The sequence below is a fragment of the Ptychodera flava genome, chromosome 7 (genome assembly GCF_041260155.1).
Source record: "Ptychodera flava strain L36383 chromosome 7, AS_Pfla_20210202, whole genome shotgun sequence".
NCBI lineage: Eukaryota > Metazoa > Hemichordata > Enteropneusta > Ptychoderidae > Ptychodera > Ptychodera flava.
In genome coordinates, this window is record NC_091934.1 from 12,188,028 (window position 1) to 12,241,417 (window position 53,390).

Below are 53,390 nucleotides of genomic sequence, written 5' to 3' on the forward strand. Positions count from 1 at the left end.
CAGGACGCGGTCAGTAGAGGCGATCGAAAAGGACAAAGAGCTGAAGAAATATCAAAATCTACTTAACGAAAGCTTATATTAACCTTGAACGGTTGGCCGGGTTTCTTAAATCACTCTTTATGCGTAATCCTATTAAGAATTTTGTATACGTTTCTTCCTGTTGGAATAGGGGTATTCTGTTCTAAAAAAAGAAAATTGTTGAAAAATAAAACGTCGACATTTGCTGTACTATGAACGGAATTTATCGATGTCCCAATATTTGTTTGCTTTTGTATGAGTCGAATACTTATTAACATTGCTTTATTAATTTATATCTTAGTTTCATGCAATTACAGTTATAATGTGAAATTTTGCGAAAATGGTGGCAAATTTGCAATTTCCGCCTATTCCGGCTATTGATCCGTTCAAACACCTTTTGTACAGTGGTAGCGTATTTTTTCATGATTTCCCTTCAATGGAAAACAATTGGACATGACCTTACTAGCTTTAACATGTCTAGTTTGTTTTTTCAAATGCTCACAGATGTACAAGACAGGCATAATTGCATACGTTGTTTCAAGTTAACAATCTGTGACTTTTCCGTCTCTTTTTGACAGGTCGGTTCATATAGCGGTAACTTCGTTCTTTCTATGTTGCATAATGAAGGTATTCAAATACAATAGAAATGTCATTGTTTATTAATCATGCCGGCTCCTTTTTGTACCATACTTTGACAGATTAACGGGAAAATATTTTTAGGGACAAACTCAGCTGGTGGTTTGAGTACAGTGCAACTTTTTTCGTTTGCATCGCGCTTATTTAGTTACTTATGGCCCCCTAAGGAGATATTATAAGTTAACATTCCACGAAAGGAAATTATGGTTAATTCGAACATGCCTAATTAGCCCTTATTAGATAGCCTAGTAGTGCATGCATTTACAATTTTCTCAATCTTATTGTACGTTTTACAAATTAAATTGGTCGAATGGGAGGTCACAATTTACATTGCTAAGATTATGATGAATGATAAGATGAAGGTGTGTAATAACACTTCACAACAATCCTATTAGAATTGCACTAGCGGGCACTGCAATTCTCATAGCGTCAATAAAACGTTGTAAGTTAAATACCTAGTTGTCTTAACTGTGAATGGTGCATCAAAATCAGCAACTTTACAATAGGACACATTCAGCAACAATAGGACACACAACAATATGATTCACTCTTACTTATGCTGTGAAGTGATCTTAACCTGATAAACCAGTCTTAAAGCTCCATTTCCTTGTGCTTTTGATATTTTTATAGTCTTCTTTTGTTCTGTGCATCAACTGCAGTATCTGTTGCAAATCCATGAGGTATGATGAAGTGCCCAGTATTTAGCTTATTTAAATATCTTATTTTTGCACAGTCAGCATTGTTATTGTTGAAAACTGAATTCAAGACCGGATTAGAATTCATTTGTCAACAATGTAAATAGTTATTATACCTATATGGGCGGTTTGACAAGCAGAATACTTGGCATACTAACATTCTATAGGAAGTTAGACAGGAAAGATCATACACAGAACAAGGAAACAAAAGTTATGACAAAAGTTACAGCAAATATCCCTTTTAATATCTGTACCTGTAATATAACAATGTCAGCTGTTCTGTCAAGGTTATGGACACTTTTCAAACTTTTGATTAAGGAGGGAAAGGGGAGGATTACATCTAAGAAAGGGGCATCTGGGGGAGGGTAGTATTTTACATGATGGACAATCCTCCATTTCCTTCGGCCCTCCCACATAATAATAAAGGCTCCCTAAGTTGAAATGAAATAGGTTAGGTAAACGGTGAGAGCTTTATGTCACTTTACCTAACTATTAATGACGGGACTACAAAGCAAATTGTGTGTGCAAACTGTGATATAATAATATGTATGAAATCATACTACGAAAACGAACGTTAATGAATGTGTTTAAAGTTTATGTAATGATGCAACATTAATTGTGTTTACTCAGTGAAAGGGCCTAAGCTGTAATGTGGACATTGAAGTTGTTAAAGTAGCAGGAGAGAAATTGACGCCAAAACACCCGAGAAATAGTACGAAGATAAGACCATATTCTAAAGTTGACAATATCACCCCTTGAGTTTAACTTACATGGATACAAATAAGATCTAGTGTTCATTTCTGCTCTCACACGAACCAGTACAATGTTACCTTTCCCAGATTCCCCTCGTAATAACTGAAGGTTCACTTAACAGGAACCAGTCACGTTTCTATTTAGCATATCAGTAAAAGGACCACATGTGGGGTTCACACCTTAGATTGCACATGGAAGTTGCATCATAAGATAAGAGATGAATGTTTTACCTGACTTTTGTTGCACTAATATACAAAGTCCAATGCCGTTTGTGCACACTGATAACCTCACTGTGAGCAATCTTAGTTGTGTGTGAAGATGAAATGTGATGCATTTTGCACTTGACGTATCAATGGTTCTGGACAAGTATTGGGCCTTCGAAACAATAATTTTCTACGCAAACTAGGTACATGCTTGAATTAAATGATTTCCGAAAGCGAAGTTATCGATATCGGCAAATACTTTAATTTTTATTTTGTAATCATTGTTTACATAAGAATCACCTGACAATCAAATGGATTAATCTTTAGTTTCTGTAAATCTTTTTTCAGTGTACAAAAAGTACTATGGTTTCAATTGAAATAAGGACCAACGTTTGACAACACAATAAACTTGAAAAGCGTGTTCGTGATTTCTTCTGTTTATACTAGTTTTTAGGACAGTTAAATGTGTTAAAAGAGGGATCAATCTACAGCGGGAAAATCGTCGCTGCATATGTAAAACGATCTTTAGTCTGAAACAAAATCGCAGACATACTTTGTAAGATTGACATACCAGCTAGCAAATTTAGAGCAAAACACTGCATAGCTGATACAGAGGAATGAATAAATTGAAAGATTATGCAAATTGACTGTCACATGATCTTTATGTATACAATGATTACAGAGTACAAATCACAGCATTTACAATATCAAGGCTTTAAGAAAATATATACTAGAATTGAAGTTTTGCAGGAAATTTGTCGTTTGTAAAAACAATACTAGTGCTAGAATCTTAATAGGAGATGCACTGACATAAGAGAGCTCCAAATTTGATTCTTTTAACTTCCTCATGCAATTCTAGTCTTCTGTGCCATCATTTTGACAATTTTACCGTTACATCACTTTTTCGTTGTTTGTGTGCGCTTTTACACTGCTAGTCGACCCAAAGTAAGGTTGTCATGGTTTCTCCACGAATGATCAGTTCATTCGTCGAAAGTAATGCCACTCATGACAACGTGTCTGATTACATTTGCCTAGGTAGCGGGTCAAAATTCGTAAAGCCAAAATGATAAGCCTGTCCACCAGAGATACGAATGACAAAGTCTAATCGCACATGAGGCGATTTTTCTTAAGTTTGTTTTCCGTAACCATCAATCTCAATTAAGGTAATAATTCCACTTGCCTTTTCATCCATTTTTGTTTCAATGTTAGATTTCACACGTATTTTAGGTAGCATTTTGCACACAAAGTTCGTTGATAGACCTGTCATTATCAGTTAAGCAAAGTAAACTTTAGAAAAAAAATAGTTACACCTATTTATCTAATCTATTTTATTCAACATAAACCGGTTTTTATATCTTGCCTGAATGGAATACGAGTAGAGTTAACACAACTTGATGGTTCAGTCAGTTCAATTATTAGGTAACACGAATATTTACATAATTGTAGATGCACCAGTATCAAAAGTTCGTCCGTGCCTCATGGATTGTGACAAAGTACGAATCGTCAATAAAAGGAGACTTCTAAAATTTGCTTTCGATAACAGTCGATTTCAATTAAGTTTATGTAAATGTAGAAACGTAATCAGAAAATTGTATTGAAATATGAATTTGGTTTTCTTCACGCTAACACCGCGTTACCGGCCTATGATGGATTGTAACTGGAAGAATATGACGCACCGGAAAAAAATTACTGCCAACAGGTCACCTAACTCAATATTCATTTTATTTCACAAAAACGCCTTGTCTCAGATTTTGTAACTTAATAATTTTGTGAACGAGGATCTCCAAATGCTGATCGTCGAGGAGTCGACGTATACGTGTAAGTGTATAGATTCCACATGAACTTTGATCGGAACATGGACATTTTGCGAGAAAGGTTTGTCATTCACCACAATGTAAAGAAATATTTCAAATCAAAAGGGAGAAAAAATTGAGGCCATTTGTGCCTATTTTTACTTTAATTATTCTAAAACGAAGTGTTTTCAGAAAATTATGATTTATTGTATGACAGCTACCCCTCCGCCGTTTTACGCTTGTATTGTCAATAATATAGGTCTCACTTTGGCAAGAATGGATGGATTCATGGGTCCATGAATTTGAAAGCATATTAGAATATATACAAATCATTCTTTATTGGAAACTGTCTAGAAATGTACACAGCTTCGGTTTATTTGTTAAAGGAAACTTGCAACTTTTTATGTAACTAAGATCATTTGATTAAGTTCAGATATACTCTAGTATGTATGATGGATGTAGGCTGTTCTATATAATATATTCTAACAGATCGAACAATCTCTGATGGCAATGCCTTTACTATTTCCAAACAAATATTGCGTGTCAACGTGTCTCCAAATGAATGGATTACACCACTCTGAGTTGTTCTGTTATATCATAGATATGATTCAGAATCGCCTCACAACTTTATAAAACTAATTTCAAATAAAATATTTTATATCTGGGAACATTCACATTAAGGCCATCGTCGGGCTAATGTCGGTCAAAATGCTCAAAAAATCTAATTTATTTTTTTCCTTCATTGTCACCCTCGAAATGTATACTTTCAAATAAGCTATATCATTCTTCTCAAAAAATATTAACTAAAATCGAGAAAAATCGCGTTTTTCTCCCACTGACCCCTGGTCAAATTTTATTTAGTCTAATTATATATTCAAAACAGGTAAATCGCTATTTTTGGTTGCCTAAAAACTTTGTTGAGTTATGACATCATGTATGAAGTAGTGACCATTTGCTTGCTTATTGAAGCAGCTTTTTCAGAGGTAAAAATATGGCGTTGTGGAAATTGTGAGTTTGAGACTAATTGCAGTCTTAAAAAGCCAGATCAATGAGTAATCGGGAAGAAATTTGCAACAAATGATTCTGTTTTATATTTTGTGTGGATATTGCTGTAAGGCATATGAAGATTTTCATTCAGGTATAGCAATTAAACCAGAAAACAAACCATATTAGACGTTATGGTGTCCCATAACAAGTAAAGAATCTCACATGAATTTCATTATCATGCTGATTATAAAATCAATGTTTTTTGATAATTAACAGTTCATTTTTCACTTAGAAAGCAATTACAACCAGGCTTTTGTAAATAGAATTCTAACTGACAATTTAAACTTGTCCAATACCCTATTTTGAGGTCGTAAACTTTGCATGAAGTATGAGTATCACCTTTATGTTGTAAACATTTTAATCCAATACTCCTAACAATTGTGTTTTGTACTGCATTCGTTTCTTGTGGCAGTAATAACTCTTGAAAGAATGGTCGGAATGCAATGAAAATCAGCCAACATATGTGAAATTAAATACTTTACAAAACAAACTTCAAAAAACAAGGTCATCCAATCATGTCATTGTAGAAACTTGACGGAAAGTTGTGAAATTTATTAATTTTTCAATCTTACCGAGATGACTATGATTTAATTTATATTGACATCTTATACAGTCATAGATTTAGGTCAGTTTGTTCATATTGTAATACATATACATCTGAATGCTACAGAAAAAATTCGGTTGTTGTATGACTTTTCGTTCAATAGATATCTTTGCCACAAATTTCCTCATATTTTTAACCCTGAAATTGTCGCCACGGCAACCGAATATCCGGTTTTCCCCCTGCACTGCATTTTACCATCTACTGCAACAAAAAGATGACAAACTCTGAAAACAAGGTACTACACGGTTAGTGTTTTAAAATAGCCCCTACAATAGCCTTAAGGGATATTTGACTGTCTTAAGTGTTCTTCGCCCACGTTCGTGCCAAGACATAGATGTTTATGTGTGTATATCTTTATAGTCGATTGCGCCAAGCCAGCAGTCTTTCTAGTCGTTTCACAGTTTCTAATATTTGACGTCAATTTACATAGTGATACGTACACGGATGCACAAATTACCTTTGTTATTTTTATTTCCTAAAGGTAATGGGAAAAGCAAGAGGTGTAAACGTGCACGGCTTTGGCCTCCATCTTCAATTATGTCAAAGTCCTGACGTACTAGTAAATGACAGGTCACTACAGCAAAATCGTCCATTCCGTACAGCAAGGCTGTAGGACTAGTTCTAACACAATAATGTTAATGTTCGACCTTTGACCATCGACTCTGTCCATACCACTGTGAGCGATGTATATTTGTGACTCGTCGATTGATTTATATTCACTGTGATAATAACTAAGGTGGAATAATCCTCGGCGACGGAACCTTACGTTATTGTTCATATAGATTCTTTAAAGTGGTGTTTCTTTATTTATTTACTATACTGCTGGTAAAGACTTATTTTGAAGCTTGCAAAAAAATTGGAATGTAAGTTTCATGTTTTTCTCTTAATTAATTAAAAGATCGGAAATTAATTTCCCAATAGAATTAATAGAAGGATAACGAACATTTTGAATTTTAACTACAAGTAAATACCAGGTTATTTGTTACTCCGGTACCACAGTTTCCGAGCTGGCCTTTCATCATTATTTTGAATTCTCATTTAGAATCAGTTTGAAGTTTCTAGGAGGAAACGGTCAGCGCAAAAGCTGTCATATTTCAGTATCTGGGCGCGTAGTATCTTAATGACATAATTTATGACAAAAGTCCATAGTAATAAAAGCATGACAAGGACCTATTCATTCTCTCAGAAACTGATGTTAATGTAATGATTGCAAAAGTGTTATAAAAATTGCTGCATTAAAACATACTTTAAATGTACAATGAGTAGGGTCTCAGACAACAATTTCCGGCAGTCGTAGGGGGGGGGGGTTAGCTTTTAGAATACTGGATACTTTCTTGAACTGTACAAAAGTAGAGCAGCCAGGGAAAATTAAATGAAAACCGGCAGTTGCAATCCAATAGTGCTTTTGGAGATACAGGAGCATAATAAGTGAGAAAACAGACACAGTCAGTCAGTCATGAATTAGGCACATGATATCAAAGGTGCCTCTTTTGATTGGTATTAACAAACTGTCACGTGTGTTGCATATAATGCCGATGATTGATAGGGTGATCCAACGGGGTCGTACAGTGTCGTTCAGGTGATTACTCAGCCTCAAGATGGTGGTGTTCACATAGGCGATGAAGAGAAACAGCTGAATATCTCACGAAAATCAGAAACTGGTGAAACAAGCAGATAAGAAAGAGGTAAGTAGAGAACAACAAGATTCATCACGATGAACTTGTTTAAGAATATTACTATTTATTATTCATATCTCACATCTTTACAATGATTTATTCACAGTCGCAGAGCCATACTTCATACTCGATGCTTGAAAATTAAAATAAGACCAGGACTGTAGTAAAAAGAATCTTAGCAGTGAGAATGTATCATGGGACAAACAAACAGGTCTACCACCATAAGCTTATCTGAATACTTTTTGTTTGAGTAAGATGTTTGAAATTGTTAAAGGTCACCGTTCATAAAATATGCCTGTTTGTCGAATGTCAGTGCGACCAATTAAACTAACATTGTAAGAGGAAACGTTTTACAAGGCGGACAGCACTGAGCTCGGCTAAACTTGTTTATGGGTGTTGTCTAAGCGCTACGTTGTGGTAAAGTGACCATTTTTTGTCCAAAGGCATGAGATTCAAGTCAGCGATATGATGTTACGGTATTACTCGTCCCTGGCAAAGTGCATGGCTAGAACGGTGCTGGTTGTATATGAGTTTTGGTCACGCGAGATTAAGGTCAACCGTTCTCGTAAAAAAGCAAACACATATTATAATATCATCCGGTTCATGTGGATATTATTCCTTAATTAACTATCTCTCGTCACTAAGTCAATATCATTATCATTTCATAGTCATGTTTACAACTTCTTCTAATAGGCGAAAGATAATTAGTGAGCAAATTTTACACATATTAAACAGGGACAGTACAATTTGCATATTTGTCACATACCAGAGTGAATAAATCTTTTTAGTTCAGTAATCTATCGATCGGATTCAAGCTCATCTTGTGCAGCACCCGGTCACCTATCAAGGACATCATGGTGATAACCAACCGGCTAAATACTCACCCTTAAAAAGAGCAGTTCAAATTGATCTGGTACAATTTTTGTGACTCGACACCTCCAACACACACACAGGCACACCGTAAAGTTCACGAAGCACTCGCCCACGCATACTCGGTATCAGACATAGCTCACAAACAATGAACATATCCATCAACTGGGCAATAGACAGCCTCTGGTACAATTCTGTCCACGAGTAGAGCTATCAAGCCAGAGTAGAAAATTCTAAAATTCTCGAACGGATTCGAATTTACAACGTACGACACCCAGCCACCTAGCAAAGACGTCATAGTCAGAAACAGGTCGGTTCCATCCTAATGAGCGGTTCAATAATTGTTACAACGGTATCTGACTGCCATCTCTCCACACACTGTGGAGTTGCCGCAGCACTGGAACACACATCCTCGCTTTCACTCGCCGCACACAAACGCGATCAAGAATACATCGCTTAACTGCGCAAAAGAGAGCCTTGGGGACAATTCAGTCCACCAGCAGCGCTATCAGGTAGGGGTTAAGAATTCAGTAAATTCTGTACGACGAATGTACATTTTTTTCGAAAATAGATACAATACGGTGTCATATAATTTTCTGTCCTCTGAAACCCTTGGCTCGAGTTTGCTGACACTGACGCCGAAATAGAATAAATTACACATACTCTGGCAGTGCAAATATTTGGACTGATAAATTGAACAGGTAACAGATGTAGTAGTAAACCATGCATCCTCTTCATAATCTAATTATGTTAACATGGGCATATTTAAAACCTTTGATCCCCGTCCCCGTGTGAGGTCACTTGATCTTCGCGCCGACAAGAGTCCGGTCTTGAAAAAAGTTACAAGAGAAAGACTCTAACTCATAATCCTGCAGTGTAAAATCTATTTTTGATACTGATGATTAATATTTAACATGGCTGCTCAACGACCTACAGCTACAGCTGGAGACAAAGATGACGTGACCATCCGTTTCTACAGTAGACCTTAATCAAAAAAGACCCTAATCAAAAATAACTTTCCTGATATCCCCTCCATGTGGTGTTAATAAACTCACCATGCCCCATCATCGAATATCCGTGTACATCATCCATGTCACGTCATCTACCGCGCCACAAACCGTATCACAGGGTTCGCAGTGTTACTTTTATCTCATCAGATCAGTGGGTTCAGTGGGTTCTATTTCCACCTCATCAAGTCACATCAAGAGGTTAGATTTTTCACTTCATGAAATGCAGTCGCAGAGGTCGTCGTATAACTTCACAAAATAGAATCTGCGAGTTCACACTATGAGATAACCGTATGAGATAGTCGAAAAAGAGTGCTGACTTTTGAGTTTTGATACCTTCAATGATTCTTGTTTGGCCTAATCTTAGTTTTGAGACGTGTATGCAAATATCATTGCCTGGCTGAATAAAGCAGTCCGATGTGGAAGATGGCAGTAGCAGTCTGTAGTAATATTACGAGACGCCACAGGGTCAATTATTTAAATTTATGTTTCCTCTCGGTCAAATCCAACGTGCGTATAATTTGTCACTTGTGACAGTATTGCTCGTGATCGGTCTCAACACTGTGACATGCTTCAGAACAGAAATTGCAGGTTTTTCATCGTTTCTCTGATTTCTATCTGTCTTCAAAATATCATATGCGTTGGTCATTTGTATTTATAATTTCCTCAGTTGTAAATTTCATTATTATACACCTACAGCCGTAACCTATGGAAGTTTGACCGTCTAATAACTTTCCGTATTTTGTATAGTACGCGGAGTACCGAATACGGGAGACGCGCGACGCGAATTTTCAGGGGTTTGTAGCAATTTTATTTCAACAATCGCGCGCGTTCCACTCATATCGCGTGTGCCGCATCTCTCAAAATTTACCATAGAATTAGTTTATATGAACGATTAATGGAGGGAGGTGTATAATAATAGGGTTATACACAAAATACGGCCCTGTATGGACTCGGGCTAAGTGATTGACGTATTGGACTCGCCTTCGGCTCGTCCAATACGTCACTCACTGAGCCCTCGTCCATACAGGGCCGTATTTTGTGAATAACCCTATAACAAAGTGGGCAACTTCTCAGAAAGCAAGTGGCAAAAATGACTTGCTAGGTCCGCTGTCAAAATTCTGTTTGATTGCATACAGACAAGCAATGTAAGCGAAGCTATGGATGTTCATGTTAAATATAGTCCTTTTGTGGTTGCGGGCCTTTTTACATAAATCATGGCAGTGGTATTTATTAAGCTAAAATATAGGGCCATGGGTAATTAAAACGCTCAAATGGTGTCTAATGATAAACTAAATTCGCTGCGTTTGATTTTCTGTTTGTACAAGTTTTGTTTGATAGTCACGTCATTATCAGTGAAATAAATGATAAAGCTTACACCTGCCTAATCTATATCGCGGTTCAGTTTAAAATTAACCGGTCTAATTTCTACTAAGCTTAAATAGACCCTTTGTGGAGTTCACACCTAAGATTACATATAAATGATAAATATAGATAAATAAGATAAATATATTACATGCCTTTTGATTCACCAGTATTCAGAGTTTGGTTCCCTTTGTTAAGAAAGATAATCTTTCAGAGACCCATCAAAATGGTGTGTGTTTGGATGGAATATGGTTCATTTTATGTTTCAAATATCAAGGGTTCTGGAAAAGTAATCTCCCTCCCAAACAAATATTTTCACTGCATAAACTAAGCGTAATGCGTATTATCTTAGGTAGCATTTTGAACATACTGTTCGTTTGATAGGCCTGTTATTACAAGTGAAGTTGAGTAAAAATTAACAAGAAATTACACCTATTTATCTTATCTCTTTACATTCAGAAGAAATCAGTCTGGTTTACATTTAGCGTAAATGGAACACATATAGTGGTTTAAAAGATCCAATTAGAGACGCACGTTGATACGCGGAATCCCATTTAAATCACTGAGTTTGTTGCATCACTTGGTAATACGAATAATGTGCATTATTGTAGATGCACTCATATCCAAAGCTCCATACCCTATAGGCTGTGACAAAGTACGAATTATCAATGAAGCGAGATTTTTCAAAATTTGCTTTCCACAACTATTCGTTTCAATTTAGCACATTGTAATGAAGAAGTGTAAGCAGAAAATTGTTCCAGTGGAAGAAGAATTTTCCTTCTTCCGTGCTTACAATGCGTCTCCGGTCTTACACCTTTTTATTAACAAGGATCATTTAATTAAGTTCAGATCTACTCAGGCATACAAAACACTGTAACAGAACAGAAATAGACTGTTAAATAAAAGTAACCAAACAGATTGAAAACTCTTTGATCGTTGTGCCATATATTACCATACTTTTAAAGGGGATTCCGCGTATCAACTTGCGTCTCTAATTGGATCTTTTAAACCACTGTGAGATGTTAAATACTATCATATATATGATTTAGCATTTTGCGTTCGCCACAAATACCAAAATTAACAAGGTGTTGTATCAGCCTCACATCTATGATTCAAATCAAATATAGTGCTTCCTGGACCAGGAAGATTGTCATCTATAGCCTTATGGAAGTCTGTGTACGTAGTCTTTAATCGCTGATGGCCTCAAGCCAGATATACAAAGAAGAGGTTTCTCGTCCATTCAAAGTCATAGCTAAAATTTAGGTGTCTAGTATTTCACGGCAATATACACAGTGACATGAACATGGATGCGCAAATTGTAATTGATACCCGTTATCTGTGTTACTTATTGGTAACTGGAAAATTTGGAAGTGTAAACTGTGTAAAGGTTTGTTTTGCCTTCATCTTCAGTTTTGTCAAATTCCTCAAAGGTAATGTCCCATCGCAACACCTCTTCACGTAGATATTGGCAAAACAGTTTTAGCCTGAGTGCTCTATCTGTCTCGGTACCGTAAAGGCATACAAGGTCCACAGTATGCAAACAAATACACTAAACGAAGAGATATTTCAACATACGCGACAGCAAATATGTATGCGGAATAAAACATGCAGGGCATGTTGCCACCATTGCAAAGAGCGGTTACCTGGGCTATATAGACCGTGAAAAGAAATGTTGACTAGCTGTTGGATAGCTGGCGAGTATTATTTGAACATGACTAGTTTTGCATAATGAATGATCGTTGACCTATTGGTGTGAGCGAGAAGACATTTACGAGGGCGTACTGTGTCGTGCAGAGTGAAGTAATATTTAAAGCCTAATCACTTCGCTCAATGATATTGCCTATTGTATGAAGGATTGGATAGGATGCGAGCATCGTTGCGGCATATCATGAGCAAAGTATCCATCAAGCACTGAGGGAGGGTGGGCGGGAAAACATGCGCACAGACAACAACTTTATATTTTGGCGTTATGACCACAGACAATTCCACACAGTACAATGCATCACCTAGCTCCCTGCTCACTCTGCCCTGTCTGTGTGAGGAATGACACCTTGTCACCTGGGCACTACTTTATACTTTGTTGTATTCATGAATATTTATGAGTTCACACCTGGCGGAATATTTTCACTATGTGCTTAGGCTTTGAATAAAGTAATATTTAAAGCCTAATCACTTCGCTCAATGATATTGCCTATTGTATGAAGGATTGGATAGGATGCGAGCATCGTAGCTTCACACTGCCTCAGAAGTATTCCTTTAGGCCTACCGACACCTGGTCTAACATACAGTCTCAATCTTCCCAATCCTCATTCTCCCAATCCTCACTCACTCCCAATTCTCCCCATCCTTACACGGATTAAAACAGAGGACGCAGCAAACATCACATTATAAAGGCTTTCCACAGAATTTTATTGTATCAGCACATCGATATCTCATCTACAACATTTTACTGTGCTGGAAAGGCGGGTGTAAAACCTTTCAGTTTTTCAATAATTTCATATTCCTGAGTTAAATTGTGACTGTTATCTACCATGTCAGTCAATCTTTGTGCAGCATTCCCGATTGCTAATACATTCGATAATTTAGAGTAGTAATGGGCCGTTTCTTCCGAGCGCCATCCTATGTGGCAGATCGTCCATGTAGCCGACACGAACACGAAGTGTCTGTTACCGGCTACCGAAAACTATGAAAAATGGTAAAGAATGAGCTACAAAATCACTATCAGTTTTAAGTTGCAGGTAGAATAAGTCTGTGCCTTTGTATAAAATACTATAAAAATAGTAGAAAGTGAACAACCAGCTGAAAGTTAGTTGAGGAGACCTTAACTGCATATCATTTGCATCTAATTGTCGGCTACATGGACTGTGTGCCTCCTATGTGACGCATGAGATCTTTAATGTTAGTACCTGCCAGTGACAAAGACACTGCGCAAGCACTGCGACAACTGTGGGGTGTTTCACCCTCATCTATGTTTAACTCATGTAAATAAAGTTTTAGCCGGTGATATATGACCTGTGAGGAAAGGTGGCGTTGTTCCACTTGCCCACTTGGGGTTGTCGGGCGAAAGAGATGACCTCTACAGAGATCAATGCCTAATTCTTTTGACAGTATAATGTACTGTTCTAAGGAATTAATGGGACATAAGAACTTGTTTACACACCTCCTTAACATATTAGACGAAGCACCTCGAAGGGTTTTGCCAAAGGTGTGGTTGAACACCAGCCCCGAATTATCAGGGAAACGGAGAATCTCTTGGGTCTTAACATGTCCCAAATCCCCTGCACGATCCCCCGAAAAAATTAACAGTTTGAAGAATGCTAGGTCTCTTGCTAGAATATACACAGTAGCTGGAGTAGAAGCAGTCATAATTTTATTTAATATGAGGTCAAACACTAGCTGCATCTTCTGAATGAACAAAGGTGGCGCTTGTCTTGTGGTTATATGAGCTTTTGCCTGCTCTTCCGATACCTTTTTCACATACCTGTCAACCATTACAGAATCTGCTGGGTTTTGCCGTTGTATCGAATATTCCTTATAAATTATACGGTAGTACGCCTTTAATTTTGAGACCATATTTTTTAAAGTGTTCGCTTTTAGACGTTTCGGGCATGCGCATTGCGACATCCCCGAAAACCCAAAAAACTCACACGTGACTTTATGGACATGCGTTTTCGCATCTTTATCTTTATAGATAAAAAATCTAACGATATCGTCAGGGTCTGCTTCACCTACTGATTTAGAAATTGGGAGAAGAGCGAGGAAACTTTCTAGTTGTTTAATCAAACTGTCTTTCTGTTTTTCGTATGCCGATCTTTCTCCCAATATTTCTTGCATGCGTTGATTGATGGCGTGAAAATTTGGCTCCTGGCCAGTTCCTGTCATGACAGTGGGTGGGTCGGTAGATGAGACGAGTGTTGTATCGCATAACAGACATGTGATATTTCCACCCGTTGTCTTACTACCACAAATCCAGCAGAATTTCTACAAATAAAGACGGAAAACGGAAAAACAAAAGAGATTAAACATGAACAAACCGACGAATTTTATGCTTGTTAATTGCACTGAACTATTTTCCTGCATACATCTATATACTGAGATTACATTCCTATTGAAACAGGTGCGAATTTTACCGCATACAGCTCGCAGGAGAGTGGGACGTCTGTGTATCCATGTCTGGTAGGGGCAAGAATAACTCCCTTTTCGCCTACTCTTCCGATCAATACTTCCTTTATGGCATAACTCTGAATGGAAAGCCATACTGGGTCAAGAAAATCTCTCTTGGGTACGATTACTGTCGCGTCAAATTTATTCTCAATTACATATCTTACTACAGAGTGTACCATTTTAAATGGAGGGTACACATACAGTCTGTCCGTCGGTTGAAATTTATGGCTGAAAAAATTCACTCCCTCGCTGGTTGGCTGTTGGAATTGACTAATAAACCTGGGGAGTTTTGCGTTTGATTCGCTTGCCATCGCATCGATATTATGTGGGCCAAACATGGCGTCGATGTACTTCCACTTTTCCTCGGTTAGAGATGCATGCACCAAACTAACACTTCTTGACGGTGCGTCAGCGGGGTTTTTACACGACTCTACATATTGTATAGATAGTTTAGTATTATTGTCAAGGCAGAGCCAAAATATCTTTCTAATAATATCATTGAGCTGAGTAGACTTTGCTCCCGGTACCCCTTTATTCCACGCTTGTACCACTGGCATAGCATCGACATAGGCATCTACCCGCGCATTTCCGATTTTCCCTTGCCACGCCTTCAAAGCTCGGTGAAGGGCTTCTGCTTCCTTGATTATGATGGGGAGGTTACGCCACTTTTCGTCCCACATATCACTTACTTCTTCGTCTGTACAATTTGGGCCAGCATTCTTTAGAATAGCCCCCCATTTATATGAGCTAGAGTCAGTGAACATGTTTATGGCCAAGTGATGTTCTGGAAGCCACCTAAAACTACCCGATAGACTGATAATGTCTTTCCATTCTTTGAGTTCATTACGAAGATCATTCCGTACTTGAATGAAGGATGTTGACCGCGACTCGGCTTGTGCTACTGCCTTTGCCATATGGCGAATGAAGATTCCAGCGCATGGAATTGCTAGTGTGAATGAAATGCATTTGCCTATGATACGTTGCAACATAACCAAAGGTACAGTTCGGCTGTTCAGGACGATAACAAGCAACTCTAGGAACGTTTTTTGTTTTTCTTCTGGTATTCTAAATGCCGTTGCTACCGTGTCAACGGTAAAACCCAACATTACAAGTGATTGGACAGGTATTAGGACACTTTTGTGCAAGGCCAAAATATATCCCGTGTCAATACACAATTTAGCGAGTATGAATGCAGCTGTATCGGCCAATTCCCTTCGGTTACGACGGTTCTGACAATCGCGGGTTTGAACTAATGGGCCACCATGTCTGTCGTCAATATACTGCAAACACGGTACTCCTAGAGACCTAGCATAACTAGTGATGCAATAGCCTAAAGTATGGTAAACAAAAGCTGACAACTTCCATCCAAATGGGAGCGTATTACAGACATACCATGTTCCGGACCACTGGAAGCCCAAAAGCCTTCTGTCGTCATCGAAAATTTTTACGTGATCATAGCCACTTTTATCATCACATTTATAATGATAATCTCCTGTCTCAAGATATCTCGTAACTTCCACTAATTGATCTAAACTGAAACGCACATCTTTTATCCACAGGTTTAAATAACGCATGTCGATGCACATACGAGGCTTCTTGGGCTCGACAGTAATAGGCATAACTAAAGTAGGGGGAGCATCTCGACCCACTTTACCCCAAACCGATATTGCTCCCGATATCAATCTGTCAGAAATAGTGGATGCAATAAACTTGCCGAAATTTTTACATGACATGTTATTCTGAAGTGTCACAGGAGGCGGGGACGGGTGATCATAACATTCCCCTCGAAACATGCCCTTGAACGGAGTTATGTACTCAGACACTTTTACCCCTTCAGAGAGCCAACGTAAAATTTTGGATTTACATGAAAGATTTTGTGTCAGTAACTGCCAAGTTGGCATGTAATTATGAACTTCTCCAGCTATAAAATCATCGGGGTTTCTAAAAATCAAATCTTGAGGGGAGACTTTACTTCCTGCCAGAGCTGCCTCTATACTGGGGATAGAGATGTCTGATCCATGTCTGGGGGCGCCCTCTAGAGTTACCCAAGTAAAAGTTGTCCGTCGCTGTATACTGCGATCAACCGGATATAGCATCTCCCAGTTAGGAATATCAAACTGGAAAAAAGAAAGGAAAAGAACCCTAGTGAAACGTACCGAGGGCACCCCCAGACAGGATCCTGCAACTGGCAGGCAGCCGTAAGGCAAGGGCTTTTAAGTATTCGCCCCCCTGTCTAAGGGAACCAATGTCAAGACATAACACAACATTGTATTTATCGAGAGTTTATGCTTTAATAATCTTCAAGAGAGTTAACGAGAATTAAATTCCTCGAAAAGTACACAACAGTTGCAACCTTCTGTCAACATTCTACTTTTTGTTCTTACAATTTCTTGCAATGTGCCCAACAACACCACAGACAAAGCATTTCACCTCATCAAGTTTTTGTGCATTTTTGTCCTGTCGAAAACGGTTGCGGTAAGGAGTAAACCTGGTATATTTCTGAGAACGTTGCACAAATTTAGACACTTTCGAAGCAATTTCCTCTTCTTCCTTATTACTTAGAAGCAAGAGGATGAGATGACCTGCATCATTGCCGAAATCATTTGTTTCAAATTGGGCAAGCACAGCTCTGAAACGATTTAGCTTTGGGTGAGCTATTTTAGTGGCTCTATCGACCAAAACACGTAATGCATTCAATAATTGCGGACGGGCATTCCAAGATGGTGTGTGGGCCAGCTCCATAACTTTTTGAAGCGCATCTTCAACTGATGACGTACTTGCAGACTTCTCCAGTTCATCAAATTTTCTCTGCAACTCACAGAGTTGTAACTGCATCTGTAAGCACATACAGAAAAAAAACAATCTCAGAATAGTACGCATTAAAAGTCTACGAGTTTCCTCTCGGGAAACTGTAACGGTGGGCATCGCATGTACCGACTTTACTATACATTTCATCCCCAAAAAGGCGACATACGTCCGAGGTGTTCATGACCATAGACACGGCATTTTCAATTCACTTGCAGGGAGGACAGGTTAGGCATCACATGCACCACCTCGCTATACATTTTATCCCTCTCGGGGAGAACTTCGCCCCATGTGTTCATGACCACAGTCGCTGCACTTTCAATATCCTCGCCGGGGTAGGCATCGCATGCACCACCTTACATTTCATCCCTCACAGGGATAAAATTGTCCCTAATGGACGTGACCACAGTCACCATATTTTCAGTACCCTCGCAGGGCAGACAGGGTGGGCATCGCATGCAGCCACCTTACATTTCATCCCTCACAGGGAGAAATTTGTCCCTAATGGACGTGACCACAGTCACCATATTTTCAATACCCTCGCAGGGCAGACAGGGTGGGCATCGCATGCAGCCACCTGACATATTTCATCCCTCACAGGGAGAAATTTGTCCCTCATGGACGTGACCACAGTCACCATATTTTCAATACCCTCGCAGGGCAGACAGGGTGGGCATCGCATGCAGCCACCTTACATTTCATCCCTCACAGGGAGAAATTTGTCCCTCATGGACGTGACCACAGTCACCATATTTTCAATACCCTCGCAGGGCAGACAGGGTGGGCATCGCATGCAGCCACCTTACATTTCATCCCTCACAGGGAGAAATTTGTCCCTCATGGACGTGACCACAGTCACCATATTTTCAATACCCTCGCAGGGCAGACAGGGTGGGCATCGCATCAGCCACCTTACATTTCATCCCTCACAGGGATAACTGTGAAAATACAATATTCTCAATACGGAAAAGAAGCGGCTCCGACTGAAAATACACATACCTGCTTGTTGTCTTTGCTCGAGGGTTGAGCATCCTCGCTAGTGCTGGCCGAAGTCGTACCAGTAGTGGGTGCTGATTTAGAAGCACGTGGTGGAGCAGGTGGAGCAGAAGGTCCGGCAACGCTCTCCATTCTGATGGGCTGATGAGCGGCGACGAACGAAGCAACCGCAGGAGCTGGTTGTTGAGACTGTAGCTCACTATGCTGTGGAGCGGCTAGGGGTGTCGCTGAAGCAGCGCTGCTGGAAGGAGGAGAAGCCATCCTATGCTCTATGTTGACGGGGCCCTGTCTGTGTGAGGAATGACACCTTGTCACCTGGGCACTACTTTATACTTTGTTGTATTCATGAATATTTATGAGTTCACACCTGGCGGAATATTTTCACTATGTGCTTAGGCTTTGAATAAAAACGTATAAGGCTGCACAATCGATTCCATCGACAGCGCAGCCGCAGAGGCATGCATCGAATGATTCTTTCGCTTGATCGAGGTCTCATTGTTTGAAAATTAAAATAAGGCCAGGATTTAAGGAAAGAATCTTAGTTGTATCATCATGGTATTCGATATTTGATACGGGCACATACGCCTTCGTTATGACACTCAAGCATGTCTAACCACTTTGACATTATCTGAACATATTCTGATCGATGTAGATGACCTTGTTGAAAGGTCATCGTTCATAAATATGGCTGTTTGTCGGGGCTCAGTGCTGCCAATTAAACAAATACAATAACAGTTGTCTAATCGTTCATTCAGGTGGATATGTTATACATCTGAGCTTGATTTAAGGGGGCGCTGCAACCAACACGGCATATTTTGTTCAAAAATCACTTTTTTAGCAAATATTCATTCAATTTTAAATAATTTGTAAACCAAAGATTAAAATATTGGTTGGGTTCACCTTTTAGCTTGTCAAGCAGTCGTAAGTTGAGTGATAAAAGAGTGTTAATTTATGCAAGTGTATGTAAATCACCCAATTCCGGGCTTCTTTTCTGCTCTTAATTTCAGAATTTCCAAAAAAATAACTCCACTCTTGCTGGGTCAAATTTTCTGAAATGTTCATATTATATTCTTTAAATGCTATATAAAAACGAGTATTTTGTTAGGCAATAAAATTCTTAAATTTTGAATAAGAGGCATTTTTAATTGTGCTTATCATGATTTTAATCACTTTTTTGACTGTCTGTCTTCCAGCCCTTGCCATGTTAGAAAGATGACGCAGAATAAAATAGTCGTTTTTTTTCTACACATGCTCTTCTTTCAAGTGAAATATTACATTCCAGAAAATATCGTCAGGTTTCTGACTTAAATTAATTTTCATCATTAATACCCAAATTGAGTTTTTTACCCAATATATACACCCACTTTATCCTTCGAGTAAAACTACTGCCACCATTTATAAACTATAGAGTCTCTGCGTTTTGAAAATATATGATCGGGTTTCCTTGTCATCTTTGATGAGAAATATTGCTTTGAAAATAACTGTGTTGTCAACATGCAGCTCCACCGTAAGCTCTCGTAAATATTGGGCATTTTGATTTTTGTTACATAAAGTGCTTTATCGGGTGCAATGACCCTATTTTGTTCAAAGCCGTTGGATTGGAGCAAACTTGAATTTTACCATTCTCACGATACCACCTCCACCACTACAGCCATCATCATCATGATCATCATTATCATCATCAGCAGCAGCAGCAGCATCATTATCATCATTATCATAATTATCATCATCATCATCAACATCATCATTATCATCTTCATCATCATCATTCTCAAGAAATTCTATTATATCTTAAGGGGCTTATCGTAATCAAGGTACAGCTTTTGATATTCAGCCAAGTACATTGTGATTCTTGGAAAAAAACTATTATTTTTAGTAAAGTGGCTTATTTTTTAAAATCTTCCCTCTTGACTTCAAGAAACATAAATTTCATAGCCAATTATATCCTTGACTTTGAAGAAGTCATCTTGGGTGAGTTATTGGCGAATGTGATTGACAGAGGAAGCAACCTACAAGGTGTGAACCTTTAACATCGGAGGATTTACAATTGTTCACAATCAGGACAGCTTTGACATAATATTTCTAAAAATAGCGCAGATGTGCACATATCATCGAACCTTGTTATGGCTAACGTCTTTAAATTATTCCGTGATGAGAGATGTGGACTACAGCTTGCAAACGATCGGTTTACTTATAAGATACTAAATGTTTACAAACAAAAGAATTCCGGGTTACGGGTGCTCATTAACATAGGTTTATGGTATAATGATTTATGGCATAATGTATTGCACTGTAATGCACCAGATACTGATGGTATGAGCGAGCTACGATGCAAGTAGACTGTGTATTATGCAATGATTGTCCTTCCACTTTCCTTTAAAAATTATATAAGACTAACAGTCGATCATTTTACGTACAACATTGCAACAACCGAAAAAAAATACGTGTATACGTTCTTTTTTCCTCGCCAGTGACACATGTGTGTTTTATTTGCATTATTTTGATATACAATGCAAGATCCGAGGTACATGAATATTCCGCATTGATTAAGGGTCATTAGCATAGAATTTTAATACCGAAACAATGCTCATTAGTGTAATCTGCATATTTGAATATCATTATACCTCGCATCTTGCACTAATAGTATTTTGAATCCCCTTAATAGATATAATTAAATCCTGCCTCTTTTTTCTCTCCAAAGGCTTTGAGAGGGAATCAATCAATGTATCGAATATGATAGTCACAATTTCTAGTGCTGTTGCTGGTAATAATAACATTGGCTTCTCTTCTTCCCTTCACAGATTTCCGAGACTGATTTAATGCTGCCTCATTTATTGTTGCTGGATTCTATCGGTAAATTAAACTATGACCTCAAAAAGACCATGCAGTCGTAACCTTCGAAAGTACCTGTTTTTAGTAGTTCTGTCATTGCTGTCCCTTTCCACAATGCTCCTTTGGCGTCCAAGCCCTTCTGTCGATTGTTGTACGATCGAGGTGGTTGTTTGGAACCGGTCAACTGTGTTCTGGTACCCGGACAGCGATTCTTCCAAATACATTGCCCTGCCCGCAGCAGACTTCGAGGATTTAGCTCTTCTTGTCAAACAGAAAAACCTTAGCTTTAGTCAAAATGTCGTTTTCCCTCCGAAAAGCCATGTACGTCTCGTACGAACTGGAGACGAGAAGCTCGAAACCATGCTGCGGGATAGCGAGCTGTCGTTTGACAAGTCGACAGAAAGACCGCCAAAATTCAAACATCGACTTCGGGGAAGGACCGATGCTTCGAACGAGGAAATCGTTTGCAAGTTCAAGCAAGCAGGACAGATATCATTTTTCAGGCAAGGTGACTCTCCCTTTCATGAACTTGGAATCGACAGAATTTTTCCAGAGAAACCAATTATCCCTGGGAATACCGCACAGCCACAATACAAGACGTGTGCAGTCGTAACAAGTAGTGCAAAACTGAGCGGAACGAAACTTGGAGAAGAAATCGGTAGGATGAAATTTTACTGCTATCAGTTTCTTCCTACGGGACTTATCACCAAAGAAGATTGACGTTAAATTTTCAAACGTATAATTTCGCTGACCAAATGAAGACATTGAAAAGTATTTGTGTCTGCAATACTTAGGAATAGTGTTTCTGAGTAGTTGGTCTGATAAAAACAGTCTACAATGCACTGAAACCAACTGCAAATGATTTACATTCTGGCTGTGATGGTCCTTCAAGCTACAGTGTATAGTTGTATTTGTTATGAAAGCTCTGATTTTAGATTTTATGGATTTAATTAATTACTTCATAAGTTCTATTCTATTCTGTATGACCTGAAAGCATTATGTGCTTACATTTAGAAGAGACAGGTAACTTCTGCGGGCATTTATGAACAGAATGCAGTATTTACATTTTGTGCATTTACAGTGCTATGTTTGTGGAATTATATTATGTCTACTCAACCGACCTTAGGGATTGAGTATCAAGAAATCACAAAATTTCTGATGTCATATTCTGCATAAAATTTGATTCGGAAGTTAATAATCAATTAAGAATGTCAATAACATAATTTTGCTATGATTTGACCATATTTGCTTGTCTACCAAACCCCAATGAACCCAATCGACGACAATTATTTTTACTGCATATGGCGTCGGTGTCACCCCATAGACATATATTTCAACGTGTGTGTGTTTGTCAAGGACGTCTTTCCATTCCTATCGCAGATTCACACCAAGCAGTGCTCCGTTTTAACAGTGCACCGATTAGAGGGTACGAGAAGGATGTGGGCAACAAGACTACACTGCGGGTCGCCAACCACAGAGTGGTATTTGGACTAAATCTCGCAGAAGAGCTTGATATATCGGGCGAGTATATGCCGATAATCTCGTGGAGAGAAGGACCATACAATGCGAACGTGTACAAGGTATGACATGAAAAGCTGGTATGCTTGTTATGCTTATCTTTCCACATATTAAGCTATCAGACGCTTCCTTGTAAAATTGTCTGTCCCGCAGTCAATCTCAGTCGCCTTATATTTCCCTAGTTTCCCCGTCTTCCACTCAATCTCTTATATGTATGTATGTATGTATGTATGTATGTATGTATGTATGTATGTATGTATGTATGTATGTATGTATGTATGTATGTATGTATGTATGTATGTATGTATGTATGTATGTATGTATGTATGTATGTATGTATGTATGTATGTATGTATGTAGTATGCATGCATGCATGCATGTATGTATGAATGTATATGTCTCGGACATCTGTCTCGTACATCATGTACGTGTGACTGTCTGTGCATGTTCCTCTCTCTCTCTCTCTCTCTCTCTCTCTCTCTCTCTCTCTCTCTCTCTCTTTCTTTACATAAGGCATACGTATGAAGTGTAAATAAGACCCCAATACGTTTATATGTGGTGGACATGAATGAGTAGCTATTATCTCCGTCAGGGCAGTCGTTTGTATCATTATTGTTAAAATATTCGGTACAACATTAAAAGTGTAAAGCTGAAAGAAAACAAGAGCCTAGAAAGTCGATTTCTAAATGCTCGTAATGCTAGTCCATCATGTTATTCTTCATTTATGCAAGGGAAAGATACGACGGCTAATGTCAATATAGCTATAAACATTGGTATATATTTTTGCAATTGCTAGTGTTCTTATTGCATTAATTGTCAGTGGTACAGAGAGGGAAAATCGATCTTTTGTCATTTCGTCAAGTGGTATTACAAATATCCATCGATGCCTGTTCATTTGTTACGATTGGACGCCATGTGGAAGCTCTGGGATATTGTGCAAGAGTTTACAGCTGATGAGATGAAAGCGTTTCCCCTTACATCAGGTTCAATAGGTACGATTTACATATATGTGTACAGAGAGAGAGAGAGAGAGAGAGAGAGAGAGAGAGAGAGAGAGAGAGAGAGAGAGAGAGAGAGAGAGAGAGAGAGAGAGAGAGAGAGACTTGTTAGTGCTGTTACTTCCACTTCCAGCGAACTAGTTACCAAACTCAAAACAAAACAAACGTTTGATATTGTGGTCTACAATATTTAATCTCGTGAGATAGACAGTGAACTAAGCGACTGGTATTTTGTAGTTCAGGAGACAGAACTGCTAACAGTAATATCTCAAAGGTTACGGTGCTTATCATGAAAATGAAATAGTAATCATACAAAATACTATAACCAATTGCTGATTATAATTACGACTTTCTATAACACAAAGGTCCATACAAAAACTATGCAGGATTAAGTAATTTCATATTTTACGAGGGGAATTTGCCTCAGGATTTCGAAAACTGTTGCAGGATAAAAATAGGTTAATAGGCATTGTTTGTAGACTGTTTGTTGAAATCCAGTGTTAATGCACTTAAACTTAAAAAGCTATTGTTTACTACATAAAGGAATGGTTGATAAAGTCACTTAATTTTTTCTGTACGCTATTATATTGTCTATGTTTTGACCACGTATTCATTTACTTCCTCTCTTTTTGTCCTTGCAGGTGTCATTTTGATGCTGAACATGTGTCAGACTGTTGATGTTTACGGGTTTGTGTCGAACAATGAAGATAGATATTGCTATTATTATAAGGCTTGCCCTAACGGACGCAAATTGGAACTACTCGGCCATTCGATAGTGGCAGAGAAAAAACTGATCGAAAGATTAAAACAGAGTGATGAAAATGACATTGTTGAAAAACATAAGGTTACGTTAAAGGGATTTTCCCAGTACAAATGCATAAACGGGTGACATTTAATCAAAGGAAATATCAGTGAATCATTCACTAGTTTTCACTGTCCTAATTTGCAAGATTGCGCGTTGTCTTGATAAGGACGTCGTATTTAACTCAGCGGCTAATTAAGTATCAAGGAACTTTGGGCTTGGTTTCACCGCAATTATAATGTAGTTACAGCGAAAGCTAGCAATGGAAGTGTGTTATTTTTCTGTGTACAGGACAAAAAGTCAGCTTTGATTGTAACTGTACAAAATTGTACTGGTTTTTTGTCACAAATGAGTTTTGTGCGTCGGTAGTTACCGTAACAATGTTATTCGTTAGAAATCAACATGCACTACATTCTTTGAAGTGAAAGACTTTTATATCTTTCTCAAACATAAAAACGTTCTCTTTCAAAATCAGTAAATAAAACTCAAAGGTCACCGTGCGTGATTTAGTCGTACAGAAATATATTGCCTTTAACTTAACCGATATAAGTTGAAATGCGAAATGGTCGCCAGGCCTGAGCTAACTCTAGGGGAAACAAACATTTCCTATTAACAAAAGCGTGAAAATTGTGTTTATTCGATGAGCATTAAAATGAGCCAAAAGAAGTGCTAGATCAGAAAAGTGTATTACGCTTGAGAGTCTAAAAATCCGCATTCGAGGCGCATGCTACCTGAAATCATAGTCTTAAAGAAAGGAGAGGTAACCGAGAGTCTACTTCTTAGAGTAAGTTACCTTCAAGCTTAACGAGAGTACAGATCAGTAATCTTTTGGACGTGTTAATTTTTATCGCTGACGTAAATGTGCTATTAAGTTAAGTTTTGTTTGCTCCTACCGATGTTTTGTATTTGCTAAATGTTTCACGGTTCCCTTCATGTATAACTTTAGTGGCCAAAAAAAACCTGGAGCTGGACAGCACATTTTGTAGTGGTGGGTGGATGTTCGTTTTTGTGATCTTAGATACCACATAGTCTCAATGTAGGGGACGAAATGTTTTGTTCAATCTTATCAGCAAACAGTAAATTTACAACTGTCTTTTGCATCAAGGAACATTGATGCTTGGGAGAAAATTGCTGATATAACGTTAATCAGATGAAATGAAGAGCTAATTTAAGGTATCACCTCGAAAGTGAAAGACTTAAATTTTTTGCTCTAACTTTCCCCAAATAATCTTTTAATCATTCTATTTCAAAATCAAGAATAAAAATAAGGGGTCATTATGCAAATTTTGGTACTAGAGAAACAAATTACCCAAGATTTACCGATGTTAGAAATTCAAAATGTATTAACTCTATGGAGAAAAAATAAATGAGCTTTAAAATGAACCCCCACATGTGGCATTTCAGAAGAGAATTGTAAAAGTTTGAGAGTCCGAATGTCTGTCCCCGAGGTGCGTTCTACTTAAAGATCCATTAATTGTAACTTTTGGTCATTTTTTGGTCATTGTTTTATTTTGTTTGTTCTGTGTATCATCTGCACTTTCTGGTTTGAATCCCTGAACCATGGAGAAATTCCGAATATGTAGCTCATAAATATACGCTTCGTGAGTATAATCTGCATTGTTATTGTTTAGATTGTGTATTCAGGTCCGGGCTAGAATACATTTATCAACAATAACAATGGTCGTTTCACATATACAGTTCGTGTTTGCAAGCAGGACACCGGGCATTAATCATGATGATTGGATTACAGTAAAATTCTGTAGTTGATACATTGAAACAGAGTAGTGAAAAAATTGTCAAAAATTACAGCTAATGTCCCTTTAATTTCCAGAAAAAAAGCAAACTTATTCTGTGGCATTGTAAGTTTAAATAAAACACACATAAACGGTAAATGCGATCGGCGTTTTACACCTGTGGCCAATGTACTGTTTATTAAGCCTCCTTGATAGAGTAAAAAAATCTGCTTGTATGAAGACAAACTGACCCTGCCTAGGGTTGCAAATGAGAGTTAATTTACAAAATGAAATAGAAATGTACATTTAATGTGATTCGCGCATACAAAATTAATTTGGAAGAACAAAGAACAGTTGCTGGTACCTTAGCCAACGAGAATGTCACAGAAAATGTACCGTTCATATAGAATCGGCAATACAGTTTCAGCTTGACTTCTGTGTCTGTCTCGGAATCATATAGGCATACAAAGTCCACAGTAGGCAAACAAATACATTCAACAGAGAGTAGCTTCAACTTACGAGACAGCTTAATGTGAATGCGGAGTAAAAAAATGCAGAAAACGATTCGAACTAAATTGGGATAATTGTATCTTTTATTTTTTTTTAATTTCTCGAAATGTTAGATGCCCTATAGCTTAAGTTACAATAAGCTTATTACATATTACTCATAAAAGCAAGTGTATTGCAAAAAGGAAAAGCAGATGTGCTAACATTTGCAGATTAACCAACATTACTATACTATCCAATTATCGATAATAAGTTTCAATCGTGTTGCAGGGCATGTTGCTAAAAGCAAAGAGCAGTTACCTGCGCTATATTGTGTGTTTGATTGGCCTTATAAGTTAGAACAGACTTACGATCTGGCCGACGGTATAGACCAAGGATCGAAAGTGACGTAACAATTATGCGAGCTGGACTGATCCCCTCTCAAGACAGAGATATAGTTTGTTCAATGAGGTGACATTTCAGAAAGCTGGCGAGTATTATTTTAATATGACTTGATTTGCACCCTGAATGAAGATCTCCTGGCAAAGATTGAACTCACTGTCGACGTTGGGGCATAAGCTTACATATAAAGGCGCCGTTAAAGTCCTCAAGGTGATTTATTAGTGTACACGGATCGATAAAGTCAATTTGAGTGAAAATTCACCTGTTTCTAGCTTGAACCGCAGAATGTGAAACATGAATCGTGAATCTTGAATCGAGAATCGTGAATCGTGAATTAGGTTTACCCCTATTCGAAATACAGGAGCTTAAGACTGAAATGGACAGAGTCATTTATAAGCTGACCACAAGGCTATCACATACGCTGTTTTATTGACATTTAACAAGCTGTCATGTTGCATGAAGTACCAGTGATTAATCGGGTCATCTAACAGGTGTACCGTGTCGTGCTGGTGATTACTCAGCGTCTTTGAAAAAGGGCCAGCCTGGTGCCCTCATCGGCGACTGAGATAAAGAGCTGAACATGTGACGAAAAAAGAAACTGGCGGAACTGGTGACACTAGGAAGTGAATACAAGTCAAAAATAAAGAAGTTGTTAAAGAAGAGAGGTAGTTAGAAGACAACAAGGTTCACCACAATGAACTGGTTTAATTATGTTACTATTCATTATTTATGTCGGGTATCTTTACAATGATTTTATCCTCAGTTGCAGAGGCATGCGTCCTATGACGACATCTCATTGCTTGAAAATTTAAATGAGGCCAGCACTATAGAAGAAGAATCTTAGCAGTTCGGTTGTATCAGCACGGTTTGGAACTGGGCTAAATTATTAATGGATTTTGTACAAGAGCTACATTGACATAAAAAATGCTTACATCTTATCTACTTTTATTCAAATAGAATCAGTCTGGTTTGCGTACATTTAGCCTAATCATACAGAAGTAGAGTTCACACATCACATTGTATCAGTGCGTTGCATTATAAGGTACAACGAAAAATTACGTTAACTGTTGATGCACTAGTACTGATACCCAAAGTTCCATGTGTCATAGGTTGTAAAAAGTACGGATGGCCAACGAAACGAGATTTCTCAAATTTGCTTTCCATAAAATTAATGTTGATTACAATTTGGTAAATATTAGCGCAGAAATGTAAGAAGAAAATTGTTGAAATGAAATAAGAATGTTGCTTCGTCCATGTTTACAAAGCGTTTCCCGCCTAAGACCGTTATTAACTGTAACTTGATGAATACGATGCATTGTAAATATTTTATGATCGACAGGTCATCTTAGAACCAAATTCATTTTATCGCATAAAAAACGTCAGATCTTACATCTAATGACTTACTAATTTTGTGACAGAGAATCTCCCAAAGCCAGTCGTCGACGACTCGACGTGTAACTGTATGTATAAACCTCTTCTGAAACCCTGCCGCGGAACAAACACATTTTGCGAAAGGGATTTCTTCACCACAATGTAAAAAAAAATTCAAATCAATATGGAAGAAAAAATTGAGGTATTTGTGCCTGTTCCTACCTAAATACACTGATGAAGTGGTTCATTGGATTTGCAATTAAAATTAAAATTTGCTGACAGTGACGCGGAAAAAGAATGAATAACACATAATCTGGCAATGCAAACTTGTAATAGATTTCGAATGAACCATGCATCCTCTTCATAATCATTTTAATATTGAGATGTTTAAAACCTTTGATCTCGGCACCCTTGTGAGATCACTTGATATTTGTCTCGACAAGGATATGTTCTTGAAAAAACACTATAAGGGAAAAACTCTAACTCGTAATAATGCACTGCAATGTCTATTTTTGATTTTGATAATGAAGATTTATGATGATCCTTTAACAACGTATAGCTGCAGACAAAGATGACTTGATTAAGTTCTTCCACCGTGGACCTTAATGAGATATTCAGGTTCGTGATGGCATCTCACCATATCGTCTCGATAAATTCACCATGCCCCATCATCCAATAGCAATGCCACGTTATCTAATACGCCATAAATCCTAATATGAGGGTTAACGGAGTTACTTTATCTCATTCGATCAGTGAGTCCTGGTTGCAGCTCATTAAAGCAAATCCAGAGGTTATTAGTTTCACTTTATTTTCACTTCATAAAATGCTATCAGCGAGTTCGTCGTGTACAACTCCGATTCAACTCTCTGAGATCACTATATGAGATAACCAGTATTTCACTTCCGGATTCGTAACCGAAACAATCAAAGCAGAGATGCTTGCTTAGCATGAACTTAAATTCTAGGCGTTTTGGAAAGATAATTGTCTAGTTGAATGAAAAGCAGTCCTTTGTGAAAGATGCCAGTTGCATTCTGTAGAAATATTGCGGAAGCCGCAGGGTCTATAGTTTAATACTATGTTTGCCATTAGTCAAATGTAAAGTGCGTACTTGTCACCCGTGAGACTTTTCAGCTTTGCTCGAGATATCTCTCAACATAAGCTTCAGAACACAATATGCAGGCTTTCCGCAACTTCCCAGATTATATCTGTCTTCACAATATCGTTTTTGTTGCAGGGTGAATGAAACTTAAGTAAAGTATATTATTTTTTTGTGCTTGAAGTAATTTTGGTTTTCTATATATATATATATATATATATATATATATATATATATATATATATATATATATATATATATGGATGTATTATAACACAAATTACTTCGATCAAAAAGTGATAAAATATGTTATTATACACACACACACACACACACACACACACACACACACACACACACATATATATATATATATATATATATATATATATATATATATATATATTTGACGCTATAAGCAAACGCACCTCAACAGTATCCAGTGATAAGGCATCTTGGTAAGTACAAAGGTCATTAGAACACAGCATTAAGGTCAAGCGGGTACACAGATAAAATTGAATATGTAAAGACCAACACATCAGCGAGGAGAAAAATTGTAGGAAATATGATCACATCACTTGTTCAACCCTTCCCCCATTCAGCAAGAACGTGGAAACTAATATCGGCAAGAAATTTATTCAACTTGTTGACAAACACGTTCAAAAGAGGTCTAAACTTCAAATGATCTACAAAGGGAACACAATTAAAGTGAGTTATAGCTGTATGAAGAGTATGGCTAGTGTAGTCAAATCGCATAATAAGAGGGTGATAACCGGAGATCAGCCTAAGGATAACCCAGCTGATTGTAATTGCTGGGCCAAGTCCGCATGCCACTAGAAGGGTAACTGAGGAGGTTTACATCGGCCTCACTGATAACACATTCAAGACGGGCTTAACTAACCATATGCTTTCGTTCCATTACGAGAATAAAAAAAGCATAGTGTTGTCAAAGTTTGTATGGAGCTTTAAAAATAAGGACCAAGTCTTTGACATTTCATGGTCAATCATTGACAGAGCATCGAGCTACTCTAACATAAGCAAGCGATGTAACCTTTGTATATCAGAATTAACATTATCAATGCTGACAAATCTATTAATATTGTTTATCAAACTTTAACACCACCTTGAAATATAATGGTACGTCCAAATCATATTAGTCATATAAATAGGAGTATCGAGCTAAGAATCCTTTCACTTCCGCCTGAGGATAGCTGGATGCATGAAACGTTAGTAACAGATATCATTACTTTGTACCTGAAGTAATTTGTGTTAATATATATATATAATATATATATATATATATATATATATATATATATATATATATATATATATATATATTATATATATATATATATATATATATATATATATATACATGTTACTTTAGTTTCATGCATGATGCAATCTTCAGACAGAAAAAGTGAAAGGATTCTCAACTCGACACTCATAAATATATATGATGCGGACGTACCATTCTATTTGTATAGGATAAAGCCCGAGTACGAGGGCTCTTCTGGTATATAAAGTCCAACCCAACGATAAAATACCGAGGCCGCAGGCCGAGACATTTTATCGTAGGGTTGGACTTTATATACCAGAAGAGCCCGAGTATGAGGTTTTTATCCGACTTAAAAATTATCTCCCCTGACTGATATATTTTCGTTTTCAATGTGTTTACGTCAACCGTCCCCTTTGTCAATGTAATATATTTAGGATATGAATTAAAACTTTTATTTGTGAAATAGCCTTCCAATGTAATGGAACATCCTATAAATGCCCTAGGACACAGCAGATTTTGTGTTGCAGCTGGTTTCCGCTGTGTTACCAAATTTGAATATTAAAACGTACCAGATGTCTACAGAATATGACATGTTCACTTTTGATTGGACAGTACTTTACTACGGCGCTGTCATTCGTTTCTGGAATTTGGTGACCAAGGCTTTACGAGTAAATAAAACACCCTGAATTGAGCACTCTGATTGGTCAATCAACAGTAGATAGTTTTTAAGTTTATGTTAGGGAGCCTTCAGTAATTACAGGGGGGGGTGGGCCGGGGGAATTTCGCAAACACCTGTACCGTAAAATGTGACCCTCCCCCAAATCCTCCTGTCTAAATGTGACCCTCCCCCTTGTCCGACATTCTAAAACTTGACCCGCCCCCCCCCCAACCACTGCGGTATTCTCCCCGGGAATAACTAAAACAGTATCAGCTAATTTACATAACAATTGGTTCAATTGTTATGTTAGGGACAAATTACAGAGGGGAGGGCTGGTGTTTTTGGAGGGACAGTCTCAATTTATCACGCAAGAATTTTTGAAGAGATATGGTATTTCATACAGTTTAGGGAGGGTCACCATATTTTGTGCAACTAACTAAGGCAAGATGTAGCTGATTTAGTGCTTCATCCAAAAATATCAAATCATAATACATGGAGTCTATCAGGCAAATTATTGACAATTTACCCCCACAAAACGTGCTATATCTGTATTTTATATATGTTTGATAATGTATTTAAATGTACTTTGCTTTATTAGGGAAGTAAAATGCGCATTTGTGTACAAGAAATTGATTTCTGAATTTCATCTAAAAAGTTGGTTCACTATCCATGGTGTTTATGATGAAATTATGAATAGTTTTTTCCAATACAAAATAGGTGAATATTTGCATTTGTGTACTCTTGATTATTGATATCAATTTTCTTGATTAGACTAGATTGGTTACAAGTCTATGGTTGTGTAAGAAATTTGATTTTGGAATTTCACCAAATGTCATTCAATACACTATGCATTGGGGTCTATGATGAAACTATGAATAATTTTTTTCAGTACAAAATTAGATAAATCTGTGCATTTATGTATGCTTGATTATTTAGATTATTGTTCTTGATAAGACTAGAAAGTTTACAAGTCAATGGTTGTGCAACAAATATGATTCGGAATTTCACCAAAATGTCCATACACTATGCATTGGGGTCTATGATGAAACTATGAATAATTTTTTTTCAGTACAAAATTAGATAAATCTGTGCATTTATGTATGCTTGATTATTTAGATTATTGTTCTTCATAAGACTAGAGTGGTTACAAGTCAATGGTTGTGCAACAAATATGATTTCGGAATTTCACCAAAATGTCCATACACTATGCATTGGGGTCTATGATGAAACTATGAATATTTTTTTTCAGTACAAAATAAGATAAATCTGTGCATTTATGTATGCTTGATTATTTAGATTATCGTCTTCATAAGACTAGAGTGGTTACAAGTCAATGGTTGTGCAACAAATATGATTTCGGAATTTCACCAAAATGTCCATACACTATGCATTGGGGTCTATGATGAAACTATGAATAAATTTTTTTCAGTACAAAATTAGATAAATCTGTGCATTTATGTATGCTTGATTATTCACATTATTGTTCTTGATAAGACTAGAATGGTTACAAGTCCATGGTTGTGCAAGAAATTTGATTTTGGAATTTCACCAAAATGTCGATTCACTATGCATTGGGGTCTATGATGAAACTATGAATAAATTTTTTTCAGTACAAAATTAGATAAATCTGTGCATTTATGTATGCTTGATTATTAACATTATTGTTCTTGATAAGACTAGAATGGTTACAAGTCCATGGTTGTGCAAGAAATTTGATTTTGGAATTTCACCAAAATGTCGATTCACAATGCATTGTTGATGAAACTATGAATAATTTTTTTTCAGTACAAAATTAGATAAATCTGTGCATTTATGTATGCTTGATTATTTAGATTATTGTTCTTGATAAGACTAGAAAGTTTACAAGTCAATGGTTGTGCAAGAAAGTTGATTTTGGAATTTCACCAAATGTCAATTCACTATGCATGGCGGTCTATAAGTGTGTGCGTATTTTGTTGGTGATTTCCTATTCAGGAAATATCACACGGACAATCAAAGTTTTGGCCTTAATATCAGCTTCTGTTAAAAGTGACCCTCCCCCCAAGATAGGTTTATAAAAAGTGACCCTCCCCCTTGAACTGTTTTCTAAAAAGTGACCCTCCCCCCAATTCCCCCGGCCCACCCCCCTGTAATTACTGAAGGCTCCCTTAGAGTAACTTGAAAATTTTACCTTCTACCCAAAATTCATAAAAAGGGTACTCCATTTCGAACGATTATTACTACCGTTGACCATCCTACACAAGGTATTTCTGAGTACATTGATTACCATTTGCAACCATTAGCTGCCAAATTACCATCATATATCAAAGATATCACCCACTTTTTACAGTAACTTCAGATTTTGGAACAACTCCCTCCTGGTAGTACCATGGTAACTTTCGGTGTTGTGTCGCTGTACCCAAACATACCCATCAAAGAAGGCATTACTGCCTGTCAGAAAGCACTTAACTTGATCAGCGAGAAAAAAAATTCCACCAACTTCCATTATTATACGCTTTCTAAAACTAGTTTTATATAACAATAAATTTGTGTTAATAATTTAAAATCAAAATTATCAGCAGACTGTCGCATCCCACTGGTCACGACATATAATCCCCGTCATCTTAGATTGAAAATCATCATGTCCTAAACTCTCAAGGGTGCATAGAAGAAGCCATCCCCAATATGCCAATTATATCATACCGCCGCAATGTTAATCTCAGGGACCTTCTATTCTCACATTCCTGGCCGCTGGGAGTGCGGATCGACAGTGTGGGAAAAATCGATCCCACACTCTCAGAAACCGTCCCACACTCTGCAGTAAATATTACACGAGTCTGATTGGATGATGTACAGTCTGTTTGTTCCACGCGCAAAATGTTATACAATGGCACGACGAGTAACACACGGACCAGAACTACAAAGTAAGCAGGTCAAAGTACAGTACGGCGCGCCAAATGTTTCAAAAATATTTATCGTCATAGAGTAAAAATAAACTGTCAAATTTTCTTTCTAAAAATTTAAGTCTTAAACGTGTATGAATAATAAAGAAAAAAGTTCTTTCGTCCATATCATTGCATTTTATTAATGTACCTTTTCATAAAAATAGCATTCATTTGAAAATACGTGTCATTAAATGTTTGAATGTGCCTGTACAGATAAAGATGACGTGCAACCGTCTCTCTTGATTGAAATAAAAATTCGATGGAATTACGGAAGAAAATAAACGAGAAAAGTATTATTGCAAAAAAGGGCAGAATGTTATGTAATGCTTAATTGTAAAATATTCTTTAAACCGTAATGAGAAGATAAACTTTTCAAAAATTTGGAAATACCACACTCCCATACTTATTGACGTACATACACGTGTATTTGATATAAAGGTGCAATGAATGCTGATTATAAGGGAAAAAAGAAAAAAAATCAAGCACACACACAAAATATTGAAATGATTAAAAACAAAACCACAAATAGTACTTGCACTACTACCAAAAAACAAAACGAACCACCATCAGGTCTGACTAAAAAAGAAAGAGAATCACAATTGAAAAGTCGACCGAGATCGCGCCGGCGTTGAGGCTGTAAAGAAACCAAAACGAGGTCAGCTTGGGAAAAAAACCAAAGCGAGGTTACAAAAAAAAAGAGGTTACCAAAAAAAAAAAAAAAAAAAAAAAACTTAGTAGAAAAAAAAGAGGCCCGTTCGAGAAAAGAAAACAGAGTGGGACACCCCGCAGAAAAAGCCCAGCATGAAAATTGAATAATTGTCAACGTCATGATTGTTACAGTTTAATGCCAGAGGGTTTTGGATCATCACACTCGGATGTTGGACATGATATTTGGGGTATTTCAGCGATAACTCTCAGCTTCTAGTCTTCAATATCATCTCATGGACGTCCAAGTTATCGACACGTCCCATTCTATATTAAACAGTTACCAGTTTTGGTTAAAAGTGGACAAAACACTCTTGGTGGTTCGTCGGCTGCCAGCGGTCCCCTCGCTCCAATGTACACTCGAGGTGGTAAGCCAGCGCGGGCCGGCGGTCCCGTCGCTAGTACAGTAGGCCTACACGCCGGCAACCAGCGATCCCCTCGCTGTAAAGTGTAGGGCCGCCTCTCCCAAATCATAGACAGTCTGTGCCCAACCCCAACAAAACGATGGCTTGCCGCTAGCCCACGGTTACGTGTGGTTCTATACACAGCGGCCGCCGTGTGGGTATGCATAGTAAAATTGCATACCACGCAGCACTCTGCGGCCTAGTTCTGCATGGCAGGGCTGTGTGTTACCAGCGTGACACGGCCTCCCGTATAACGCCGGTAACACGTACACAGCCCTGCCATGCAAAGCTAGCAGCGGCCGCTATGTATCGAGCCACACACGTATCCCGTGGGTTTAGCCTCTAAACGGAGTGTGGCAAAGGCAAAAATACTCGGGCTGAAACACTCCGTTTAAATTCGAGGCAACGTTTTCACTAGTAGTAGTAGTACCTGTAGAACGCGAACGCGCCCGACTTGACAAACACTGATCAAGCAGCCGCTATTTCTCTGTACACTGTAGCTCAAAACAACTACCCTAGGAGATAGGTGGCTTTAATCAGAATTTTAGGTGAGGAAGGTTGAAAAGTCCATTCCATGTAAAAATGGGTGCTGATTTCAAAAAAAGCAGTCTTATTGACCCCACTCAAGAAAAAATTGCCATTTTGGCCACTTTTACCTCAAAAAATAGTCATTTTTGGTCAAAAACTGAAAATCACTTGTTTTTTTTCACATTTGGAGATCAAATGATGTATGAAAAGTTCATTCCATGTAAAAATGGGTGCTAATTTCACAAAAAGTAGTCTTATTTACCAAACTCAAGACAAAATTGCGATTTTGGCCGATTTTCCCTCAAAAAACGGTCATTTTTAGACAAAAACGGAAAACCTATTGTTTTCTTCACATTCGGAGATCAAATGATGTATGAAAAGTTTATTCCATGTAAAAATGGGTGCTGATTTCAAAAAAAAGCAGTCTTATTCACCAAACTCCAGACAAAATTGCCATTTTGGCCACTTTTACCTCAAAAAATAGTCATTTTTAGACAAAAATAACTAAAAACGATTCGTTTTCTTCGCAATAATAGATAAAACGATGTGTGGAAAGTTCATTCCATGTAAAAATAGGTGCTAATTTCACAAAAAGTAGTCTTATTTACCAAACTCAAGACAAAATTGCGATTTTGGCCGATTTTCCCTCAAAAAACGGTCATTTTTAGACAAAAACGGAAAACCTATTGTTTTCTTCACATTCGGAGATCAAATGATGTATGAAAAGTTCATTCCATGTAAAATGGGTGCTGATTTCACAAAAGTAGTCTTATTTACCTAACTCAAGACAAAATTGCCATTTTGGCCACTTTTCCCTCAAAAAATAGTTATTATTTTAGACAAAAAAACTAAAAACGATTCGTTTTTCTTCACGTTTGGAGATAAAACCATGTCTGGAAACGCTGTTCCATGTAAAATCGGTGCTGATTTCAAAACAGACAGTCTTATCGACCTCACTTAAGACAAAATTGCCATTTTGGCCACTTTTCCCTCAAAAATGGTCAATTTTAGACAAAAATAACTTTACATGATTTCGTTTTTTCACATTTGGAAATAAAATGATGCATGGAAAGTCCCTTCCATGTAAAAATTGGTGCTGATTTCAAAGAAGGCGGTCTTATTGACCCCACTCAATAAAAAATTGCCATTTTGGGTACTTTCCCGTCAAAAACGCCCTTTTTAGTAAAAAAAATAGCCACATCTTCATGATCTGTAATTGTGACTGTTAGTTTCGTTCCTTTCAAAATAAATGGCAAGCAATCGTCACCAGAAATTAAAACTTCTCCTTTCCCGTTACATTATCTGTCTGTCATCTTCATTTTCTCATTGTTAATATGATCACTCATCATCATCATCATCATCATCATCATCATCATCATCATCATCATCGTTGTTGTTGCTGTGGTCATCATTGTCGTTGTCATTGTTGTCGTCATCGTCATCTTCATTAGTGATATCTTGTGGTTGAATGATCTGAGCAAGAATGGTTGGCATTTGATTACCAGTAAACCAGACTGGTAGAAAAACTCCATCAACCTCTTTCCAGCCATGATCTGTAGGCTCAATGTTTTCAAGAGGATCTCGTAGATGTGCATGCTTCCATAGATATGCCACATAATTGCATCGTTTTAATTTTTGTTCAAGAACATCTTTGCATGGTGGCTGCATACTTGCATCAATTCCCTTTATTTTCCCCAGTGGACTTTCTGGATTGGTTGGTTTATATTTCATGAGAAAATGCTTGCGATCTAGGCCATTGCAGAAAATACACTTGCTTTGAAGCACTCCGGTAGTTGTAGTAGTTCCCACTGTTGATTTCTCCACCCTAGATCTAGTTTCCACAACATCAGAAAAAGTTTTTCTTTCTTTTGAATGTACCTGATATGATGTAAAGTTACTGTAACAACTACTGTGAAAACCATAATGTGGCAATGGTTCAACTTCAAAGTTAATAGAATCACATAAAACAAGGTACTTTGATCTCTTCTGATATGTTTTCCGTAATTGAGCTATCTCGCCTCCTGTCTCCCATGTCTGTTTTGTAAAATGAGTTACTGCCTCATTAAATGTTCTCTATCACCACGCACATGCAGCACACACTGCAAGGCAACTCTAGATTATCATTCATCTTATTAAAAGACAGGAAGGCTGTTTAATAAAGAGAATATAGTATGGAGGGATAGACTTGAAAGTAGACACCTACTTGATTTCTTTTTACAAAGGTACTCAAATATCGATCCACTGTATTTTGTTTTTCAATTCAATCAGTTAACAAATTGTACTGTATACTCTGAAGATTTTTTTGTATCTCGGAGCCACAAAGAGTTACTAGTAACTTGTTACTTCATTTAATAGCTGTAGATTGTTCTGATACAGGATTTTAGAGAAATTATCTGTAATTAAACTTTTATGGAAGCACAAGTGTACAATACGCCTATTATATCAGCACAGATGATGAAAGCTTTTCTCTCAGCTCTGCTTCATCAAAGCCAACACGAGTAACTTAAACGAGAAGAACATGAATATCTCGTAAAAATCTCTTGAACCTTATTAGCATTCAAATGTACTTGTAATTTTTCGTATAATGTGAATGTTGCTATACCTTTCTTTACTTTTTAGGAATAATGAAACGACACCAAAATCCGAACCACATGGCAAAGAAATCAATCTTTTATCACAAAAACTGCTAACATTTGGCGAACAACGTCATTCTATGTTCTAAATATAACCTATCTGATGTGATATATTACTTTTTTAATTAATATCGGTCACCGACCGGTCTTGATCTGACACTGATTTTCGGCACCAATTCGCCTCGCAAATAGTCGCACGTAGACAAACCTAATACGCCTCACTGACGTCACCAAAGTGAACTCAGTGGCGCACTGTTAGAGATGTTGCTATCCATATGAGAGTCTATTTACGCAAGGGGATAATTCACACTTACGCAACACACACGAACAGAAAGCACAAAACAATCATACAAAACCAGAAACAGTGGGTTTACGCCAAACATCGGGGAGCTTTTTAGTCCACCATGACAGAAATGATAGTGGTCAAACACACGATTTAATATGCATCAATAGATCTCCAATTGTGAAAAAAAAAATAATTTTTTCCTTAATTTCTTCTAAAATGATCTTTTGTAACAAAGAATTGGTAAAAATGGCAAGTAATAAGACTGCTTTTTTTGAATCAGCACCAGCTTTTACATTGAATGGAATTTCCATACATCATCTGCTCACGAAATTTGAAGAAAAGATTTTTTTCAGTTTTTTTCTAAAAATGACAAGTTTTTTGAAGAAAAAGTGGCGAAAATGGTAATTTTGTCTTGAGTGGAGCAAATAAGACTGTTTTTTTTTAATCAACACCAATGTTTACATTTGAATGGATGTTCCATACATCATTTGATCTCAAAATGTGAAGAAACAATAGGTTTTCCGTTTTTGTCCAAAATGACCATTTTTTGAGGGAAATCGGCCAAAATCGCAATTTTGTCTTGAGTTTGGTAATAAGACTACTTTTGTGAAATTAGCACCCATTTTTACATGGATTGAACTTTCCACACATCGTTTTATCTATTATTGCGAAGAAAACGAATCGTTTTAAGTTATTTTTGTCTAAAAATGACTATTTTTTGAGGTAAAAGTGGCCAAAATGGCGATTTTGACTGGAGTTTGGTGAATAAGACTGCTTTTTTTGAAATCAGCACCCATTTTTACATGGAATGAACTTTTCATACATCATTTGATCTCCGAATGTGAAGAAAACAATAGGTTTTCCGTTTTTGTCTAAAATGACCGTTTTTTGAGGAAAAATCGGCCAAAATCGCAATTTTGTCTTGAGTTTGGTAAATAAGACTACTTTTTGTGAAATTAGCACCCATTTTTACATGGAATGAACTTTCCACACATCGTTTTATCTATTATTGCGAAGAAAATGAATCGTTTTAAGTTATTTTTGTCTAAAAATGACTATTTTTTGAGGTAAAAGTGGCCAAAATGGCAATTTTGTCTGGAGTTTGGTAAATAAGACTGCTTTTTTTGAAATCAGCACCCATTTTTACATGGAATGGACTTTTCATACATCATTTGATCTCCAAATGTGAAAAAAAAAACAAGTGATTTTCAGTTTTTGACCAAAAATGACCATTTTTTGAGGAAAAAGTGGCCAAAATGGCAATTTTGTCTTGAGTGGGGTCAATAAGACTGCTTTTTTGGAATCAGCGCCGTTTTTTACATAGAATGGACTTTTCAAACCTTCCTCACCTAAAATTCTGATTAAAGCCACCTATCTCCTAGGGTAAACCAGCAAAGGAGTGGTAGGGCTACGGATCCGCAGCAAGGCCGGGCTGTGAGTTACCGGATACGGCCACAGGCGCTTGGCACATTGCTGGGATAATAATCGTATTTAATATGTAGAATGTCTATATACGACTTGATTATTCAGTAAAAGAATCACCGTACATGAGATATTAGTGTAGGCCTATAGGCCTACATGTTGACTGGCATTATACACGAATGGCTATGGCTGCCTGGCTCGGGCCCGGCGAACGCACTGCATAATCATCAATGTGTAGAATGTCTACATGACTTGATTATTTAATAAAGAATAACGGTGTGATATTACTGTACATATGAGCTAGCTTAACCGAGCGGCTGTAGAGCTCTGCAGGGCTTGGGTCCCGGCTTGGGCCCGTTGTCCACCGCTGCACAGACAGAATGGAAAGGTAAGAAAGCTTTTCACCGCCCGATTTCATAAATCAGCGAAATTCACGAACTCTGAGCGTTTCCGGTGATAAAAACTGGTCAACGGTCAGATGTTTGCATAAACAATCGATCGACTGGTCTCTTTTGCCTAAAATCATACCTTACCCTAGGCTACTGGCGAGAAATCGTCCTGAAATCGGCTGGGCACACCAACCCAGCGCCGGCCATTTTGAATCAGCTGCATGCAATGTACGCGTCCAATGAGAGAAGAGCAATTGAAAGACCATACGTCATCTGCGAAGGGTTGTATGCAGACGCGTACATTGCATGCAGCTGATTCAAAATGGCCGGCGCTGGGTGGTGTGCCCAGCTGATTTCAGGACGATTTCTCGCCAGTAGTCTAGGGTAAGGTATGATTTTAGGCAAAAGAGACCAGTCGATCGATTGTTTATGCAACCATCTGACCGTTGACCAGTTTTTATCACCGGAAACGCTCAGAGTTCGTGAATTTCGCTGATTTATGAAATCGGGCGGTGAAAAGCTTTCTTACCTTTCCATTCTGCCTGTGCAGCGGTGGACAACGGACCCAAGCCGGGCCCAAGCCCTGCAGAGCTCTACAGCCGCTCGGTTAAGCTAGCCGACATGTACAGTAATATCACGTACCGTTATTCTTTATTAAATAATCAAGTCATGTAGACATTCTACACATTGATGATTATGCAGTGCGTTCGCCGGGCCCGAGCCAGGCAGCCATAGCCACTCGGTATAATGCCAGTCAACATGTAGGCCTATAGGTCTACACTAATATCACGTACGGTGATTCTTTTATTGAATAATCAAGTCGTATATAGACATTCTACATATTAAATACGATTATTATCCCAGCAATGTGCCAAGCGCCTGTGGATACGGCCAGGCCGTATAACGCCGGTAACTCACAGCCCTGCCCTGCCACCCAGAGCTATGTATAGGCTACTGCACAAATATCGTAGCTCCATATATTGGACTGTGTGGATATAAAGATTTCTGCAATGGGGATCGACATGTCGTGTGTGTGCCGGTCTAGCCCTGCGAGTATAGTGAGAGTATCTGGCGTTGCGAAGGCCGGACACTCTCGCCATACTCGTAGTCGTAAGGCTTGTACAGTTGTGTTGCTCGTGTTGTCGAACATGGAAAACGATGGACGTTCTCTCAACACGCGGCAGATTTCTTCAAAACTATTCATTTTATCATGATTTGGGTGATCTTTGAGGATAGACGAGGAATTAGCAAACAACGAGGTGGTTTATTATCATGGTATTTGAACCCGATGTATCGAACCATACGTATAAAACTGTGTAGAAATCATGTAGGCCAAACGGCGATGACAGTGCGGCTCGGTGGAAGGCCTGCAGTGGGCTCCCTGCCATACCGCGCCTGAGGCATCGATTTGTTCGCAGTGTTGCTATGAAGGGTCATGAGTTGTACGTCTCGCTCGTGATCTGACCTGTGGACTGCCTGAAATTGGCTCAGTTAACTTGACTCTCTGGAACTATTCACTGTTAACTTGGACGTTCTTTAGGTGATATTGCCCACTTCATTTCATCAAGTATGGTTTCAAGTAGAGCAGGGCCCAGCCAAACAGAGCTAGGTTTCAAGATGTCACGTTATCACTGAAATGCTCAATTAATATTTCGTCAAACATTGGAGTATGTGGTGATCGGATTCCCCGCTGTTGGGGATTCATCGATCGAAGGAAACGTGAACCATGAGTTTTTGAATAAAATAATTGTAATTTCGGGCTTGTTGTTTTTTTTCTGTGGCGAGTGCTCGTTTTTTTTTTTTTTTTTTTTTTTTTCTTTTTTTTTTTTTGCTGTGGCGAGTCCTCATTTATTTTTTTCTTTCCACAGGCCCACTCGTTTTTTTTGTATCTCTGTTCATGGCATTTTTTATTTTTTCGTTTTTATTTTATTCTATTTTATTTTTTGTAGATGAGATCCACTTTTGTCTAGAGCCATCACTGCCGAATTTTTTCACCGATTTTCTCTCTTTACTGTCAAAGCGGCTGGTGATTCATATTATATTTTTGATTATCTATAATACGTTTATTATGAGACGTAGTGCTTTTTAATTTTCTTAAGTACATAAATAATTTTATGTATGCATGGCTTTTTTTGTCTGATTCTTTTATAATTATTTTCTGTATGTGGTTCACGTTTTATTTTTTGTACTATTTTTTCCGAGTTTTAGTGATTTTCTTGTGAATTTTGTGGACGTATCACTGTATAACATATTTTTCGTTTTTCTTTTTGTAAAATCAGCACTCATTGCACCTTTTTCGCGAACTATTATACGTGTATGTATGTCGATAAGTATGGATGTATGACTTTTTCAAATCGTTGAAAATTGTTTATTTCCTAATTACGCTTAACAGATTTTTTCTCAAGTTAAAATGAAGTATTAAATGACATTTCTGTCTTTTGTTTTTTAATTATACTTTTCTTACTTATTTCCTTCCTAATGAGACCGAATTTTTATTTCAATTGAGAAAGACAGTTTATTTTTGCACTGAATCGATAAATATTTTTGAAACATTTGGCGCGCCGTAGTACAGTGGCAGACGACAGACTTGTCACGATTTTGGATAATGTTGTACGTGTCCAATGTGAATTTAAAGCATTTTGTGGTCATGTGAAAAAAGAATCTCACACACCAAGGATCTGGGATCAGATTTCTCACACTCGTTGGGGATATTTTGTCTCACAAAATTTCGACATCTATGTTTCCAAATTTAATGAAAACATGAGAGAATCGAGCAATGCAAATTGTATTTTTGCATACCAGTGTATTGACATGCACTGTCCGCATCGATCGGGGTCCGCATCCGGTGAAATCTGTTTTCACCACGTACAGTGTAAACACATCATGCGAAAACGTACGTATTCAAACGCGCCCATCGACGTTCGACGTGAAAAGTTTATGTTTGTAAATCTACTAATATTGACGCAAAACTATGTTGACAGGGTGAAGCACCCACTAATGCGCGAACCTGGGATTGAGAACCGCGGTTTTAAAGGTTTTCTGAATACCTCGGTATGATGTTGAAATTTAGTTATTGGTGACATAGTTGTTACACCTATTTGTCAAATTAACCAGGAAGGAACATCATAAATGATGAAGTTGAAGAAAAGGTAACATTTTCATGTGTTGATCTACAATGATGTCGAAGTGCGCAGTGGTCCATTTGTCAATAAAGACTGTGACCTGTCAGACGTTATTGTAGATAAATAAATTGTTGTCAAAATGTAGACTTTATTTGACAACAAACACATCATATATGCCACATAATTCGTTGTGTGTGCCAAGACTATTGACAAATTCTTTTGGTTGTGTTTAAATGGTTAAGTTTTGTGTTCCACTGTTCTCATAAAAACAAATTATCTCTAGAAAACCGCTCCTTAGAAATTAAATTGTACTGCCACCTATCGACAATCCTAGTTACAACGAGTGATGTCCTTTGTGAAGTACTGCATCATTCTGCCACTGGCTGCGCTGTTCTTTCGAACAAGGTCAGGAGAAGTATTTGAAATTTGTCCACTCTACTAGTCTGGCCCTATATTAAGCATTGGACACGCTATATACGGGTGCAAAATATGTTAATTATATTCATAAAATCTTTAATATTATGTATTTTTTCACACCAACACAGACATGAATAAATGTTCACAGTAGATGGATTGTGTACTGTTCTTTACATGCATTGAATATCAATCACTCTGTAACACTGATGATGTTCTGCCTGTTTACATTCTGCCCATCAAAGCATTGTTCATCTCCAACGAAGAGGCTGAAATTTGAGGTATTCGCTTGTATTAGCGACCTTTAAACAGGACTGATGACGATCACTATTGTTTGAATCACATGAAAGCCATACCAATAAACACATCGGGTAAAAGGACAAAAGCTGACACTCAGATCAATAACATATATTAACAATGTTTACTTAGATGAGACAAAGAGTTACCTGAAGCGAAAACCTAGATGCAGTTTTGGTCTTGTAAGAACATCAACGCTTCTTCACAGTAGTGATTTGAGTTATTTGTTACACCAACCACATGATTGAAGATTTCATCCGGAAGCCGTCACTCAAACGACATTTGTCGTATGCTGCCTTCTTATCAGTGCATAAACATTGCTTCCCTCCTTCAAATTAATACTCAAAAATTAATTGGCCTCTGAAAAGTGCTTGCCCCCAAAAAAGGTGGCCAACTCCTTTAAAACACCGGTCCTCCCCAAAATTTCTTTTCGCTGTCTAAGCAATTCCCACCCTTTAATGCCGCTGATTGACCACTATAGCAACTGGCTACGGTAAACTACTGACATTCGAAGTTGAAATGATTAAGTCTACCCCCTATGAAACGAATTTAAGGCGTAAGAAAACCTTATACATGTCTTAGATAGATTGTCATCCCCCTCCGTCTCGATTTCGTTCATGATCTGCAGTGAGTTAATGACAATTGAATGAACGCCAATGAAGTACTCTCTCTACGAAGAACTAAACACGTCGCTAAGATTTGGTCGAAGCAGAGGGTGGCGTTAATGACAAAAAAAGCAAACAAGAGTAATTTCCATCTGTATGTACTTTATGTTTATTCGTCTAACAAATGCGAAACATTTATTTCTGAATAGACATTACTATAGATGGTTACAGAAAATATTATGCCTGATATCAATGTTCGTGTATACGCACAAATAACGTCACGAAATGTAGACTTGCCTTTAGGCACCAATGCAGATTTTGCGTATTTCATAAGTGAACTCAAAACACGCATAAGGGTTACTTTTACATTTTGATCACTGTATTGTATCTGCACCTGCTAGATCTGACATCATAAACGATAGCCGTGACGCGTTAAGATCCTTCATCATCAATCTGACAAACTGTATCAAAAGTGTAAAATCATACTAACATGCATTTTATCTTCAAGTAAAGCAAATTACAAAAGTGTACAAAATATGAGAATGAGGTGAACATGAAAGTGATGTATATGACGTTTGTTGCTATCCAAGAATGTTTTTTCTATAACACTAACGGTAGCAAGATACCTTATGAACGTTCAGATTTTTATTTTTTCTCAGTTATAGAAGTCCCAAACCCAATAAGTATACATTTTCTGAAAGCTCTGATATTTTTTCTCCGATTTTTTCTCCGAGTCTTTATTCAAACTATATGGCGCGACATTTACAACTCCTCTGAAAGCACCTTAGTCTGACACCTTTAATAGTGCATAACAAAAAGACAAAGAAAATAAAGGAAATCCAAGAATGGATTTGAAGGGTATTACCGAAGCTTGTCAATGCACAAATTTCAACCGGAATTCGTGCAGCGTGTTCGCTTAAGGGAGGAAAAACCAATTTTTGGAAGGTTCAGCAAAACGCTTGTCACGTGACTATTATGCAAATAATGACTATGTACTGTGAACGTCGGATTTCCCAATATCAGGGCTTTCAGAAAATATATACTTTTTCGGGTTTGGGACTTCTATAACTGAGGAAAAAATAAAAATCGGAAAGTGCCTATAAGGTATCTGGCTACCTTAATACGTATTTCACGCATGCAAACGACAACGATCATGTATTACAATTATTTTCACTTTTGATTACGTAAGTGCATTTGTTCCTACAATTTTGTTCAGATAATAAAAGCAGCATCATTAAAATGTCCAAGTCTTCCATTTAACTACCAATGTGTCCAATATGAATATGAATTGCCATACTGACATGCCTAAAACTTTCAATCTTCTGCCTGTCTCATGTTTTCAACAGGAATGAACATTCATACTGACATGGAATCTGTCTAAAAGTAAAGATAAAAGTGTGGTACTGAATATTCGAATATAGAATATGTGAAAGCAATATTAAAGAATACCATTCAAAGTATTGTTTATTATAAATAACAAGTTACTATGTCATAAAAACGTGGGCTTATAGACCTTAATCACTATTCGCATAATCAACTGACTACATTGATTAACATGTATTTTGGCTGACAAATACGGTAAAAGAATTAAAAGCCTCGGTAAAATGTATGTAAACACAAAGAAAACTTCTACAAGTAACTATAAGAATGTGGGCTCATAACCTTAATCGCTTTTGCTATTTTCAACTGACTTAAATGATTTATATGTACTTTGGCTGAGAAATACAATAAAATAAGCAAAATCGTCAGTAAAATGTATGCAAAACACAAACAAAGTTGATTTTCCTTACATTACATTCTACAATTTCAATTGACTATCAACGAATTAACCTTCTTCCGTAATAATCTTTTCAGGTATAGCTATGAAATATTCTATGAATCAAAAAATAAGTATTGAAAATTGATAAAAATATCTAACATAGCCAGTAACAAAGGAATGACAAATTAACGGCGTTCTTATTATACGAAACTATAAAAAATAACACATCTTAAATGGAATTTTAATTTCTCTACCTAGAGCGTATCTGAGCAATCGATTGAATACTTAATTTATCGATCATCAGGTTGTCAGAAATATGTTGTAGCTTAAACAATCGAATGCAGATTGTGAATAAACGACGATTTTTATGACACAATTATAATATTCTGTAAATTTAAAGTACAATTTAATACAAAAATAAAACATTAATCAAACACTGAAATGATATATCAAACTCTCAATCCTATACCGCTTTAAAGTACTCAGGAACACACTTGACAATTTTCGATATTATTCAAATGTCTAAAAATAGGTCGCGATAGATGTTGAACAATATTATAGTACTGCTCTCTTGGATTGTTGTGTTTGATTTTCGCTTTCAATTATACAATAAATCCATCGTATCCTCCAACGTCCAAAAGATACTATAATGTTAAAAGTGTTACAAGTACAATAAAAAAACATTCAATGACGTTGTTGAATCGCTTGCATTCTTTCTGCAAACGCCGACACTTACATTTCAAAAGGTAATTGATGTTTCCTACGTATGTCGAAGTTCTACTGCCATTTATCTGGAAAGGTGTTTAAGTAGCCAAAAATTACTCTAGTTACTAACGCTCAAATTGTTCATTTGCTTACCCCCATAACCATAGTTGAACCTTACAAGTCAGTTATTATCATAAAAAGCTGCAAAAATTCTGTTAAACAAATGCTCATTTAAATCTGGAAATATAAGAGAAAACACATGTGCAAGTTTTTTTTTTGCTCAAGAACATCCCTTTTGAAAATAGCTACACTGTCAGGGTGACCCGGATAACTTTCTTTCTATACAACACAGCTGCTTTATTCTGTTTGGAGGTATTCATTGATCAGATCCACCAAAGAGGTTTGCCAATTTCAAAAAAAATATTTTTTAGCAGTTCAGGTTCTTCTCTGATACGTATTTGCGCTCTCGTAGATAGCAAAATACATCACAGGGCTCGCCGAGTTTCTCTGCATCACGTTCGCTGATTTGCTTCGGTTTCAGTAGATTAATCATATCACGTGTGCTGTCTTTCGTCAGTTTCTTTTCCAGTTCATGAAATAACTTCGACAAACGATCGACATCTGTAACGCCATTCATAAAACAGGATTTCATCATGTCTTTCTATTGTTGTACCAATTATTCTCACCATGTGTTCCAATAGTGCAGAGTTAATTAGATTTAAATCTACATGTGGTGTTAGAACTTTCATTCTTAAGGATAAATAGTGAAGTAGATCCACGTATTCTCTGACACGAAAGATTAAGGTACATTTTGAATCTAGTTGGACATAATACCCTTTTGAGATGTATGCATAATATATATATATATATATATATATATTAATATATATATATATATATATATATATATATATATATATATCGAAGTATACAGATGTCCTCGTGGGAAATTACAGTGCTCAATGCAAAAAGCAGAGCGTTATAAATAAACAGATTACTTCAAGTACAAAGTAATGAAATCTATTACTTAAGTTTCATGCATCTTGCAATCCTCAGATAGAGTCTCTATCTGAGGATTGCAAGATGCATGAAACTTAAGTAATAGATTTTATTACTTTGTACTTGAAGTAATCTGTTAATATATATATATATATATATATATATATATATATATATATATATATGCGTGTGTGTGTGTGTGTGTGTGTGTGTGTGTGTGTATGTGTGTACGACAATGGTTTGCTTGTCAATGCAGGCAAAGTATAGTGCTCAATGCATTTCTGCAGGGCGGTAATACTGAGAAGCTACTACAGTCTTTTTCCTGATGATTGCTCAGCGCATGAAACAGCGTGTGTGTGGTGTGTGTGTGGTGGGTCTGTGTTTGTGTGTCTGTGTGATAAAAATCTTCATTTCTATATAAATATTCGATCTTAAATTACACGATATAATTATTTTGATACAAATGTCTTGTGAGCAAGCACTCGTGAACGTTGCAAGAAGCAAACGGTGGGTTTAAGAGAACGTTTACGAGGCAGACTGTTTATGGTGACTAATGTATATCGAATTTAAATGAAGGAATCATGGATTACCTATACGTTGAAAATCTTCACTGCGTTCCAGAGATCAACTTGTTGTCCTTCATAAATGATAAGAATCGCAATAATAAGGGATGGGCAAATTTGCCTTATTCTAGGATAACATATAATTATAACAAATATTTTAAATGTTGATGACAAAATGACATAGCTACCGTATCTTAACAACATCATGTAGCAGGAAAACATCGGCCAACTAGCGGCACGCAAACAGCATGTTATCGTTCCTACAGGTTAATGTAGTGTAACGTTAAATGCAATGATACTCATGGCTGCATACTTACCTTTACAATACCACATATTCAATTTAGAATCTGCCAAAGGCAATGCACTTCTCGGACAGATGACCGTCACTTTCTCTTCTGAGATACGAACACATCTGTCGTCTACATCCTCGCCAAGAGGAAGTAGTTCTCCCACCTTGTGATTTGGACACTGACACTTGAGAGAGGCGTTGTACATCACGGTAGGAGTGTATTTGCGATGATTACCTTTAAATCTTCCTCGATCAGTTGCCTTACATTGCTTACATGCTTTGGCTGTGGTGGAGATGGATGCTGATCGCTGGTTGGAATAACCAGAATCTTCAATTGGATATCAGCATCTTCCTTGCACAGGGTTAAATGGAAATCATCGTCGGGGAAATACAGGCGAGCCATGTGCTTTCTCAACACTACTTTACAGTCAGACCAACGTCTTATGCATCGAATTAGTAAACGGTAAAACAGACCTCGGGCAGAAAATTGCCGATGAAATGAAAGTACAGCTGACAACACACTGAACTGCTTGCTGGGAAAATGGCGCTATTTTTGCCTTTTGCATCCTTTTGCATCAGGCTTGGTAGATAATACATCCGCTTTTCTCCTGGTTTTACGGGCATCTCACAAATGATGTCATACAGTTCCATCATTTTCAGAAGGATTGCCTTGTCTTCCTGTCGGTTGTGACGCTTCAGAAGATAATCTAACAAATCATCGTGTAATCTGCCTTCACAATGCAATTCTTTAATCTGACTACTGTGTTGTACGGGGACATCTAGCTCATCCTTGTACGTGATTGATCGGTTGATCAGTATCTTGAAAAGACTAACCAACCAACCGACATCCAAGATTACAGTGTTTTTCAGCTCAGGTACCGCCTTATGGTAAAGTATTTCCCCGACACTGTGATAAAAATCAAGAGCTTTGATGACTTCCGCTTCTTCCATTTTCATCCTCTTTCCTAAATCCTTCACTTCATCCAGAGATATTTTCTCCTTTCGCAGTTTTCTCAACGAAAGTTCCAAAAGTATCCACTTCGCTGGCACTGAACCAAGAAAAAGGTACTCCTTTGCCAACTCCTGTATCTTCAATCGAAGGGTTTCAACTGCGGGATCTGCACTGGTGCCATCTTCATTTCTGGACTTGTTATCGATTGCGATCATGTCAACAAGGTGGGCATTTACTGCCTTAGTAGCATGCTTAGCCAAGTATTCCTTTATCTCAAGAAGTCGTTTTTGGGCTTCATCGTTGACGTCTACAGCGGCAACACCTTTAGTTGCGTTTTTCTATTATTGGAGTAATAAAGGTTTTAATTTCATAATTCGGTATAGTTTTACAATAAATTAATATAGCAAATCCGTCATGCTCTTAATGTAAAAAAATTAAATGAAGTACACCTGATATGAACCTTACTAACAATTCGACTTTGCATTTCATCGTTTAAAAGAGCTAGTTTCACAAGCATCTAGTAACGATGCACGGTTATACAAAATTGAAACAATCATTTTTTGAATTAGAAATTGTTGAATCCCAGTACATTAGATTAGTCTATAATTAAAGAAAGAAGATGAAGTCACCGTGCTTCGATTTCTACGAAACGAAAGACGAAAACTATTGAAATATGATACAAAAGCCTTTCATTTCAAGTTCATGCAGTACAGTGGAAACGAGATGTTTACTTTCTTATTGTATAATGATAAACACTAAATAGAAACCTCAAACAATGAGATTCCTAATTTACAAAAAGAAGGGAAAACTGTGTGAATAAATTGAACAATTTACTTTTTCTATATTTACATTATTGCACCTAAATTTCAAAAATTCAAAATTTGAATATTACAATCATCCAGTATTGTCAATGTTTTCTTTTCCTGCTCTTTAACTTCTCACTATTTGTCAACATATCAAGGGCTCACAAATTGTATACTGTAGCGGTTTCATGGGACCAGCGGATTTTGTGTCTAACACATAAAAAAATCAGCTACTGCATTTACAAATGACAAATTTAAAGTATAAAACTCAACTAAAATCAATTTAAGATCTTGACTGAATATTTCAGGCTATGCAAACTGCTGAGGGCATCACTATAGCCACTGTAGAATATGTGCGTCGTAAACACTTAGCGTCGAACAGATACACATAATTGTGCAATGCGTGTTAAGTGTTTTTGCTCGTATATCCTTTGGAAAAAAATGTATGTAGTGAGACTGTAGATTTTATGCGCAATAAGATCGGTTTCGGCATGTTTTTTATGATTATGGAATGTTTCCTTCTATTTATAATCAAACGATAATTTTATGTGAATTTTAATATATTCTTAATGTTTATATATTGAAAGACATTATCGGTTAGCGATAGTAAAGTTTGAGTACATTACGAATGTTCTGTGGTGGTTGATATTCTTTTACGATGCATTCTCAAAACATAGAGTGAAAGGGTTTTATCATTTTAGCTGGTTATTTCAAAAATTTAGAAGAAATCATGTAGATTTTTAGCAAATCGTGATGTTACTGTTTTGCGTTGCTGATAGCTGACACAGGGAGATACTACTGATACTCAACCAGAGTACACATAGTTCAGAACTGGTCTCGAAATGCCACAGGGAAAACAATATTTTCCCTGATTAACTATTCAAAGCCTACAACGCCAAACTATTGCACAGGAAAAGGATCAAGACCATTTGTGCAACTACCGCAAAAAAGACGACTGTCCACTCTCATGAAACTGCCTCACCTTCTCAGTAATATACAAAGCCTCTGTCACCACAAACGATGATCAGAAACACTATATTGGACTCATGGACTGAACTCTCAAAAAAGATACACATACAATAAGTGCACATTCACACACCCAAACACAGATAAAGTCACAGAACTTTGAAAATTCATATGGAATCTCAAGACAACAACAGCATCTATAATATCAAATGGTCAATAATCAATAGGGTCCTCCCCTATTCAAATGATTCAAACCTTAGCATAACAGAAAAGCACCATCTTTCCAAACTGTAAATTAACTCTTTAAGACTTGGACATGTGTTGGCACCAGATTGTCACATCACAAAATTTACCCACCAGATTACAACCTCAATGAAAAACAAAACATCTCCATAATGATCTTACAGACCAGAACAAAGGCGATCCAAAGGATCGCGAACAGTGCCTTTAACAAGCAAACAGAATTCCTTTCCAAATGCCAACCCCAAATAATTCCATCTCATTAATAACTGACCTACCATAAGCCGCAACCGCCTATTTGCATATGCATACCCACATGCTTTACAATATATACAGTCCTGTTCCCACCAAATCCTTACTCCTGATGATTGCTTAGCGCATGAACACATGTATAATACCGTCGCATGTCTCTCTACGTACTAAGCTTCTTGAACAAACGTGGCACAATAGGGCAACTGCTTTCCCTGCATCATTGAGTTTACCATTTCCTCAAAGGCGTTTAAAACATTCAGAACTGCTATGTAGCCTACAGATATTACTTTTGTCTTTTCCGGGTTGAAACTTAATTCCTCTCC

At 37.3% G+C, this 53,390-nt stretch overlaps 1 protein-coding gene and 1 long non-coding RNA gene across 2 annotated transcripts; one reads left to right on the forward strand and one right to left on the reverse strand.

The window, feature by feature from the left end:
• Nucleotides 1-7,351: 7,351 nt before the first annotated feature.
• Nucleotides 7,352-23,949, forward strand: LOC139136791 (uncharacterized). Its single transcript, XR_011553243.1, has 4 exons — nt 7,352-7,434; nt 21,434-22,122; nt 22,845-23,044; nt 23,803-23,949. It is a non-coding gene; the product is annotated as an uncharacterized lncRNA (long non-coding RNA).
• LOC139136122 (uncharacterized) lies at nt 17,098-18,917 on the reverse strand. The gene is made up of 2 exons (XM_070703891.1): nt 18,636-18,917; nt 17,098-17,666 (listed from the first exon to the last, which is right to left on the reverse strand). Exons 1-2 carry the CDS (start codon nt 18,891-18,893, stop codon nt 17,199-17,201), a joined length of 726 nt encoding a protein of 241 aa, XP_070559992.1. The 5' UTR covers nt 18,894-18,917; the 3' UTR covers nt 17,098-17,198.
• Nucleotides 23,950-53,390: the final 29,441 nt, after the last annotated feature.

Excerpts from the sequence above, each read along its gene's own strand:
- LOC139136122 (XM_070703891.1), bottom strand. The coding sequence starts at position 18,893 with ATGGCTTCTCCTCCTTCCAGCAGCGCTGCTTCAGCGACACCCCTAGCC. Across the intron at positions 17,667-18,635 it reads CGAGCAAAGACAACAAGCAG|ATGCAGTTACAACTCTGTGA; the intron begins GTATGTGTATTT and ends ATGTGCTTACAG.